Here is a 72,089-nt window from a genome sequence, read left to right as displayed (position 1 = left end):
CTCTCCATCCCAGCACACACATACATACACAAAAACACACACGGTGCTAGTTGCCTGTTGACCCCGAAAAAGAGTTCATTCGCCCTTTCGAAGGTCTTGTTTTTAATCCTCCAGTGAGACTAGCCACTCTCCTCACCAAACAAATCTGGTGAGGGAACCAGTTTAGTCGCCCGGGGACCCGACCATGAGGCAGGTAGTACTGAGTTACATGGTACCAGTAGCATATGACATGACTTGACGTACATACATACACACACGCACATACTACAACAAAGAAAATCTTGCCTTTCTTCTTTAGTGTGCCTAAAATTTCTATGAACAAAGCTTGTTGTCTGTGAAACACATTTCCAAGAGACTGCTCCCTGCAGAATGCAAGCAGACCGCATTCAGATCGACATATATATATATATATATATATATATATATATATATATATATATATATATATATATATATATATATATATATATATATATACATACATATAAATAATGGAGATATCACATAAAGTGTACATTTTATGTGATATCTCCATTATTTATTCACCGATTGCCCTTATTTTACAGGAAATGGCAGAATCAACAACCGTGAGTACACCAAGACCCCAGTGGAAGCTGGGACAAAGAATACAGTGTTAAATTTTACTACAAGACAGGCTCGTTTAAGAAAACCCAGGACAGTTTCATGCGTCAGTTCGAATGTGAAAAGGCTCTATCCAAAAGCAGAATTCAGAACTGGGTGGACCACTTCGAGAAGTATGGGACCGTGGAGAACCTCAACGCTGCCAAAGAGAACCGTCCAAACCACTCAGGACGTCCCAAGAAACGAACAGCCGAGCTGGTTGAAAGAGTGAGAGAGTCTCTCCAGCAGAGTCCGAAACGCTCTGTGCGTAAGCAAAGTCAGTCCCTTGGTATGTCCCGTGAGACTTGCAGGAGAGTGCTGATGAATGATATCAGGGCATACCCATACAGAATACAGACGCTGCAGACCCTTACATCCTCAGACAAGAAACAAAGGAGGGCTATGGCAGTCAAGATGCTCAAGAAGATCGAGGAGACACTAAGTTTCCTTAACCTCCTTTGGACCTCAAATGAAGCCCACTTCCATCTTGATGGAAAGGCGAACAAATGTCTTCTGGTGGTCCTCCAATTCAAAAGCCATCAAGCCCCTGCACTCTCATAAGTGCATGGTGTGGGCTGCAATCTCGACCAGAGGCATCATCGGACCAATCTTCATTGAAGAATCTGGTGCAGCAGTGACAGTCACCAAGTAGCGGTATGTGGAGGTCCTCAAAACCTTCAAGAATGAGCTCCAGACCATCTACCTGTCACTCATGAGCAAGTTCTGGTTCCAGCAGAATGGAGCAAGTTCTCACACCTCAAACCTGTCCCGAGATTGGCTGAAAGAGAATTTCGGAGGCCGAGTGATCAGTCTCAAGACTGATTTTGAGTTGGCACTCCATAGCCCGGACCTACACTCCCCAGATTTTTTTCTTTGGGGCTATCTTAAGGACAGATTCTACGCAGGGAAACCCAGAACCATCACAGAACTCAAGGAAGCCATCAGGGAGGAGATGAGAGCCATTACCAATTCGGTCTGTAAGAACGTCATGGACAACTTTGTGCTGCACCTCAAGAAATGCACAGAGCTAAATGGAGGCCATCTAGAACATATGCTGTAGAACGGAGAAAAAAAGGCCAAAGACCCTAGTGTTTTGATGTGATGTTTTGAATATAATAAACTAATTATGACCAAAGTTTCATTTATTCGGACAACACACTAAGAAACGGGGCCTAATTAGAGTTGGGGCCCGTTTTTTGGGTCACCCTATATAAATATATATATATATATACTAGCATGGGTACCCGGCGTTGTCCGGGTGTTTGGAGGTGTGTGTTGAGCAAAAAAAAAAAATGGTAGTAGGAAGACAGGCTCGAACCCGTACCGCGAAGTGACGTCTTTGCTGTTACGACCACCGTCAAACCGGAAGTGACGTAGGTTTAAATTAAGGCTAGACAATTGAAAAGAAGGGATGGCTTTTGAAAATATCGGCAAAAAAAGCGACCCCTCCCTGTAGAAAAATGCCCAATTTAGGGTGAAGAAATTAATGTTTTTAGCCAATTTTTTGGTATTTGTCGTCTAAACGGTCGAGCTTCAAAACGATACTGATCTTGTGAGAATCCGTCGCCTCTATCGAAAGTTTTAGGCAGACATTGATTGTCTAGCTTTAATTTAAACCTACGTCACTTCCGGTTTGGTAGAGTTCTCAAAAGTCAAATCGTTGAACTTTGACCCCTTAACAGCCAAATTTCTGGCCGAAAACCAATCACAAAGATTTTCCCAAATCTCAGTACCCTGTATATCAAATTTCGAATCTGTAGACTTAAAATTGACAGAGTTATTGCGTACACACACACACAGACACACACACACACACACACACACACACACACACACACACGTTCACTTTTATAGATATATAGATTTTTATTCCTATCTGATGTATAGATTTGGACAGATGTTCATCTAGTAAATAAATCTCACATATATATGTATGTAGATACACGTATATATTTCTGTATTCGCGTGATTATGTATGTATGTATGTATGTATGTATGTATATGAGTGTCTGTAGGAAATAATATTGCTATCAGCAAAAACCTAGAAAAAAAAAACAGAGAAACATACTTTAAATTACATTAACTAACTATGAGAAACTTATGTGCACATGCACACAGTGTTCGACTTAGCTCCAATCTCTGGTTCCCCTTTGTAAAACATTCACAGTAAGAACTCGTCTTCTACCACAACAAAGAAAACTTACCTTTCTTCTTTAGTGTGCCTAGAAATTTCCATGAACAAAGTTTCTTCTCTGTGAAACACATTTCCAAGAGACTGCTTCCTTGCAGAATGCAACCAGATCGTCTTCAAAGCCAGTGTCAACAGATTCGTATCTATAACAGTCCTCACAATTATTCAAATTTGGTCCAGACAATCATTCCATCTCATTAACTCTTATCCTCAAATAGTATTTGGCGTTCATAAAAGGAAACTATTTTTTAGTTAAAAAGAATCTATATATATTAATACGATAGCGTGTGTTATTTTCTGTGTCATGCTTACATCAAAGTCATTTAATTGTTATGTACTTCCATTTCTTGTAATGAATAATATTATCAAGAATTCTTCATAAGTTTTGGTTTTGGTTTCGACCATAGCTGATGGCACTCAAGTCATTTAATTTTTTTAATAAATAATTTTACCAAGAATTCCTCATAAGTTTTGGTTTCGATTATAGCTAATGACACTTCAATAATCTATTTTTTAAAAATATTTTTATCAAGTATTCTTCATAAGTTTTGGTTTCGGTTGCGAACATAGCTGAAGGAACTAAAGTTATATATATATATATATATATATATATATATATATATATATATATATATATGTATATGTATATATATATATATATATATATATTCATAAGTTTGGGATTCAGTTTCTATTCAAGCTGATGAACCCAAGTCATATAGATATATATTTTATTTTTGAAATCGCAATTTTATAATATATAAAAATCGATAGAACATTAACTCTATAGTAATATATATGAAATCTGCAAGAATTAAAATATCATATTAAGCATATTTTATGACCTGGCTATGCTGGGCATCCCTGCTAGCTTGGATAAATACTTTTGCAGTTTTAACAAAAGAGCTACAATAATATCAGAGCGTCTCCATTTACGCTGAATATCTAATACCAACATCAATATATTAAATATGAATCAGTCCCCGTGGAATTTCCACAGGTCCCCCTAGTCTCTACTATTATAAAAAAAGAACTTTGTTTGTGTATGCGTGCGTGTGTGCGCATGTGTGTGTGTGTGTGTGTGTGTGTGTGTGTGTGTGTGTGTGTGTGTGTGTGTGTGTGTGTGTGTGTGACTGCGTTTGTGTGTGTGTGTAGGGGGGGTATGTGTCCGTGTTTGTGTGTGTGCCTGTGTGTGTGTACGAGGGAGGGAGGGAGGGAGAGAGAGAGAGAGAGAGAGAGAGAGAGAGAGAGAGAGAGAGAGAGAGAGTTGCCTACGAACTTGAAAACGGCTGGGTTGATTTTTATGAAATTTAACACAAATGTACATTATGTGCCTGGCAGTATTCTTAGATAGGTTTTGTATCAGAATGTCTTCAATCAGTATCGATAATCAATAATCAAAATAATCCGATGAAAGGAAGAGCCGGCGATTTTGACCCAAATTAACAATTTTCACAGTGCATTGGAGAAGTTTTATTACCACACAAGCTGAAAGGTCCGACTTACAAAATTCTTTGATATGACGGAGGCGCATTCAAAATGAATATTTCTGCTCAAAGCACAATTTCACAATGATATTTGACTTTTTCATTTTAAACTTAAACTCAAGCAATTATCACCGCATAAGCAATATACAATCAACAGTAGGTTCTTTGATATGACAGGGGTGTGTTCAAAATGAAGGTTTCTGTTTAGAGCACAATTGAAGCATGATATTTGACTTTTGCATTTTAAACTTTAATTCAAGTCATTATATATATATAAAAAAATAATTTTATAAACTAAACAGTAGGTTCTCTATAATGCAATATAGACTACAATGTATTGTGGGCTAAGTCACTGCGGGGAGACGTGTGAAGCTTTCTAACTGTGCACCGCGATGGGTCCCCAACTAGAGCAGGCAATCGATCAATTTGATTAAAAAATGGTCGACGTCACCGATTTCGATGACAATAAAGATATGAGTGTGAAACATTCGTCGATCATAAGTCAATCCCTGACAACGTCGGATCATTCTGCTAGTCTTAAATAATAATTGATATATATATATATATATATATATATATATATATATATATATATATATATATATATATATATATATATATATATATATATATATATATATATATATATATATAATTATTTTCTACTATAATAATTAAATACCTACAGACACTAGTGTTTCATCCTTTCGGGAATCTTCAGTGCAGGGTGTCACGATTAATACCAGTCGAACGATCCGAACCCCGTATCACGAGACATCTCTGGCTCGATTAGCGGAGAAAATGAACAAAAAAAAAATACGGAATAGCTTTAGATTTAAAAAAAAAAAAAAAAAAAAAAAAAAAAAAGGAGGAGGGAAGAAAAAGCCAACATTGTTTGAACGTGCGGGCATTTCGTCGGAGGAGGGAAAGAGTAGAAGGGTGTGTTTTCGTATTTCTCATCAAATAAAACATTTTAGTGACATGACGATATGGGGGGGGGGGGATACGAGATTGTCGTTTATCTTCCCTTGCTAAAATGGAGAGATAAAACGGCTCTCTTTCCACTAAAAAAAAAATGAATACAAACTGTGCATTATTTGAAAGAGAGAGAGAGAGAGAGAGAGAGAGAGAGAGAGAGAGAGAGAGAGAGAGAGAGAGAGAGAATCAATTTTCTGAAAGCTGAAGGAAGTATGAATAATGAAAGGAAAGATGAAACATACCTAAGGATAAAGTATTAGATTTATTTATTTAAGTGGAAATAGCCGTCTGAAGGAAAAAGTTTGTCTCTGTTTCTAGATGTGCTGAGACCGAATGTCTTGCTGTCCAAAAACTAACCAGATTGATCCCTATAAATCTGTTTCCTATCACAGTAACTGATTACGCTTCAGTATCAATATGCTTTGTTTGGAGTAGGGAGGGATAAAGGTTTTTAGAAAGTTCGTGAGAAGATGCAATTGGATTGCTTTTATTTGTTTGTTTGTTTGTTTTTTTTTCTACAAAGAAGTCGTCACTTATCAAGGTCCGGGGGCAATTGAAGGATAAGAGCTAATAAGTGCAATGCAGTTAATGAGAAAATGTCCTAATAATCATTAGTAGTGGAAATTTGGTAAATTGGATTAATTAAGGGGACGGCTCATCAAGAACTTGTTTACATTGGACTTGAAGATGACCATATTGTAGTCAGCTGGAAAGCAGGCAAACGGAAAAGAGTTCCACAGGCGAGCAATTGTAATAACGTTGATATGAATGAAGGGTAAAAGTATGGATCAGGAAGTTTCATCCTCGGGCTCTGTTGATTGCAGTGTGATGCTGGTTCACCCTCCTAGGCTTTGTTTTCTCTCTTTGAAGAAGGGTTAATTTATTGCTAATCGCCTGAGGTGCCCCTACCGGGGAATGCGACAGTTGTCCGGGCATTTTTTGCAGGTCAGACTGCCTCTCCTGACTTCTCAATCTCACTTTTCAACCCTGTTATCACAGTTCTATATGCAGTGGGGGAGAATTAAATATCATATCCTTTCTAAATTGTGAAAACGTTACATATTGAAAAAAAAAAAAAAAAAAAGTTGAAAAAAAATAGTTGTAGGGAAAAGAAAGATGTATTGGAGTTCGTCGGAGGAAAAGAAAAGAAAAAATAAAGTCACGTGATCAAAGTCAATATGTACATTTAAAAAATAACATAAATGTTCATGCTAGATTTTTTTAAAGCTATAATGTTGAATAAAAATGTCTTTGTCGTAATAGTGCCTGTAGGGTTTTAGAAGATGGTCGGCTAGCAGTCCACGATGTATGGAGAGAAAAGAAGGTCATTTTGCCACTTTAAGAAATACTAATGTATTTATTTAGACACCGCCAAAAATGGCCGAAAAATCAAGTTTTTGTTGTTTTTTAAAACGAAATTACATTCATTAAAATCCATTATTTCTGAGTAACTTTTTTTTCCAGATAAAACCCTGAATATTATATAGAAAGCAGAATAATGTAAAACTTTTTCTACTATTTTCAATTAAATTTTAAATGTTAAATTTTCCCCAAAAGTGAACAATTGACATTTTTTTGTCTTGCACAAAAAACGTATATAAATAGTTAAAAAAAAAAAAAAGAAGGTTTTTGAAAGAATTAATTTGTTTATTTCTTGTCTAAGATGTAGGGTGATTTTCTATGAGAATATGCAAAAATATTATAATATAAGTACCTGGATTTCAAATAATTCCACTTATTTATATAGGCAACCAGTTACTTCGCGTCGATTTGATACAATGTTTACATTTGTACTTGATAAAAAGCAAATTACGGAATACCAAACAGGCCAAAAAAAACTTATTTTTCAGTGACGAAAATTTCAATGTATTATTAACGCTGAGGCTGACCAGTACCAGATGGGTGACCATTTGTAGGAGTTTTGTTTTTAATGTGTATGTGTGTAGGGGTCAGGCCCCCCAAAATGTGTGGGGGTGGGGGGCAATTTAAAGCAGAATAAAAAAAAATATTTCAGCGCGTTTGGTCCACCATAGTCGAAAGGATGCAAACGTATTCAAACGGGATCGAAAAAATGATGATATTTTTAAAACAAAGGGCACAATATTTATCGATTTTTTTTTTATGTATCGATTCTTCAAGGCTTTCCCTGTTTAATAATGGTCATGCATTATTCGGCTCACTAAAAAAAATTGTTAATTTATTTATCAATGATTTTACAATGGCTTTTTTCGCATAAATATTTTTTTAAAAAATTTTTTTGTTTTGCTTAACTTAAATTAATTATTTTACTTAACATATTCACCGAATTTCATACTTCAAAACTCAAAAGCAGAATAATTAAACACAATCGAAGTTCTGATATTCAGACGTCAAAATAAGGTATGCAAACAGGTTTTTTGGGTTTTTTTTAATCTGTAATCCTGTCCCTTACAACAACACAATATGTTTTGTTCAGTTTCAGATGATTATTTTAAGCATATTTGGAACCCCCTCAAAACAAGGGGGGGGGGTGTAAGCAACAAAAAAAAATATATATATATATATATATATATATATATATCGTTTATGAAAAATAAGTACACTGTTATAAAGTTCATTCTTCTCTTAATAATCGCTGAAAATTTCGTATTGATTGGATAATTACCTGATTTTTGGTAGATTTTTAAAAAGATGGTCCGTCAAAAAGCACTTACCTGCTCTCCCCCCTCCCAGTTTTGGCGGTGCCTATATTTATTTATACAGGCATGATAATATTTCGATCTGTAGTTATTAATAACTAACACCGTGTCAGACAAAAACGTCTCTCTTTCCAATATGAACGCCTAATAAAAAACACAGATTTTCTTGCCTGATGAGATCTGAGCTATTAATAACAACAGATCGAAACATTGTCATGCCAGTGTAGAAAAGCTTTTTACATGTTTGTAACAATAAATATTCATATAAATAGCTCTATTTGTGATTGAGCACCATTATTGTTATACCGGTCTTCCTTGAACAGAGGAATTTACACCGATTAGCACTATAAATAGGGTTAGTAATTCCAACACTGGTGAGAGAAAGATGCGACTGCACTTCAACTGCTAGCCGAGTGCCCAGCAGATATACACGCTTTCCTATCTTTGTACATTATTGTTAATACACTTGTTCCTTAACCGAACCTCGACTTCATTGTTCTTATTTTCACTGTTGTTCCACAACACAACAGATTCGGGACAAGGAATCGAAACGATCGTCACTGCAGAGAATCACCAAAAGTGATTGGAATAAAGATTTGTAAAATCTTTACGGCAGAACACCTTCGTCATTTCAACAGATATTTGGATATGCAAGGATTAACAGCGAATTAATTACTACAATAGTAATTTGGTGATGGGAAAAAACTTGCTACCAAAATCTACAGCGAAAAATGCAAATGTTGTCAATTATTTAATTATTGAACACACTTATCAAGTGTTTTAGAAAGGGAAAAAGGGTTCATTTTTTTCGTCACCAGAAGCCATTTTTCCTACGGTAAGAATTTTCTTCTGCAAAGTTAAATGTCCAAAACCAACTAGCAAATACTGTGTAAAGTTATCGTTATTTCGATAACATCTGAGATTTAAAAATAAAAAAACAGAGAAAAAGAGACAGACCGTGAAAAATAATTATTCATGTACGTCATTTGTGCTTAGCAAACACGTAAAGAATTAAGTCATTTTTTGCAAAATGCAAAGAGGGTAAAAATAAAAACTAAACTTTCCTATACGAATTTGTCAGATATTTAAAGCGACGGATTTTATTTTTGCTACGTAGAAACGCGTGCAAAAAAAAAATGTTAAATGTTATATCGCTGGATTGTTTCTAGTAAGACTAGAAATATAGCGTTCAACAAATTAAGTTACAAAAGGGCTGCTAAACTGTTGTTCTTCAAACAAAAGAATTGAGAAAGAAAACTTGGTTGATTTTTTTTTTACTAAGGAATATTTTATTAATACAAGTGTAAATTGTAAACTGAATCCGTATGATGGATGTGAAATTCCAAGATTCACTGTTGGAATTGTTCCAATTCCAGGCAGAGCAAAATCTTGTGTTGCAAAAGCAGCAAATTCAACAAGTAGGAAGAGAAGAGAGATTTAAACAAGCATTTGAAGAAAAAATGCTTCAACAACAGAAACGCTTTGAGGAAATATTGATGAAAACACAGGAGGAACAAAGAAAAATTCTGGAGGCGGCACAGTTACCTAAAACGGACGATAATCATAATGCATTTTCTCAAACAGCTGTGTAGGCCGCTATTGAAAATTTCAATTATAATCCAGAAGACGATGTCACTTTCGTCCAGTACTATAGACGATATGAGGATATTTTTATATCGGATTGTAGTACCTGGTCAGACGCGAAAAAAGTTAGGCTTTTGCTAAGGAAATTAGGAACAGCCGAGCATACAAAGTCCGTGAATTTTATTCTCCCAAAAAGACCAGTGAATTGAGCTTCCAAGAAACAATTACACTACTTACAGAACTGTTCTCTGCAAAAACGTGTCTTTTCCGTAGGCGATATAAATGTATGAATATTATTAAAAGAGAGGGAGATGACTACACTACTTATGCAAGTATAGTGAACAAGCATTGCGCCGATTTTAAACTGGAGGAATTATCAGCAGATAATTTTAAATGTTTAATATTTGCGCAAGGGCTGGTCTTAAATAAAGACGCTGAAATCAGGCGTCGTGTTTTAAATAAACTCGAAAACGAATCGAATTTAAAACTAAAAAACTTAGCGGAAGACTGTGAACAGTTTATTTCGTTGAAACAAGACAGTCATGACACAGAGGAAAGCGGAGTGTCACATATTAAAAAGATCCATCAAAAGAAAAATCGGCTTCAAAAAATAACCAGAGAAAGGAACAGGGAAAAGATCCACCTGGACCATGTTGGAGGTGTGGAAATAAACATTGGTACAATGAGTATCCCTATAAATTCAAACAATGTGACAACTGCCACCAGAAAGGGCATAAAGCATCGCATTGCAGAAAAAAAATCTGGTAGAAAGACATCCATTAAACTTACGAAAATTGAACCTGAGGAACAAAATATCCGGAAATATGTACAGGTCAAAATATTTAAAAAGAAAGTAAGGCTACAACTTGATAGTGGGTCTGACATTTCCATTATTAATATACAGGCATGGAAGAGGCTTGGGAGACCCACTATGATTAAATCACATAAAATTTCGAGAAGCATCAGTGAGGAAAAAATTACCTTGAAGGAGAATTATTGACGAATATCAAACAACTTCTTTGGAACTGATCTGTTCGAAAAGTTTAGACTATGGGATCTGCCTTTAAGCTCATTTTACCAAAAAGCTGAGGATTTGAATGTGAAGGCAGAAAAACTTAAGAGGGAGTTAAAAGAGAATTCCCCAGATGTATTTTCAGGCGGTTTGGGAAGGTGTACAAAAGCGGTAGAAAAATTTGACGTAAAAGTAAATGAACAGTCAGTGTTCTGAAAGAAAAGAAATGTTCCATACACCGCTATAGAACAGATAGACGGTGAATTAGAAAGACTCGAAAACATGGGTGTCATCGGAAAAATTGATCACAGTGAGTGGGCTGCAATAATGGTTTACATCAAAAAGAAGAGTAAGGAGATTCGGGTTTGCGCCGACTTCGCGACAGGCTTAAACAGGGCATTATAAGATCACTATTATCCTCTTCCGAGCCCTGAAGAGATATTTGCGAAACTTAGTGGGGGGAAATATTTTTCTAAAATCGACCTCAGTGATGCGTACTTACAAGTTCCAGTCGATGAGGAGTGTTCAAAGCTGCTATGTATTAATACCCATAAGAGATTGTACAAGGTTAACAGACTTCCTTTTGGGGTCAAAGTCGACCCAGCAAATTATGGACATGATGTTAAATGGGTTGGATTTCGCGCTAGGGTACCTGGACGATGTGTTAATGAAAAGCGCTAGCAAAGAACAACACAAAGCTCATGTAAGCCAAGTATTCAAAAGGATCCAGGATTATGGATTTAAAGTAAAACAGGAAAAATGTACATTTTTCACGGAGAAAATAAAATACTTGATGCAAATCATCGATAAACAAGGAAGAAGGCCGGATCTAGATAGATTGAGTGCAATAAAAAATATGCCTATTCCAGAAAATATTGCGTCTTTACAAAGTTTCTTAGGTTTGGCAAATTACTACAATATATTTGTGCCAAATATGCACAAACTAAGGTCGCCTTTAAATGAACTGTTAAGGAAAGACCAAAAATGGGTCTGGATGCAAGAGCGCGAAGAAGCATTTCGGGAAATTAAAGAGACTTTAACGTCTGACTTGTTTCAGGCACATTATAATCTTAAGCATGAAATTATAGTTGCAAGCGATGCCAGCTCCTATGGCATAGGAGCATGCATTTTCCACAAAATGGATGATGGAAAAGTTAAACCCATAGCACTTTCATCCTGATCACTTTTGCCAGCCGAAAAGAACTACTCACAAATTCAAAAAGAAGCGCTAAGTATTATATTCGCGGTAAAGAAATTGCATCGTTTCCTGCATGGTAGGCAATTTCTGTTACAAACAGACTATAAACCATTATTAACGATTTTCAGATCGAAAAGGGACTACCACAGCATACGGCGAATAGACATCAAAGATGGGGTACCATACTTCTGAATTACAATTTTCAAATGGAGTATGTACCATCTAAAAAATTTGATCATGCAGATGGGTTATCGAGGTTAATACCTAAGCAGACAGAACCATTGGAGGATATGGTAATAGCAGCCATTCAAGCGGAAGTTGAAGTAAAAAATACGTTATGTGACACAATAAGAGAACTTCCAGTAACACTTGATGAGATTAATCGTAAGGCAGAGGTGGACGAATTTATTATACGCACGAAAGAAAGGATCAACAATAACGAACTGGATGAAGAAATTTATTCAATTTGCGATAACGTCCTGTTATATAGCGACAGGGTCGTAATTCCTGCAACATTACAGAAAAGAATGCTCAAGGAATTCCATGTAGGACATCCAGGTATATTAAGAATGAAAAGCCTTATGTGCTCTTTCGTTTATTGGCTAAACATGGATAAGGATATAGAAAGAAAAATCAGGGAGCGTAGAGGATGCGCATTAGCTATGAAAGCTCCTCCGACTCAATTTGGATCGTGGGCAAAACCGGACCGACCTTGGTCTAGGATTCATTTAGATTTTGCGAGACCGCTAGATGGGTTCTACTATTTTATTGTTGTAGACAGCCTATCTAAATGGCCGGAAGTATTAAAATGTAAGAATCCCACATCCGAGGTAACTATCAACTTCATGTATGAACTATTTGCTAGGTTTGGAGTAGTAGACTGCATTGTTACAGACAATGGAACGCAGTTTACGTCTACCGAATTTAAACATTTTTGCGAGGATCATCTAATCGAGCATATAACCATTCCGCCATACCACCCAAAAAGTAATGGACAAGCAGAGAAATTCGTTGACACATTCAAGAGAGCTCTGAAAAAAAGCTAGTGAGTCGCCGACGGATAAGTCAATCTAACACTTTTTACAAGTCTACAGAATCACTTCAAATTCAAACATCAAAATGTCAAAGACACCTGCTGAGGTTATGGTCGGATGCAAAGTTAGATTGATTTTTCACAAGTTGTTACCAAATCAGGATAGGCCAAACATAAAAAAAAAAACGATGACAAATAAACGGTATAAAGTTGGCAAAAGAGTCTTCTACAAGATTCACAAAAATAATAAGGCTTTCTGGGAGTCCGGTATCGTTGAGGAACAAATAGGCAACATGGTCTATATGATTAGGGGGCCAGACTTCGTGCACAAACGTCACACTAACCAAATTTGGAAAAGATACTCGAACAGTGAAGTGACCAGATTGGCCGAGGAGGACATCATGGACACAGTGTTTGATACTTTTCAGGTGCCCATACCAGAGACAGCTCCGGAGAACAGTACGTCCAAGGATGGAATACTGCTGCTATATCTGGGCAGGAGCTGCTAAAAACAGCCTATCCTGCCTTGATAGTGTACAAAATAGACTTTGTGGATTAGTGGGGGATGCCCTTTTCTCTACCCTGCAACCTCTCTCCCACAGAAGAGACGTTGCAAGTCTATCCTTGTTTTATCGTTATTTCTATTGCAGGTGCTCGTCTGAACTCCAATCTTTGGTCCCTCCCTCACCAATTTTTCACGAAAAACACCCGTCTAGCTGAATCCACTAAAAATTTCCACCACTCTTTATCTGTGCCTAAATCAAAACGTGGATTCCATGAACAAAGCTCCTTTCTTAGAACTGTACGCCTGTAGAACTCTGTTCCATCTGCCTGCTTCCCACCTGACTACAACTTGGATGTCTTCAACATTAATAAATTCCTAATGAACCGCCCCCTCTTAAGTAAACACTTCATCAAATCTCCACACTTACGTACTGTACTTGCAATAACCCTTATCCCTGAGTGGCTTCTGGGCCTTGATAAAAAAAACAGAAGATTAAACAGAAAATGGAAATCAACAGAATTGATTAGGGTGACCACAAAACAAAAACGTTATTAATCCCAGAAGGGATATTTTCAAGGGGGGGGGGTTATACCAACCTTCCTTGAACAGAGGAATTTACACCGATTAGCACTATAAATAGCGCTAGTAATTCCAACACCGGTGAGAGAGATGCGACTGCATATCAACTGCTAGCCGAGTGGCCAGCAGATATACACGCTTTCCTATCTTTGTACATTATTGTTAATACACTTGTTCCTTAACCGAACCTCGACTTGATTGTTCTTATTTTCACTGTTGTTCCACAACACAACAATTATTTAAACTCAGTGGATATTGTTTAGATTTTATCATACAAATACATTCTTAACCTAGAATATATATATATACATATATATATATATATATATATATATATATATATATATATATATATATATATATATATATATAGTCTTGGAAGTTTTTAACCTTTAAAACTATACAAAAAACTTATTTTTTATCATTCGTTAGAAAACTATTTAGTCAGTAAGTCATTCAATCACCTTCAATCACTGCATCAACTCTCGAATTCACTATAGTACCAGTAATAATTTAATTTATTTTTTAAGGGATCATTTAATTTAAGGGATATATATATATATATATGTACTTAAATTTATATATATACTAGCAAAAGTACCCGTCGTTGACTGGGTTCAAAAACAGCCTACAGAAAATGGACTCTGATTTATTAAAGTACTAGCAAGGGGTACCCGGCGTTGCCTGGGTGTTTGGAGGTGAAACTCCGGGGGGTGGGGTGAAGTAAGTATGAGGATCGAATCCGAACCCTTGAGGCAAAGTTGTAAATTAAAGTGTGAAAAAAAAAACGTGCGACGTAAACAATTGCCCCACTGTGAGATGCTAACGGAAACACGTTTGAATTTATTTAATTACTTGGATTTAGCAGGTGCTCGTTTTAATGAGTTAATGAGGTCAAGTTTGACTGCGGGATGGTACTTTCATTTACTGCTGAACGCTTCCCCCCCCCCCAAGATGTTATAGGAAAAAGACTAACCCACATGCGGCGAGCGACAAATGTTGAATATTTATCTTCCCGAAATCGAGCAAATTAAATAGACATGCGAGCTTCGTTTTTGTGCATCAAATTTTATCTTAATTCATAATATCACCTTGAATTATACTTTAACATTTTATCCTATTCCAAAACTAGTATATGAACAATATTTTAGCATATATTAATTCTTAAATCAACTAGTTGCAAATGTAAATTCTTCCACCGCATGCTTTTTTATTTACCCCCCCCCCTCCTCTTTTCCATTAACAATGAAATGGAAATTATAGTAAAATTCTTTTTAATTTTTGGGGGGAGTGTAACATTTCAGTAGATTGATAAGCTATAGTACTAACTCAACTAATCATAACTACCCATGTTGGGTCGCAGAAATACCTGGTTTAGGATCCAGGTGTGGGACTAACCCTCTCGGTGCTGATGGACCTGTAGATCTTCTCAAGTTGTCCATCTACAAGGAAAACTCTGAAGCTAACGGACCCATAGATTTCCTCAGGTCATCCCTAGAAGAGGGAAAACTGATGTTAAACCTACGCTACTGACCTCATACGTCTTAGCACCAAGTAAACGGAGGGGGAGGCCTCTTCAATACTGGTCGACAACCTTACTAGAGCTGGTGACGAACAAATTACTGATTTGCAGTACTGCTTAAGTCGCCAACCTAATAAGTCTTTAATTGTCAGCTAACCCGCCACAACATTTCCCGCACCTCCCCACCAATGTATCTAGAATTTGTGTGAAACATTAAACGATTCTTCTGCTCGGTTAATGTCGGCATGTTACTTCCAGAAAAACGGTTAATTAAACTGCAGAAGCACCTCTTAAAAACTATACAAGTTATATAATTGAATATCCCTCGCCAAAAAAAAGAACAAAAAACATAAAATGTTTTTGTAAACCACTCGTGAAAACGTAATCGTTTAGATCAATTAAAAAGCATCAAAAGCTATGTAACAACAAAAAAAATATAAACCACTTTTTTTTTTTAACTTTCTTATTTCAAATGTCTACTAAAGATTCCTCCATGATGTGACAAGTCACTTTACTACGTGAATGTATCATGTAAGAAAAGCGTTAACAAAAGTGGTGAAATGGCGCAAAATGGTCCCAGGATCCAGGGGATAATACCATACAAACGGTAAATTTGCGATGGGTTTAAATGCCAAATTTGTTTTCAGCTGCCTCAAAATCCCCCAAAGACATAAACTAGAATGGTCGGCGTTGTGTTATAGTTAAAATAAACATTTACCATTTATTAAAATTTTCAAAAAACATTATAAACAGGAAGGAAGGTGTGCGAGCCTTTTCTAGTCTTGCACAAAAACACGCGTTCACATCTCAAGCCATATTTCTTGTCATATACATACGCGCACACGTACACACACGTAGATACATTGACGTTCGTGTACACACACACTCACATTCACGTGCATACACACACACGCTAACGTACACACATGTACGCACACATACACGCACATGTATGCACACATGGACAACGTCACTTCCCCTTTAAAGGAAATCCACACATGTGCAAAAGACCACCGGAAACAACTATAAAAGCAAGAAACAAGCTGTTTCCTACCTTTTTCAATTCAGCTTCTAAGCTGAGAGGTCGCGAACCAGCTGTGTCCCTTTTGGGGCCCGCGCACCTCACGCCACCTGCTACTATGTGGGGCAAAAGCTAACAGACAGTGCGTACACTTTATACACTTTCTCTCTCCATGACCTGGATTGACTTTCTCGCTCTTTTTTCCCCTTTTGCTTTGGTCCATCAACCAGACAACTCTTCTACAACTTGTGCCTGCGAACACCTCCGCGTAGCTGACTGCTAACATAGCGCGCAGCTTAACTGATGTCAACCCTCTCTCTCCTTCTCTTTCTACATGCCAGACTGCCATTTCTTGTTTCTCTACTCCATTTCCTTCTATATCCACCACACCACAACAAATTGGTGACACCCGAACGTGAGATGAACACGCATTTCCTTCTATACTACAAGTCTTGCAACAAACTGGTGACCACGACGAGACGTGAAACGAACAAGCATCGTGACCCTACCTTTTTTAAATTAATTGTTTTGAGCAAGATGCGCATTTTATTTGATAAAAAAAAACGAACATTTCAACAAAGAAAAACAAGTGAACTACTACTGACAGGAATAACTACTACAAGCAACAATGATGAAACCCCTCGTCAGACTCGGCAGAAAAATAAACACGGAGTTGTCGACTTCATACTGAATATAAAGAAAAATTTGAGCTCGACAAACATTTTTCACGGTTTCCTGACATTACCCTGCAACAAACGCGAGGAGCAAAATCCCATAGGCCTATACACATCCTCTCCCATGCAGCAGACGCAACAACAAAGAAACAATTACAGGACATCCCTATCAACACATAGGAAGAAGTTGAATCAACAATACGAGTTGAGATGCACCATGCACACTGATAAACTCACAACTAGAAGTTTCATTGACAGCCGGCAACCACACTCACTGTTCAACACGAACGAATGCACAACAAACGCCCGTACAGACAATGTACGCACACTACCACAGACTCACTTGCGAAGACACCATCAACTTGACACACGACGTCAACATGAAGCAAAAATTTTCCTTCCAAATGAACAATTCACTTCACTATCCACATGGCAGCACACACACAAAAAAAAAAAAACAAATGTCACCCTAAAAAAAGAGTAAACGCCTTTTCCACGTGTAAGTAAATACTTTTTTTGTATGAAAACACTCTGTTTTTGACGTTTTTTTAAACAACCACACCAACAGCAAAAAAACAGGACAAACAGTCAACTGCCCAAAACATTACATAAAAAAAATATATATATACACTGCGTACTTTTTCCCCTGGGATGGGGAGTATTGTGCGAGCCTTTTTTAGTCTCGCACAAAAACACGCGTTCACATCTCAAGCCATATTTCTTGTCATATACATACGTGCACACGTACACACACATAGATATATACACATTCGCATGCATACACACACATGCTAACGTACACACATGTACGCACACATACGCGCACACGTATGCACACATGGGTAACCTCACTTCCCCTTTAAAGGAAATCCACACATGCGCAAAAGACCACCGGAAACAACTATAAAAGCAAGAGCAGTAAGCTGCTTCCTCCTTTTTTGACGTAGCTCCCAAGCTGAGCGGTCAGTGAACCATTCGCCCTTTTTGGGGCCCGCGCGCCCGCACGCCTCATATCACCTGCAACTGTGTGGGGCAAGAGCTAACATATAGTACATACACTTTATACGCTTTCTCTCTCCATGAACTGGATTGACTTTCTCACTCTTTTTTCCCTTTTGCTTTGGTCCATCAACCAGACAAGTTCGCGTCCACAGCTAGTGGCCTGAAGACATTTCCATGTGGACAAGTACCAACATGTGCGTGCAGCTTTACTGATGTCAGCCCTCTATCTTTTTCTTTGTCTACACGCTGGACTGCCATTTCTCGTTCCACTACATTACTCACTCCTCTTTCCACGCGCGGACATGAACACGAGTCACACCTAAAACATTCATTTTTCAACAGAAAATAAACGACATGTTTATTTTATCTAGCAATTGGGTTTGTTTCCTTCTTTCCATTCGTTTCATTATTTTCTTTTGTAGTGAGTTAGGGTATTTATATCCTGTCCCGCAACAAAGTTATACAAAAGTGTTAACTAGCAAGGAGGCCTGACGTTGCTCGGGATTGAATGAGGATCAGCGAACGGTCCACACTTTCAATATTTTTTTATCGTCATCAAAATCGGTGAAATCGCCCATCTTTCAATCAAATTAAATCAATCGATTGCCTGCTCTAGTTGGGAACCCACTACGATGCATTGGGAGGAAACTTCACATTCTTTCCGCAGTGATTTGCTCCACCATACTTGTCTTCCTTTCATCAGATTTATTCTATTATTAATTAGCGATATTTATCAGAGGCATTCCAATAAAAAAAAACTTATTTAAGAACACTTCCAGGCGCATAAAGTACACTTGTGTGAAATTTCGGAGTCTATAGAAAATGAAATTTCTCACGCACGCGCGTGCTTTTTGGAATATGATATTTTCGTTTCGCCATGAATACGTACATCATACAGATTTTTCTTTATTTTTGTTTTTTTTTAATATAGGGAGAATTTTAGACAAGAACCAAATCAATCCCTTAAAAACACGAAAATTTTCCAACTGTGCTGCTTGTAATGTTATGTTATTTTTTTAGATGAGGGATTATTGTGCCATCGATCATTTCGTATTGAGTCGGACAAAAATAATAAAGAATGTTTTATGTTTATTTTGCTTTCATTTTTATTGCGTATTGCAGTCTACGGTATGTTTTATTTAGAAAAATGATCACTTCCGGAACATATCTGGTCTTAATGTCCCATCAACTAACAAGGCGGCCATTCTTGTAACTATCAATGAACGGTTGTGGTATTCACAAACTGTTTTTTTTTTTTTGATTGTTTTTGTTTTTGTTTTTTTGTTTTGTTTTTGTTTTTTTCTCTCTTTTTCCTCCAAGTAACTTTCACTAAAACTTAACAGTGACAGTAACTATTTGACGTTTCCTCAGGAGTTTCTTTTCTTTTCTTTTTTTTCTTTTTTTACTTTTTTTTTTTTTTTTTTTTTTTGTCTCAGTATTTTTAAACTTTTTGACTGGAACAATTTCGCTTCGCTTATTTTGGGTTTCCAAAATAATCCACCCATATTTTTATGATTTAGAATTACATTTTTAAAATGTCGTTGATTTAGGGTATCACAGTTTTCATTTCAACGAATATTCGATCTATAATACAGAGTGCAGTTGTCAGTATCTGTGCCTATGTTTGCATGTCCAACTAAAATTTAAAAACTACAAAACAAGTACTCACGAAGTTAACTTTTTATTGATAAGTTACCCCGGTTGAATAATATACAAATTTTTAAAATATTCATTTTTTTTTTATATTAAACTGGCATATATTTCATCAGGGGTATCAGTTTTCCAGCCATGATTTTTAATCAAGGAGTTACTTTCCTGATGCCGACCCATTCCTCGAAGAATCTATAAAAACGAAATGTCTGCGTGCTTAAGTGGGTGTATGTCCAGACACAGGAATTGGCCAAACAGAAAAAGAGAGTATTTAGTTCTCTCCCACTGCAAGAACTGTGATACCAGGGTCGGAAAGTGGGATTAAGAAGTCAGTTCCCTAGAGGAGGGGCACTTTGACTTGCAAAAACTGCCTGAGCACCCTCGTCGGTATTCCCCGGTGAGGGCACCTCAGGTGATTAGCAATAAACTAACCTCTTCTTAAAGAGCCAAAGCAAAGCCCGGGAGGGTGGACAGAACTTTTACACCCACTGCAAAATCAACAGGGACCGGATCATTTCTGAAGTGGTCTGATCTCTGTTGATTTTGGGGGTCCAGAATAAAAATCTCTAGCCGCAGGTCAAGAGAAAGACGGGGTTGAGGAAAGGGAGGGTTAAATTGTAATAAGAGGGAAGAGAAAAATAGAGAAAAGATGAAAGTTTAAATGTTACACTTTTGCTCCGGGCAATGCTTTGGGCTCATCAGTTAGACATATCCAAACTTGGGATTCGAAACTCAAACCATTTGCTCAGGTGGCAGAGTGCTCACCTCGCATGTAAGAGGCTCGGATTTCAAATCCCGAGTTCGGGTATGTCTAATTGATGAACCAAAATGAGAGGGAAACTCGAGTCTTGGACTACCAGTTTTTTGGCTGTCATGGCTCTTGTACGCTGCGACGCTGTTTGGCTGTGGAAATAATTATATAATCTCTCACATTCTGAATTATATATATATATATATATATATTGACAACATTGAGCCTGGTTAGTACTAGATGGGTGACCATTTGAGAATTCTAGGCACTGTATATGCTCTCCACTTATCTCGGCACTTGTTTCCAGTCGTCTTGTACATACACTTCACTTGCCACTAGTATTTAACAATGTCCACTCAGGAAAAGTGTGGTTGGAGATTGCATGCCTCCTGTCACAAACATTTCACATACAGGCACCCTTTCGTGGGTATCCATAGTCTGTTAAAGACTGAAGGAACCTGTTATACACACACACACACACACACACACACACACACACACACACACACACACACACACACACACACACACACACACACACACACACATGCACACACTCCCTCTCTCTCAACACACACACACACACACGCACACACACACAGTCTCTCTCTCTTCACACACACACACAAGCACACACTCTCTCTCTCTCTCTCTCTCTCTCTCTCTCTCTCTCTCTCTCTCTCTTTCTCTCTCTCTCTTTCTTTCAAATGTTTTCAATTGTTACCAAGAAGGAAACAAGGAGTTGGAGCTTCGTTGGCAGTGTGGAACCAATAAGGTTAAAAACTCTTTCTTGAACTCTGTCCAAGAAAGAGTTGTTAACTCTGTCCAAGAGGAAAAGACCAGTAGTTGGTGCACGAACCCAGATATGGTAACATGCTTGGACGAATGGAGTCTTTACAGACAGAGATACAAGATCTGTGAGTATTTTGAATAGTTTTCTAGTTCGGTAGATGGAAATCACTTTCTTTGCAGCAAACTTGGCAATATCTCCTATGTGTTTATTCCAAAGCATCCATTTTTGCCACCATTCGACTACAAAATGAAAGTTATTTTTTAAGGATTTAGCCATTGCTTCCTTGTATATGAGTGTGTTCAATTTTTTCCGACGTCGAGAATAGAGAGGGGGTGCCATCAGCAAATATACCCCCACCCTGGAAACAACTCCTGTTACTGTTTCTTCTGTTATTGTAGCTGTTGATGTTGTTGCTCAGTATTGTTCATTCATTTCGTATGAATCAGATAATTATTGTTGGCATTCGTTTCTCCCGATATCTTTCTAGCTAGAATTATTAGTTTTTTTTATTTATTTTTTTTTATTACATTTTCACCCCAAACAAGGCACATTGCCACTTTGGTGTAGGGGGCTACTATCAGGGGAAACATCTACTGGGGTACTATGTAGGGATTAGGGCAGCGAGATGTTGGTTCACGTTGCACTTGAACTTATGCATGTCAGTACAGTTGGGGAAGCAGTAACCTGGAATGGAATTCCAAAGTCTAGCAGTTCTGGGGAAGAAACTACTGGAGTAGAAAGATCTTTTACATCTAGGGATCTCTACAGTGTGGGGGTGGGATTTTGCAGCTTGTCGGGTCTGTCGAGGGTGTTCACGTCGTGGGGGCACAAGTGCTTGCAGTTCTTCAGAGCATTCACCATTATAATACTTGTAGAACAGGCAGAGGGATGGAACGTTTCGATGATGGGACAGAGGCTGAAGTTTAGATGCCAGTTTAGGGCCTATCAGATTTGCGACTCTCTTTTGAACCCTGTCAAGGAGCGAGAGACTAGTAGCCGATGCACCGGCCCAAATATGGCAGCAATACTCCATACATGGGCGAATAGTGGCCTTATAGAGGTACAGGATACTTTCGGGTGTTAGGAGTTTTCTAGCACGGTAGAGAGAGCCCACCTTCCTTGCAGCGGCCCTGGCAATGCCCTCGATATAATTGTTCCAACTCATGTTTCCTGTGAACGTTAGGCCAAGGAGCTTGAGAGACGTACTCTCAGATAAAGAGTCGTTGGCCATTGCTATAGGTGGTAGAGAAGGTTTCTTGTAATTATTGAATGAAACCAGTTTTGTCTTGGTGGCATTGAACGTTACCATCCATTTTTGTCCCCATTCCACTACTGATTGGAGGTCATCCTCTAGTGTTTCTGCCATTACTTTAGATATATGTTCATTTGTTTTCCTGTCGTGCCTGCTATAGAGTGTGGTGTCATCAGCATATATACCCATCTCTGAGGCAATTTTGTCGGGGAGGTCATTTATGAATATCAGGAACAGCAGAGGTCCAAGGATAGATTCCTGGGGCACTCCCGCATTTATATCATATTGTTTAGATGTACGACCGTTGAGGACAACCTGGATTTTTCTCTTATCTAAGAAGGATTTAATTACGTTAAGTATTCTACCAGTGATACCGTAAGATCTAATCTTTCTGAGGAGACCCTCATACCATACCCTGTCAAAAGCCTTAGATATATCTAGAGCTACCGCTCTGCCCTCTCCCGCTTTGTCCAGTGAATGGTATATGCGTTCAGAGATTACAGTGAGGATGTCTGCCGTGGAACGGGCTTGTCTAAATCCATATTGATGGTCGGTCAGAAGTTTAGCATCTGTAAGGTGCTGGACTAGAGCATGGTTAATTAAGGTCTCAAATATTTTGGCAAAAGGTGGGAGGAGGCTAATAGGGCGATAATTTAATGGGTCAGTTCTTTCGCCAGAATTCTTGAATACTGGTACCACAGAAGCAGTTTTCCAACAGCTCGGAAAGCAAGATTCATTAAGGCATTTGTTGTAGAGTTTGGAGAGAACTGGAGCTACTTCGACTGAGCACATTTTTAATAGCACAGCTGGGATGAGGTCGGGTTCACATGCTTTGGAAGTGTCAAGGTTTTTTATGATAGCATGCACCTGAGCAGGGGTAATTATCAGATCGTCTAGCGTGGCATCTGTCCGCATAGGAAATTGAGGTAGGGGGTGGTTTAGAGGGTCCAGTGTGGAGTTTGAGGCAAACCGACTGGCAAGCATGTTAGCCTTCTGAGCAAAGAACCTCGTGATTGTTGATTAGTGGGGGAATTGTTGATTGCCCATTATTTACTACACTGTTGTAGATTTTCCAGAAGTCACGAGTTCCTAGTTTTTGTGCTTCGATGCGTTTTTTTAGTGGTTTCCGTAAATTCCCTCTTAGCTGTCGCTATTTCTTTCTTAACGTTACTTCTAGCTTCTATGTACTTCTGTCTGTTTGAACTGGACTTATGTCGGTTAACCCTGCGGAATGCATGCTGCCTTTGAGCAATGGCAGTTGCGGAAGTCGAAGTAAACCATTGGGGAGAGTGGGGCTTGCTATAGAATTTCTGCATGGGAACATGCACTTCGATTGCAGTTTTGAACCATTCAGTGGTCTTGGTTGCACACTGTTCAGCAGGAAGAGAAAAAATATTTCCCCATGGGGCGTCTCTGATAAGATCTCTGATAGCTTCCCAGTCAGCCTTTTTATAATATCTCATTGTTTTGAGCACTGGCTCTTCAGTTTTAGGTCTAGAGTTTAGGGCGATTTCAACCATTATCACCGCATGATCAGCGTTCCCAAGTGGGCTGTCGGCTTTCGTTACACAATCATCAGGAACTGTGGTCAAAAACAGATCTAATAGTGATGCGTGTTGTTTTTCCTGATCAGGGAAGCGGGTTGGAAAAGTAACAATTTGCGATAGGGAGTGAGATACAGAGAAGCTATGAGTTGCGCTGCCTGCTGCATCTGTGTAAGTAGAGAATCCAAGCCAGTTTTTGTGATGGACATTATAGTCGCCAAATACATGTACTTGGGCGCTAGTGTCGAAGGAGAGTGCTGTGTCTATGCTGTCAGATATTTTGTTTATTATGGTGCAGTCTTGGGTCGAGGGAGAGCGGTAGAGAAAGTAAAAGTAGCTAATGTTGTGTTGCATGATTAGTCTAAAGCACATAAAGGCTTGATCATCCGTTTCTAGGTTTGTTTCTCTAGTCAAGGGAAGGGTATTACGAATGTAAACTCCAAGTCCGTGCATATGTCTGTCAGAGTCCTTACGGCAGAGTGGGAGATATCCAGGCATGTTAAAGTAGTTAGAGGGGATGGAGGAGTGTAGGTTAGTCTAACTTAGTGCTAAGATATCCGGGGTATTAGTTAGGAGAAATGCTTCAACATCAGCTAAATTAGTTCTAAGCCCACGGATATTTGTGAATGCAAGCCTCAAGGGAAGAGGCAAGTTGGATTTGTTTGACCCTAAGCCTGGTTTAACCTTATTTTTAGATTGTACTGTCATCATGTTTTTTAACGAGTTTCACTTGGGTTAAGGGAAGCCGAACAGGAGGTTATGCAGAATATCACACATGCATCACAAGTAGACCATCAGCTGACCCTCCATCAACTAGGACTGTGGCCTCAGGAAAGCCCACCGGGGATGAGTGTAGGGTCCCTTTCCATGCACGCCATGGCACTGCAAACATCCCGATATTATTCAACTGTTGATGGAGCAGCCGCTCTAAGCGCTACCAAAGAGTTAGGGCACCTGTACTGCCAGTCGGAAACAGCAGCCAGTAACTGTCAATCCGGTACCCTCAACCCATCAGAGGAAGGTCAACCCAATCTAATTGCTCAGGCATATGTGGTACTCAAGCATTCTCAAGTGCCCAGCTTTAGGGGTGGGGTGTGTCGGGAGTGGGGAAACGGCGTTCATTGCCCTATACAAGAAACAAGATCTACCAATGGGTGTTTCTGTCGAATCACTGTGATAGTGTCTCTGCGCCTGACTAATAGGCAAAGAAGGAGTATGGAAGCCGGGCGATAGGCAGGACCTATCTACTCCTTAAGCAATTTAGGTTTGCAAACCGGTAATTTGTTTGAGTCACCAGCTCTAGGAAGGTTGTCATCCAAGACTGAAGAGGCCTCCCTCCTCTTTGGTTTAGTTTCAGAGTTTTCCTTCTCCTAGACGGATGATCTGGAAAGATCTACTGGGTCCGTCACCACTGAGAGGGTTTGCTCCGCGCCTGGGTTCTAATCCAGGTATTTCTGCGACCCCGCGTGGTTAGTTAATGTTGTTGGGTTAGTTTGTAGAGGTTATATCTGCTAAATAGTTACACTCCTCAAAGTGGATTAGGGACATCGTTATTTCATTGTTACTGGATAAAGAGGTTGAGTAGAGCTCATGCAGTGTAAGCAACTATGATTGTAAGGAGGCTTGTTAGGAGATAATGTGGTTTGAGGCTTTCTCTTTTGTATATATATATATTTTTTATTATTTTTTTCCTTTTATTTATTTTTTTTTATTCATGTGAGCTTGGGTCTAGTATAATATTAGAGTGTGAGTAGGTGTTAAGAATTGAACTACGAGTTGTGCCCAAACTATATTTTAGATGATAGCAGGGCATGAGATGCGGGTAAAACAGTAAGTTTTGAGTAATGTGTAATTTGGTAAATAGATATATGGGCTGGTTTTAGTAGGTAACCTGGTTAAAAAAGGGCATTACTATGCTTCCATTTTCATTGTTACTGGGAGAGGGTATAGGTAAAAATTCGTGCAGTGGAAGCAGCTAAATTTGCTACAGTATTGGACTGAGAGAGACGAGTTAATGTATGGTTAGATATAGTTTTGTAAGTTTAGGAATGGATGATTAGATATGGTTTAGTAGGTTTAGGATTAGGATAAAGTGTTAGGGTATGATTTACTTGCTACTAGAAATTCTGATTTGGTGCCCAAACCGAATATTTAGAAAGACTGAAAGATAAGATATGCTCAGTATAGATACAAGAGAACATTTGATATGGAGTACAGTTATACCTGATAGATATAGGTTATTGCATATTTTGTAAATATAGTTAAATATAGATGGATGGATAAGTAGTATTGTATACGAATGCATGGAATTTTAGACAATTTGAGTAAGTTGCCTTTAGACTACAACGAAGGAGAATGACTTCGCCTTTCTCTTGATATCCGGAAGTTTTTATTTCAATGAGTACCGGTTTAGTTTGTGTAATGATTATTGCAATACTATCTCTTAATAAAGAGATATTAATGGTTTCTGTTCATTATAGATTACTTTAAGTCTGTGTATAGGACTATGGCTAGTAAGTATTTACTTAGAAGCTTGGTTATGGGTTAGGAGTTTTAATCAGGAGCATGCCTAGGGAATTTGGGTTGTTAATGGGTATCGATTTACGAGTTTGTTAGGGTCAAGGGCGGAGAGCAAGGACCCCTCTAAGTTACGTGAAACGGATTAGGTTTAGTGGCAACTTGAGAATTAGAGCAGTTTGATTTGTTAGTGATCAGGAGAAAGAGAATTTAAGTAAAAAATAAAAAGGTTTGTCATGCAAAACAGACAATGCAGTCATCTTGGAGGTAAAGTATCTATAGGGGGTACTTAGTATACAACCAGCAGTATTTTTCAGTTTTGAGAGGAATTTTAGGTACAATAGTTTCTGGAAAGACATTGGGAAGAACAATATGAAGGTGACTAACATCCCTAAATTAACATATTTCTATGAAGCGAACTGTATTCGAACTTGGCACACCTAGGTTGTCAGTCCGTGTCATTAACTACTTAGCTACAGTCACTTTCCTGATGCTGTTAATAAACTATCTCTTTTCTTAAGATTGGCTTGAAGAAATATCTCCATGGGACAAACGTCATCAATAAACTTGACAACAAGTGAAAAGAATAAGTATATAAATATTTTTGTAATGTGTAGACATAGCGGCCTAGAAAGCAAATGTCCATTGAGTTCTTAGAATGTGTCCAACAAGTTTCGTAAATGATGTTTATGGCAATGATTTTATGCGGACTGAAGAAATAAAAATATTCTAACTTGTCATGAGGCTGGTTGACAATTAGAGGTCCAGGCGCTTTGTTGGACTAAGATCGTACTAGTAGAACGCTTGTTGTTGACATTTCCAACTCAGCAGTGACATATTATGATTTGCAAAGATGCGTGGTGCCTTTTTGTAAAGTTTCTAATTACAGCACAGCCCCAAATAAATGAGATTTCCATTACCCCCTTCATAAAAAGAAAAGAAATAATTGTGCAATGTGTAGATACGGCGGCCTAGAAAGAAATGACCACCGAGTTCTTAGAATGAAGGAACCTGTTATACACACACACACACACACACACACACACACACACACACACACACACACACACACACACATATATATATATATATATGTATATATATATATATATATATATATATATATATATATATATATATATATATATATATATATATATATATATATATATATATATATGTTGCTTGTTTTGGTTTTAGCGATATATTTTTGAATTAATTCAATTATTTACAAAAGTGCATTTATACCTAAATGCGAGTTGGGAATAATTTTCCCTTTAACCAATTTGGTACCCCCACATGGGGAGCGGTATATATATATATATATATATATTATTTTTAAAATATATATATAAAATATAATTAAAATATAATTTTTAAAATATAATTTTTAAAATATAATTATCCACTATATATTTTAAAAATTATATATATATATATATATATATATATATATATATATATATATATATATATATATATATATATATATATATATATATATATATATATATATATATAAATTCCAACAATTTCCCAAGTTTACAAATTGAATAATTCTGTAAACTTAAATCAAGTGTAAATATAAATATTAATAATATTTAAATGACAATTCTTACCAGATGAAAAAAGCTCAATATTTGAGATAGAGCATTTATATAAGGAATTCAATATAAACTCTATGAATTATAAATTACAACAATCAACAAGGAATACAAAATTATAAATTATATTATATTATATAAGGAATTCAATATAAACTCTATGAATTATAAATTACAACAATCCAACAAGGAATACAAAATCTTTAAAATTTTCCTTATTCCATAAAATTTCAAAGAATGGCTCTTATGCCCACAGGAATGTAGTTAGCAAAATGATATTCCATAGGCGGTCTATAAATTTTGGTGGTTAGTACATAAATTGAAAACTAAAAATCTATATATCTATAACATTAAATGTGTGTGTGTGTGTGTGTGTGTGTACATTTCCCTATGCAATAACTCTGTCAATTTTAAGTCTACAGGCTCGAAATTTGATATACAGGGTACTGAGATTTGGGAAATTCTTTGTAATCCGTTTTCGGACAGAAATTTGGCTGTTAAGGGATCAAAGTTCAACGATTTTACCTTTGAGAACTCTACTAAACTCCTCCGCCAATTTTGGGTCTAAACACTTGAAATTTTAGATATAGGTTCCTTGGACATGGATCTAACTCAATAACTTGATTTGAGCCCAAAACAAAACATGTTAAGGGATCATAATAGGGGTCAAAGTTAAAAAAAATTGACCGCTTTTTTTTTTTTGATCAACATACACCTCCAAACACCCGGGCAACACCAGGCTGAAATGCTAGTTATGAAAAAAGTCATAATTGTATCGATAATGGATAATAAGCCAAATATGTCCAAGGATGGAATACTGTTGCCATATCTGGGCAGGAGCTGCTAAAAACAGCCTATCCTGCCTTGACAGAGTACAAAATAGACTTCGTGGATTAGTGAGGGATGCCCTTTTCTCTACCCTGCAACCTCTCTCCCACAGAAGAGACGTTGTGAGCCTATCCGTTTTATCGTTATTTCCATGGCAGGTGCTGGTCTGAACTCCAATCTTTGGTCCCCCCTCACCAATCTTTCACGAAAAACACCTGTCTAGCTGAATCCACTGTGAAAAATTTCCTCCACTCTACATCTGTGCCTAAATCAAAACGCGGATTCCATGAACAAAGCTTCTTTCTTAAAACTGCACGCCTGTGGAACTCTGTTTCGTCTGCCTGCTTCCCACCGGACTACAACTTGGATGTCTTCAAGTCCAATGTTAACAAATTCCTAATGAACCGCCCCCTTAAGTAAACACTTCATCAAATCTCCACACTAACGTAATGTACTTGCAATAACCCTTATCCCTGAGTGGCTTCCGGGCCTTGATAAGTGGTGATCACTGTGTAAAAAAAAAAAAAAGATATTCCAAATGGATTCCAAGGTCGATGAAGAAAAATTGAAAAGTCCAATGAAAAGGTTGATTGGTCAGTTGTAGAAATGCACATGAAATAATCTGATGAAAATAGTGATGCTCCAAGTGTTTTAGTGGCAACTATGAATGAATTCCAAAAGCAAAGATGGCAGTAGTAGTAGTAGTAGTAGTGGTGGTGGTGGTGGTGGTGGTGGTGGTGTGAAATATACATATTTCAATAAGCACTTGCATTCTTCTCCAAGAAGGTCGACAGGCTAACCAAATTGCACATAAAACCTAAACAAAAAATTTTATTTCTGAATTTTTGAGATGAGGATTGATAATTTGCTTTATTTGGATTCTTCGTACTACTGTTCTCATCTGGAGTGTTATTTTCACAACGTTTCAGTTGTGTGATTTATAGTGGTAAATAGTAATATTGTACATCAAAAAGCAAAAATAGATTTAAGGCTCCAAAAATTAATTTTAGGCCTTTCCGCAAGGCATAGTTGATAAAGTACTTGGTAAAATTCAGTTGTAAGTTATAGTCTTCTGGAGGTTGAAGGTTCAATCCTCAGTGCAGGCAACAAGTACTTAAAAATACAATTGAAAATTACTTAGGACTTCTACCCAGTCATGGATGACAGAAAAAAAAGCATGTTACCCATGTGGATTAAATAAATGGTTCCATTCGAATTCTGTATGGATTATCGAATTCGACAAAAAGATTCCCGAGTTTGACAGAAAAATTCCAGATTTCAACAAGATACACGTGAAGAAGGTCGGCGATTATATCGACCAAAACTTTGTGAAAATAACACTCAAAATGAAAACAGTAGTGCGAATAATCCAAATAATACAAATTAATTTTACAAGGGTAGTTTAAAAAATAAAGCTTCCTATCTTTTTAAACTTAAAACATTGAAGAGTTACGAAGACGGGAATGATACAATTAAAACGAGCAACCTTTTGTGCTTCAAAATTTATTTTTCTACATAGTTACACCATTCTCACATACTTTTTGTCAGGGGCTCAATGGTGCATCTCTGCTTCTAATACACGTCTATGGCAAGGGTTGCTTTCTTAAGAGTCTCACACTGTCAATATCTGCAACAGAGAGAGATGAAACTTTCGGGTCATGAATGCATAAGCTCAGTCATCATAACAATGCAATTTGCAATCTACTCTCCTCCATTCAGGCGGAATTTTAAAAAATAGGAGGCATTACTTTTGGAACGCTCCTTGTATGTTACAGGACTGGTAGAGGTCGTGTCATATCAACCAATAATCGAATAAAGACTTATAAATAAATAAATTCTAGGGTAGGAGCTGCTTAGTGGCTTATTCTGCTTAAAATAGAGTACTGTTGCCACATCTGGGCAGGAGCTGCTCAGCGCGCCGTATTCAGCTTTGACAGAGTTCAAAACTGGCATCGAAACTTAGTTGATGATGCCCTTTTCCGTTCCCTGTAACTGCTTTCCCACAGAAGACAAGTTACAAGGCTGTCTCTGCTCTGTTGTTATTTTCATGGCAAGTGCTCATCTGAGGTCCACTCTATGGGTCCCCCTTGCCAAACTTTCACAAAAAAATACTCGACTAGCTACAACCACTATCAACAATTTTCCCTACTCTTTATCTGTGCCTAAATCTAAATGCAGATTCCATGAACAAAGCTTCTTTCCTAGAACTGCCTGCCTGTGGAGCTCTGTTCTACTGGCCTGTTCCCAGCCGATTACAATATGGTAACATTCAAGTCCTATGTAAACAAGTTTTTGTTGTTGAGTCGCCCTCTTGAATAATCAAATTTTACCCAATCTACACCATTAATGATTACTACACTATCATCTTACATTCATTAACCGTTATCCTCGAGTTGAGTTTGGTCTTGATAAATGGTGACTTCTTTGTAAAAAAAAAAAAAAATTCTTTCTTCGTTTTGACACCGATTAGCTGCCGATTAGTTAAGCCTCTGCTTTTCTCCCCCCCCCCCCACCACCGCGTATTAATAATACAGACACACCTAAACAAGTGTTTGCGTGAGTGACGTCATTCATGACTTGATGCAAAACAATACACTTTACTCGCAAAAATAAATTTGATGACTGCAGTGGATTTTTACAACCACTTGAACTTCTAAATCATCGCATACTTGTGGGAGTGTAAGCCGTGATATACTTTAATGCAAACAGATAGGTGCATACATATAGTAGACTGGTAATTTCATTTCTACTTTTTGTACCCATGAATCACCACTTATCAAGGTCCAAAAGCCACTCGAAAGTTAATGAGTTTATCAGGTAAACAGTGAAGCAATACCGTGCAATTATTACGGCATAATAACGTTGACACGCCGGTACCCGTTAGATCACCAAAGTTAAGCAACGTTGAATCTGGTCACGACTAAAATGGGTGATTATTTTGGAATTCAAGGAGCTGTATGTGCTCTCTGCTTATCTTGGCTTTATTTCCCGTCGTCTAGCACTCCTTGTCACTGGACTCAAGCAGTGCCAATTCAGGAGAGGTGTGGTTTGGAATTGCGCAACCCTTGCATCACAATTACGTACACAACTATCCTTACAAGGAGTATCCATTGTCTCTTGAGACTGAATGGAGGCATTGAATCGGTAACGATGGGCGAAACTGGGCAGAATTTAATCAGTTAAGAGGACGGTTCAACAATAATTTATTTACATTGGACTTGAAAACGACTATGCTATAATCAGCTGGAAAGCAATGCAATTGTTTTCCACGAATGTGTAGTTCTTGGAAAGAAACTCTGCTCATGGAAGTTCCGTTTAGATCTGGATACACAAAGAAAGAAAAGGAAATTATTTTCAGCATTTGCAATCAAACGGGTTTTTGCTGTGAATGTTAACACTTATTGTTGACTAGTTTTTGACCTTGAAGTAATATTTTATTTTATTTATTTATTTATTTTAATTATTTTTAGCTGCTTACATCAAGTGGATTCATGCGTTGTCTGGAGCGATTTCCATATAAAGAAATTGATTTAAAAAAAAAAAAAATCACCACAAATGCTCCACACAATCATTCCATTGTAACTGATTTGTCCTTAGGATAGCTGAGTCAGAAACATTATATAAACTCTTGAAAGACTTCTAAACGAATTGAATTTGAAAATTAACTAGAGTTTTACTATCAAAACCAGATAAGACGTATCATAACTGATGTGTACTTTTCTGAACTTATTCTTTTGTCTCAGCGATAAAAAAAAAAAAGAAAGAAAGAACAGAAAACAGTTCCCAGCGAATGAAAGTGTGTGACCTCTGGGTTCAGACAGCTACCTTGAGTGGTGCTGTCATTTTTGGTGAGAGCCATGGTAAAATTGGATTCCTGTCAGGGCAAATAAAAATTCATTTATGATTACCAGATAAAATGTGATCTCTATGATCGGACACTTGTGGTGCATAACTAGTCACGAAAGAGACCGAATAAAACAAGGAAGTTTTCATAAAAACGAGGATGTCTTAATTTAAGTATAGAAGCCACAATACAATAGGAAAATTTAGTTTCTCTAAAGTAAGGAATAATAGAATATAATTAATCCTGAGAAAGGAGGAAAGAAAAATGGATGAAATTTTTTACATACGTCAATCAGATTGTGTATATAAATGTTTGGTGCTTGTCAATTATTTCCTCAATATTAAGAAACAAAAATAAAAAAAAATCTGTAAAATATACATATCCGTGACAAAAGAAAAATATCATATGATTAAGAAAGAAGAAGAATCTCAAGAAACAAGGAAGATAAGTCAACAATAATCTAAACATGCAAGGTGTTTGTTGTAACGTCTATGAATTTCCATTAGTCACTTAAAAATGATTCTCTATAAAACTACTTGACAAATTTAAGTGATGTTTAGAATATGATTTTTTCTTTTTTTTTTTTTTGCAGATGCGTATATCATATAGAGTTTTCTTTACTTTTGGTATTTTAATATAGAGGTACTTCTGGATAATAATTGAGACGTGCAGGATTTCATCAGTCTAGTCATTAACCATCACTGAACGTTATGGGCAAGGCTATGTGGTGTTGGTTAATGATATAGACCGATGACCTGAGCATGTCTAGATCGAGTACAGTCGGTTCCATAGCACAACTTAAACTTATGGATGTTGGCAACCTTCAACTATATCACTAGAAGAATTGCTGTAATTTATGTCAATAAGTTGTACCATTCTGATTAATCATACTCTACTGAATAACACAGTACTTGCAGAATCTCCTGATCCCATATTAAGCTCGACCATGTATCACACCCAACTATTGTAGAAGAGGCAGATATAAGAGTTGACTCTGAGTTATCTTATGGATCTCATTCACAGATCAACGCCACCAGTCTGCATACGTCTATGTAGTAATTAAAAGAACTGACAGAGCATGTCAGTAAGCCATGACTACCTCAATTCACCATCCAAAGTACATAGACTTCTTTTTAGAGAAACACAGCAGCCTAGAAAGAAAATGTCTGCTGATTTAGAGTATTTTGTATCACACTATTACTGTTTATTAACCCCCAAGCAAGGCACAAGTGCCACTAAGTCGTAAGTGGCTACTATTTGCGACCAGACTTGGAGCGATACTATGTAGGGAGTTGGGCAGCGAGATATAATAGTTTCAGTTTTAGGTATTGAACAATAATACCGAACACACAGCACAAATAGGCCATTAGACCATGGGATTGCTGCCTCGGAAAAGCCCACCAAAGATGAGTGCAGGGTCCCTTCTCATGCGCTACACCCCTCCTGATATTATAGAACTGATGATGGAACAGCCACTCTAAGCACTACCAAAGAATTAGGGCTCTTGTTCTGTCAGTCATAATACAACAACAAACAACTGTCAAACCAGTACCTTCAAACTTATCTGACAAGAGCAGCCCAGTCTAATTATGTGGACATATGTGGTAATCAAGCACCTTCAGGATACCCAGTTTTAGGAGATGGGAATGAGGTGGGAGTGGGGAAAAGCATTGCCCTAGTTAGGAAACAATGCCAAGCAGAGGGCATCTCTGTCAAGTCCCTGTGATCACAGCTTTGTGCCTGGCTAATAGGACAAGAATGAGTATGAAAGCTGGGTGATAGGCAGAGCCTATCTATTCCTTAATCAATTTATGTTTGCAAACCAGTAATTTGTTTGACTCACCAGCTCTAGGGAGGTCGTTGACAAGGACTAAGGAGGCCTCCCTACATGTTTATTTGGTGCCAAGACGTATGAGGTCAATAGCATAGGTTTAACATCAGTTTTCCTTCTCCTAGAGGGATAACCTGAGGAAATCTATGGATCCATCAGCACCGCATGAGTAGTTAGGATTAATTGAGTCAGTACTAAGGATATATATATATATATATATATATATATATATATATATATATATATATATATATATATATATATATATATATATACTGAAAAGTTACACTCCTCGTGTAAAAGATGAAACTGAAAGAAATTCTTACTCCACACATAAATTATAAAGATAATTGTTCATAAATAAAGTTAACTTTGTTAAAAAAAAAAAAAGTAGATTTTTTCGTATTGAATGATAAAATCCATCTTTGAAAATTTCCACCACCAACCATCAACTGACTGTGAATAACGGTTCAGTGAACATGGTAAATTACAGCTCAGCTTTAACACCTTCAAGAATTGGCTATCAACTGACGCTTGTCAATCCATTGGATCATTTCGAAATTGTCAACCAGTTTCATAACAAGTTAAAATATTGCTATTTCTTCAGTTGATTTGGAAAAGTCAATGACAAGTGTTCTGCTAATACGATCTTAGTCTAACAAAGCACTGTATTCTTGCACCTGGACCTCTGATTGTCAACCAGTTTCATGACAAGTTGGAGTATTGTTATTCCTTCGGTTCGGCATAAAATCATTGTCATAAACATCATTTTACAAAACTTGTTTGACGCATTCTAAGAACTCGGTGGTCATTTCTTTCTAGGCCGCTGTATCTATACATTACACAGTTATTTCTTTTCTTTTTATGAAAAGGGTAATGGAAATATCATTTATTTGGGGCTGTGCTGTAATTAGAAACTTTACAAAAAGGCACCACACATTTTTGCAAATTATAATATGTCACTGCTGAGTTGAAAATGTCAACAACAAGCGTTCTACTAGTACGATCTTAGTCCAACAAAGCGCCTGGACCTCTAATTGTCAACTTAGCCTCATGACAAGTTAGAATATTTTTATTTTTTCAGTCCGCATAAAATCATTGCCATAAACATCATTTACGAAACTTGTTGGACACATTCTAAGAACTCAATGGACATTTGATTTCTAGGCCGCTATGTTTACACATTACAAAAATATTTATATACTTATTCTTTTCACTTGTTGTCAAGTTTATTGATGACGTTTGTCCCATGGAGATATTTCTTCAAGCCAATCTTAAGAAAAGAGATAGTTTATTAACAGCATCAGGAAAGTGACTGTAGCTAAGTAGTTAATGACACGGACTGACAACCTAGGTGTGCCAAGTTCGAATACAGTTCGCTTCATAGAAATATGTTAATTTAGGGATGTTAGTCACCTTCATATTGTTCTTCCCAATGTCTTTCCAGAAATAATTCTAGCTAGAAAGATATCGGGAGAAACGAATGCCAACAATAATTATCTGATTCATACGAAATGAATGAACAATACTGAGCAACAACATCAACAACTACAATAACAGAAGAAACAGTAACAGGAGTTGTTTCCAGGGTGGGGGTATATTTGCTGATGGCACACCTCTCTATTCTCAACATGTCGGAAAAAATCGAACACACTCATATACAAGGAAGGCAATGGCTAAATCCTTAAAAAATAACCTTCATTTTGTAGTCGAATGGTGGCAAAAATGGATGCTTTGGAATAAACACATAGGAGATACTGCCAAGTTTGCTGCAAAGAAAGTGATTTCCATCTACCGAACTAGAAAACTATTCAAAATACTCACAGATCTTGTATCTCTGTCTGTAAAGACTCCATTCGTCCAAATATGATACCATATCTGGGTTCGTGCACCAACTACTGGTCTTTTCCTCTTGGACAGAGTCCAAGAAAGAGTTTTTAACCTTATTGGTTCCACACTGCCAACCAAGCTCCAACTTCTTGTTTCCTTCTTGGTAACAATTGAAAACATTTGAAAGAGAGAGAGAGAGAGAGAGAGAGAGAGAGAGAGAGAGAGAGAGTGAGTGAGTGAGTGAGTGTGTGTGTGTGTGGAGAGAGAGTGTGCGCGTGCGTGTGTGTGTGTGTGTGTGTGTGTGTGTGTGTGTGTGTGTGTGTGTGTGTGTGTGTGTTACTAGTTGCTAGCTTTTTTACGTTCAGGCGTGCAGCAACAAAACCATGTTTTATTGTTTCGACACTTCGATCGTCGATCATCGTCATTTCAAATTCTTTCTCCTCAATACAAACGCCTTTAATATATCGTCCGTATTCACTAACATGAAATTTAACCATCTGTCTCTCTTTAGATCCCTAGAGAAAGATGACTATCAGGCTTCTACACCATCCCTTCATTCAGGCTTGAAACCCCTCATTCAGGTAGCTCGGTATTAGGTAACATCAGCTTTTTTACGTAGATAGTGTGTGTATGTATGTGTATGTATGTGTATGTATGTGTATGTATGTGTATGTGTTGGTGACTTTAATAATGCATGTGTACACTAGAATTTTATCTTTGGTTTTGTTCAGAATTTCCCCTGTATAAAAAAAGTAAAAAAGAAAAGAAAGAAAAATCTGTCTAATGTACGTACCCATGATGAAAAGAAAATAGCATCTTCCAAAAAATCATACAAATAGATCCAGTAGTTTTATCTTTAAATAAGAAAATAAAATTTTCTGAGCATCAAAGGAGCAAATTTCCCTATGCCAACTGAAGCCACATTAGATGATATAAAAATCACCCCTTCTCATGTCCGCAATATCATAAAAAACTTAGACACCTCAAAGGCGTGTGGGTCTGATCTCATCCCTGCATTACTAATTAAGAAATGTTCAACCGATCTAGCTGCCATACTTTCCAAGCTCTGCAAAAAATGCCTTGCTGAATCTTGCTTCCCTAATAGTTGGAAGATGGCCTCTGTGGTATCAGTGTACAAGAATTCTAGTGAAAGAATAGACCCTCTCAATTATTACCCCATTAGTCGCCTCCCACTCTTCACTAAAATCTTTGAGACCTTAATTAATCATGCACTAGCTCACCACCTCGCAAAAGCAAATCTTTTCTCTGACAAATAGTATGGATTCAGGCAATGTCATTCTACTGCAGATATTTTAACAGTCATCTCTGAACGCATTTACCATGTACTGGATAAGGCAGGTGAAGCCAGGACTGTAGCCCTTAATATATCCAAGGCCTTTGACAAAGTCTGGCATAAAGGGCTGCTAATGAAAATTAAATCGTATGGTATAACTGGATGTATACTAAATATAATTAGATCCTTCTTAGACAATAGAAGCATGCAGGTTGTCATCCAAGCAGCATAACATTAATGTGGGAATATCTCAGGGGTCGATCCTTGGACCATTATTATTCCTGATATTCATAAATAATATTGTGTTCAAGATGGGTATATTAGCTGATGATACAACGCTCTATAATATGCATGAGGGAAGAACAGATGTACATAAATCTAAGACAATGGCAGAATTGTTAAAAAATAACCTCCAGACTATAGTGGAATGGGGCCACAAGTGGATGGTATCATTTAATGCTAGTAAAACTAAGCTGCTTTCCTTTAACAATTACAAGACACTCTCCAACTGCCTATAGCACCCTACTTGAGAATTCTACCTTCAAACTACTCGGCCTAACATTTGTGGGCAATATGAACTGGAACAAATAAATAAATGACATTGCAAAGGCTACTGCAAGGAAGGTGGGTTCCCTCTATCGAGCTAGAAAACTACTCACGCCTGAGAGTATTCTGAACCTTTACAAGGCTACCATTCGCCCATGCATGGAGTATTGTTGCCACATATGGGCTGATACATCTACCACAAGTCTCTCCCTCTTAGATAAAGTCCAAAAAAGAATTTTCAATCTAATCGGCCCCACTTTATCAACTAAGCTCCAGCCCCTGTCACATCACCGCAATGTCGCATCACTGTGCCTGTTTTACAAATATTTTAATGGAATGTGTTCTGATGAACTTGTTTCACTTGTACTCCCTCGACGTACATATTCCCGACAAACCCGCTTAGCAATAAGATCTCACCCCTTCACTGTTGTTGTCCCTAAATGCCAGAAAGCTTTCTATTCTAACAGTTTATTCCCTCGAACATCTAGACTTTGAAATTCCCTTCCTGCTGCCTGCTTTCCTGGCTGTACTGATATGCAGAAGTTTAAATGTAACATAAACAAATATCTTGTTAATCTTTCCTAGACATGGGCCCAAATAGTAGCTCCTTATGTCTAAGTGGCGATATGCTTTGTAAGGGGTGAACATGAGTAAATAAAAAAAATGTCTCAGTCATCATTTTGAAAAAATGTAAAGAAAGAAAGGGAGATAACTAAAAGATAATTCATACTAAATTTATGTTGTAATCCTTACGAATTCACATTAATTGCTTATCTTATACATCTATAAAATGAAATTGTCTTTGTGTGTGTGTGTGTGTGTGTGTGTGTGTGTGTGTGTGTGTGTGTGTGTGTGTGTGTGTGTGTGTGTGTGTGGCATTTTCCTGCCAAAGTACTCTGTCAGTTTTTAATCTGTAGACTCGAGATTTGATATAAGGGATATTGAGATTTGGGAAAATCTTTTTAATCGGGTTTTCCCAGAAGTTTGGCTGTCAAGGTGTCAAAGTTCAACTATTTGACTTTTGAAAACTCTACCAAACTCCTCCGCTAATTTTGGGTCTAAACACTTGAAATTTTAGATGTAGGTTACTTGAACATGGATCAAACGTTTTAATTTGATTTGAGACTGAAACTGTCAATGAGTCAAAAGTTTTTAAAAATTTGAATTACTCAGCCAATTTTGGGTCTAAACATTTGAAATTTTACATAAAGTGTATTCAGACATATGGCAAGCTTTTTAATTAGTATTTGGCCGAAAATTTGTACTGCCAAGGGGTCAAAGTTCAAAATATTTGACTTTTGCGGTCTCTAACAAACTATTCAGGCAAATTTTGAGTCTAAACATTTGAACTTTTAGATAAAGGATATTCAGACATGCAGCAAGCTTTTTAATCAGTTTTTAGGCAAAATATTGGCTGCCAAGAGGTCAAAGTTGCAAGAGTTGACCTTTGCAGACTCTACCAAACTCCTCCGCCGATTTTAGGTCTAAATACTTGATATTTTAGATGTAGGTTACCTGAATATGAGTCAAACTTTTTAATATATATATATATATATATATATATATATATATATATATATATATATATATATATATATATACATATGCACATAAAGTTATGAACAGTACATAGGGCCCGTGCAAAGCCGAGCTGAACTGCTAGTTTAAAAATAAAACTACTTCGTCATTTTACATAATTTTTGGAATATGATATTTTCGCTTTGTCACAGATATTTACATCATAAAGTTTTTTCTTCCTTATTTTTGTTTTTAGGGAAATTCTAAACCAGAACCTTAACTTTTTTCATGCATCAGAGTTCAGGGCAGGAATTGGTTTCTCGCAGAACGGAGTAAATATCAAAGACGATGGAAGACGATTATCAAGGGACGCTATCCATATTTCAAGATTCAAAAACAGAGTCATTGCAGCTGAAATAATTTGTGCTTGTAAGGAATGGATAACCAGAGGAGTCAATTCCGCGCATTGACGGAGAATACTAAGTTAGTCCAGCAAAAAATTGCCTAAGCAGTTTACGATTTATATAAGTCACTTTTTTTATTTGTTTTTAAGGAAGGGCTTTTTTTCAGTTTCCTTCATTTTCTTTTTTCTTTTTTTTCTAAAGAATCTAAAATGTATTTTAAACTTTAAACCTAACTCTTACATAACCTTAACCTAATACTTCACATTCTTTGTGTTGTCTGCATCTAACATTTTTTTATTTTTATTTTACATTATAAACTGTTTCAGTTATTTCAAGGACTGAGTCGGGATTCTCTGTCAATACTCGGAACTGACACAAGAACTGGTATCACTGAGATGCCGCTTTGTTACAAGTACTTAATAATTAAGCAAATATTGCGTTTCGTTTTTGTTTTTTTTCCGTTTTTCTTTTATTTATTTTCCTTTTTCCAAATTTGGTAGGTCCACTGAAAGTGAAACAAGAATATTCTTAAGATGCACCCACTAAATTTATATACTTACTGATGAAAATATTACTTAAAATACAGGCGTGACGAACCAAAGAAAATGCTATTTTAAACGTAAACATGACAGATCAATGGAAATTGTTTTGTTTTTTTAAATATCCAATGCTAAATACATTTTGACATGCGGCTTCCTTCAGTCTTGACAGACTATGGATACCCACTGTAAGGGTGCCTGCATGTGAAGTTTTTGTGGCAAGAGCTGCGCAATCTCCAACCACGCCTCTCCTGAGTCAACATTGTTGCATATTAGTGGCAAGTTGAGGTGCAGGATGACTGGAAACAATGCCGAGATGAGCGGAGAGCACATACAGCAACTAGAATTCCCAAATGGTCACCCATCTGGTACTAGCCAGGCTCAACTTTGCTTAACTTTGGTGATCTAGTGGGAAATGGTGTGTCAACATGATTATGTTGTATACATTTTGACATACTTAGACAAAAATAAATAATTAATAAAAAAAAATTCACCCTGAAATCTAAGATTTAATAACAAGGTGTTATTCATACTACTATACAGAAGTGAATCTTGGCATCTTCAAAATCAGTCAAGAAAAAAAAATTAGACACGTTTAATTCCAAGTGTCTTCAAAATATTTTAGGGATCAAATGGAGGGTCGAATTACCAACGAAGAAATCAGAAACTGCACTAACAGGTAGTATTGTCAGTAATCTGCAAACAAAGTTTAGGATGGCTTGGACATACCCTTAGATCAGCCCAAAGAGAATAGCCAATCAGCTGCTCCAATGGACCCCTTTTGAAAAAAACAAAGAGGTAGACCAAAAATAAACTGGAAGCAGACAGTAAAAAAAAATTTGATTGCAATGAGAAGAAACTGGAGGGACACTGTAGATTTGGTTTCAGATTTGAAAATGATGGCAGACTTTCACTGATTTATGCATCGCAGGACACTGGATTTCCTAAATCTAAATGGAAATTTCCAAAAAGACATTTGTAGAAGTGATATCTTAGCAATAAAGCTCTTCTGGAGCGCTGATTTTTCAATCTCACTTTCCTACCCTTGTGTTGAATTTATTGCGGTGGAAGAGAACTAAATACCCAGCTTTGCAAGATCTGGAGAAACAAAATATCCTAAAATTAAAATTTTATAACAGAAATGTCTTGTCCACACTGTTATATGGAAGTTGTCATCTCAAAATTAGCCAAGAGAAGAAATTAGACGCATTTGATTCCAGGTGTCTTAGAAAGATTCAAGGGATCAAATGGAGTTATCGAATTACCAATAGAGAAGTCAGAGATCGCAATAACCAACAAGTAATATCTCCAATGATCTGCAAACGATGTTCAGGATGGCTTGGATATACCCTAAGATTAGCCCAGTAAGAATTGCCAACCAAGTGCTCTAATAGACCCCTGATGGAAAAAAGAAGAGCAAGAACAAAAATGAACTGAAAGCAGGAAGTCAAGAAAAATTTTATTGCAACAAGAAGAAACAGAACGACGCTGTGGATTTGGTTTCAGATTGGAAACGATGGCAGACTTTCACTGATTTATGCATCGCAAGACATAGCAATTCCTAAGTTTAAGTCTAGGTAAGTATAAATACATTTTAATCACATATTCAGGACTAAGATCTTTTGTAGAAGAACCCCTCCACTTAAAACCAATTAACCCAGTTATGACTTGAACTATGATGTAGATGACTGCAAAAATATCTCTTGTTAACTTTAGTTAGTTTAAAAGGTAATGATACTATGATTGTGCATGTGTGTGTGTGTGTGTGTGTGTGTGTGTGTGTGTGTGTGTGTGTGTGTGTGTGTGTATCAGGACTAACCCTATTTGGGTTTAACCGGCTTCCTCCAAAGGAGTAAGTTTCATGGGAGTATGAAATTCACAAGCGCCTCCCCCCCCCCAATCGCATGTATATCCCCGTTGGGGGAAATGACGACGTTAGGTTTTTGCAACTCTTGCAGGGAGGTGTCGATGTCCTCCTACATACAGCGCCTGGAATTCCCAAATTAGTCCCCATTTTAGTAATGACCAGGCTCAACATTGCTTAACTTTGGTAATCTGATGGGAACAAGTGTATCAACATGGTTATGCTGTACGATACCATGATTGTCTTCAAACTGGAAAAATTATGAAGTTCAATAGTTAAATTACTACTGAGAATTTTTGCATTTCATAAATTTACCTTGATTATTATCCATAGTGCTTGCAAAAAAGTGTTTATGACAACAAACGAAGTCCTCTATTCTGAGACAGATGGCAGCATACTGAATGTAAGCAAGGGACAGTTGCAACTTAGAGGTATCTGGCATTTGCCTAGATACTGAACTAATAGATACAAGGCGTGTTTGAATCAATTCCTACTTTATTTATGCTGTTATATTCATATATTTATGACTGAACGAATTAGTTCAACCAGGTCATAAAGGGTTAAAAGTTGAACACACCTGTGTTGACAGATTGGTAAGGAAATATAGTAATGTTTAAAGGTTACCATCAGAGAAGAATGCAAAAAATATATATATATATATATATATATATATATATATATATATATATATATATGAATAAGCTTCAGCAAGACAACGTGATGACCAAATTTAATCTGATGTCGTGTTTATATAAAACCGAAGCTTGAATTTTAACTGGAAATAATTCCTCATTTACTAATATTTAGCAAAACCAACATAAAACCATTTTTATGCCTATATAGAATTTGTATCGCATTGTTCTCTGACAGTAATCTTTAAACATTACCAGAAATATACTACAAGGATTTTGTCTCAAAGACATATCAACAGAACTAGTCTGACTGGAGGAGCGGTTGACCACAATATTGTTACATCAGTAGTCAAAGCAAAAAAATAGTTGCAAAGGGTCAGTAGCCTAGAGAGGGAGGGCGTATGGTGTGCAAATGCTTGGATACTGCCGCTACTCCAGTCATTAGAGTGATCAGTCTCACAACTAAGAAAATAGTGTACTTTAGTACACTTTTAAACATGAGACCCAACACGTTGTATGCAGTCTATGTCACAAGGAACATAGGACAAGTAATAACTTGACTCGTTTTTTTGGTTTTTTTTACAGCAACATTTATTTCCTAATTCTCTCACCATCTGTGACTTCCCATTACAGCTGTGATATTTCTCACGTGATCGTCTCTCTAACATGCTCCCTTGTTGGAAATTCTCTGAATTGTGCTTGGTAATTTGCATACGTGAGTTGATTGTACTGCATGCACACTTTACTTGAGAGCAATTAACTTAAATAAAAAACAACTTTCAAGTGAAGGAATTAAGGAACTCTCATATACTGGAGGAAAATAAGTTACCTCACCTTTACTACTAAATAGAATTACTTAACCAAAGGAATGCCTTCTCAAACAACCGTTTTTTGGAGACCCACACCAGAAACAGATTATCTATTTGTTGGTTTGTCCCTTTATCCATTGTTCTTAAAACAAATCGTTGGCTTTACTGTACAAGTCAGAGAGTAACCTCCAAATAATTTCTGACACTCTATCCTTTTTATAGTCTCTTTCCTTACAGTGACGTCATTTTGCATTTTGCATATGCGTATCCGCGCTCTGGTACAATAATGGCAAATGGCAAAGAAGAGAAGACAAACACGGAATAATTGCAAAGAATAGAGGTTTTATTTATTGCTCTACAAGAGGAAATAATATCGAGGAGCTGGGGAAGGGAGTTGATTTGTCTCTGGAAGCAAGGAAGAATAGAAAGCTGAAGTTATCTTCCTTCATTAAAGGTGGAAACATACGTAATACCAACAATTTCTATTTATTTGCATCTACTGAAAATTTGCCCATATATCTATTTACTTAATTAAACATATTGAATATGCCATGACTTATAATTTACCTCCAGTTATACCCATACTGTGTTGCACTTACCTCTTAACCCTCCTGTCATCTAAAATGTACAAAGTCTGGGCACAAAATTTTTTAGTTTAATTCTTAATACCTAGTCATACTGTAACGTTATCCTATTCCTAAGCTAATATAAAAAAAATTAAAAAATTAAGAATCTAAAGGAAAAAATCTTAAACTGCATTAACTCCTTTCTAACAAGCCTGCTTGCAAATATAGCTGCTTCCACTGCATGAACTTTTACTCACCCCCTCCTCCAGTAACAATAAAATAGCAATGTCCCTAAATCACTTTGAGGAGTGTAACTATTCAGTAGATATATAACCTTTATAAACTAACCCAGTAACATTAAGTACCCACGCGGGGTCGCAGAGATACCTGGATTAGGACCCAGGTGTGGAGCAAACACTCTCGACTGATGGACCCAGTAGATCTTCCCAGATCATCCGTCTGGGAGAAGGAAAACTCTGAAACTAAACCTAAGGGGAGGGAGGCCTTTCCAGTCTTGGATGACAACCTTCCTAGAGCTGGTGACTCAAACAAATTACAAAGTTTGCAAACCTAAACTGTTTAAGGAGTAGATAGGCTCTGTCTATTGCCCGGCTTCCATACTCCTTCTTTGCCTAATAGCCAGGTGCAGAGATACTATCACAGAGATTCGACAGAAACACTCAGTGGTAGATCTTGTTTCCTGAGTAGGGCAATGAACGCCGTTTTCCCCACTCCCAACACATCCCATCCCTCTAAACTGGGCGCTTGGGAGTTCTTGAGTGCCACATATGCCAGTGCAATTAGAGTAAAAAGTGCAGTAGAGATCCCTAGATGTAAGAGAGCTTCCTACTTCAGTAGTTTCTTCCCCAGAACCGCTAGACTTTGGAATTCCATTCTGGGTCCCTGCTTTCCCAACTGTACTGACATGCAGAAGTTCAAGTGTAACATGAACCGACATCTTGCAGCTCAACTCCCTACATAGTACCCCAGTAGCTTATGTCTCTGATTGTGCCTTGTTTGGGGTGAAAATGTACTTAAGAAAAGGAAAAAAAAAGGACATTAAATGATGTAATGATATAAAAGATGGATGAACAGAAATTAGAGAAACTGGAAAGGTGGACGGCAGGAAGAACTGCATCGACAGGAACTGTAAAACTGTATCCTGGATATCATGGAATAATATCACACGAAGATTGATGTAGACGTACTCGAAGTGTAATGAGAGCCTCACCCATAACCTCTAGAAAAATATGTGAAATGTAAATTGTAGTAAGATAAAAACGAAAAAGAATGTCTTATCATTTATTCAAAAGGATGGAATCTAATCATGTTATTAAATATACGCCATAAACACGTTGACATATCAGTTCTAGTCAGATCACCAAAATTAAGCAATGTTGAGTCTGGACAGTACTAAAATGGATGACCATTTGGGAATTGGGAGTCACACTGTGTGTGCTCTCCACTTATCTTGCCATTGTTTCCAGTCAGTTGTGGGCCTCTCCTTACTACTGGACTCAAGCAGTGCTGATTCAGGAGAGGTGTGGTGTGGCTTGCACAACCCTTGCCTCACAATTGCATGTGCAGCTATCCTTATATGGGGTATCCATTGTCTTTTGAGACTGAATGGAGGCATCTATTAAATATTTGCATAAAGATATTGTTTCCTTTATATTTCTCCTTCCAAATATAACTGTCCACCATTCTGCAATGCATTCCACAGTGGCATTTATTCTGCATGAGGGCTTTGTGTATCACAATCTGGAGAACTGGACCCTAATCCTAACTTTAATTTAATCCTGGTCCTAACCATAAACATTTTGTATGGCAAGAAATGAAAGTTTCATCGATATCAACTTGGAAACCTGGACCCTAAACTTAATGCATATCTAGCCAGAGTCCAAAAAAGTAAGTGATGAGCGTATGCGATTATTTAATTTAATAAGGAGAGTACAACATGGGCCTTGGTTCTATTTTTACAATATTCGTAACTATTGCTTCCTTTATTCAGTCCTTTTGTCCTCACATTCCATAAGCAATGTTTCTGACAAAGGGGTGAGAATTGTTGTTTTCTGAGTCAGAATCTATCGATCTAACATTTATCATTGGTTAGTTTTCACCATCAAGGACTATTTTTAATTCCTTACATCAAGTGGCTTCATGCCTTGTTTGGAGTGATTTCCATAAAAAAAAAATTATTTATTTATTTATTTTTTTGCAAAACTTATTCGCAGAGATTTTCTGCCAAAGATGCTAGGATTATTATTATAGTCGGCAAACCAATTTTAATAACGCCATTATCTATATATTAATACAATAGCATGTGTGTTCTTTTGTATGTCACGCTTACATCCGGGTCGTTTAATTGTTATGTTCCTCTATTTCTTGTTATAAATAATTTTACCAAGAATTCTTCATAAGTTTTGGTTTCAGTTTCGATTATGGCTGAAGGAACTCAAGCTATATAGTTTTTTCATAAGTTTTTATTTTGGTTTCGATTCAAGCTAATGCACCCAAGTCATATAGATATTTTTTTTTATTTTTGAAATCGCAACTTTATAACATAAAAATCGATAGAACATTAACTCTATAATAATATATACAAAATCTGCAAGAATTAAAATATCATATTTAAGCGTACTTTACGACCGGGCATTCGTACTAGCTTAGATAAATTCTTTTTCAGTTTTAACAAAACAGCTACAATAATATCAGCGTATCTCCATTTACACTGAACATCTACAGAATGCCAAAATCAATATATTATATATGAACGAGTCCCTCTGTGGAATTTCCACAGGTCCCACTAGTTATTATTATTATTATTATTATTATTATTATTATTATTATTATTTACTTATTTACTTATTTATTTATTTATTTATTTATTATAATTAAGTGCAAAAAAAGGAAGACATTGCCTTCTAAAAGGTGCTGGACTGAAGGAGTAAATTAAAGACTGTCTCTTACAATGTGATTTTATTATTTGTATTGAACTATGTAACACAATATTACTTTCTGATTATTTATTAGTACTTATTAATTTATCTTGTTTGGATCAGTGCTACATTAAAAAATGCGATGGACACTATTTTCATAGAAATGTTAATAAACTCCCATTTGCTGCATGTTATTGGTTTTCCTGTCCAAAAACACTAATTTTTTGCGCTATCCAGAAAAAAATATCAGTTTTATCAAAACCTATTTGTTAATTATATATATTTTTCATTCTGTGGAATTTCCACAGGTCCCGCTAATAAAAAAAAAAAGAAAAAAAAAAAAGTAAATGTCACATAGAAGTCCATTTTCCTCTATATTTTATATTGTACCCATTAATGCAAATCAATCGCATTTTCAGCCATCTGGTTCTATTGACATGTCTTGGAGATAATATCTCTGTAATATTTTCTTATGACTCCCGTCGAGCTTTGTATGCCCAACTTTTCATTATATACACTTATAAGAATTCTTTCATATGTGAATTATTTGATATATTGGTGTTAGCTGTAAATAAATCTCTATTTTTACTATTATATAAAAGTCACTGTGTGTGTGTGTGTGTGTGTGTGTGTGTGTGTGTGTGTGTGTGTGTGTGTGTGTGTGTGTGTGTGTGTGTGTGTGTGTGTGTGTGTAAGTTCCTTCCTTATAAGTTCCAAAATGGTCGAGCATATCTTTTACAAATTTCACAAGGTAATTTATATGTTTGGCAGTGTTCTTAGATATGTTTTATACAGAAATTCATCTGGTAAGTATCGAAAAAAAATCCGATCCTAAAAATGGTCTTGCTTTCTTATAGATAAAAAAATAATTTTTATACGTTACACCAGTCAAGGGAGATAATTCTCAACAAATCATTTCTTCTTAAAAAACACACACACACACACACACACACAAAGAACTATCGTCATTTGGAGATATAGCTCAGTTGCAGAGTATTTGACTACAGACCAAATGGTGCTCTGTTCAAGCCCGGATGTACCTTGCCATTTTGTTTTTTTTTATTATTATTAATGAGTTCAATTTACGATAAAAGAAGAGATACCATTTAAAATCGCTGCAAATCATTTCTTCGTGTGCATATTTTAAAACTAAGCATTATTCAGAATTGACTTTTCCAGGGCACTTTACATAAACCCAAATATCAGTTGACGTGATATTGTAAACAAACGCAGATGGAATTTGATGAACGACATTATCATTATTATTTTTAAAAATCTTTTTGCAAATTAGTTCCCTGGGCAAATTATTCTACGCAATATATAATATTCAATAGAAGATTGATTCTATAATAATACATACGTTATCTGCATGAATTAAAATATCATGTTTAAGTGTATTGTACGACTGGGCAATGATGGGCGTCCAGCTAGTCATGTTATATTTTACAAGTAAAAACCTTAATTCTCTTTTTGTAATTAATCGTGTTAAAGTAAATGAAACCCAATAACTCTTGTAATCTTCTCTTCCTAGTTGCTCACTTGATAGTATCAGAAAGTATGGAGAAAATTGTAATGAGTGCGGAAATTATTGCTTCAAAATTGCCGACGTTTCTGCATGTCTTGTAAGATTCGGATGCTGAATAATAGGAGAAACCAAAATGGCGACACCCAGTTGATTTTACATTTCTGAATTTTTGAGATGAGGATTGGTTATTTGTATTATTTGGATTCATTGGATTACTGTTCTCTCGTCTTGGGTGTGATTTTCACAATATTTCGATCGATGTAATTTTCGACCTTTTTCAGGTGTATCTTGTCCAACAGGAATGTTTCTTCAAACTCAGGAATTTGGACGGAATTTCCAACTAAACCCTTTATTTACTTCACAAGGATAGCATGCTTTTGTTCCACCAGCCATGACTGGATAGAGGTCCTAAGTAATTCACAATTGTTGTTTAAGTCACCCACACTGAGGATTGAACCTTCTACGTTCAGGAGAAAATCACTTTTTACAATTGATTTTTCCAATTACTCTAACCACTGTACCACAAGTCCTTGCAGACAAATTCCTGAGTTCAACAGAAACATTCCTGAGTTCGATAAGATACACCTAAAGAAGATTGAAGGTTATATCGACCGAAACTGAAAATGACACTCAAAATGAAGATAATACTCTAATGAATCTACGTTCCAACTTCCAGAGGTTGAAACACAATTACAGGAGACGAAACCGGACATATTATTTCTAAGTGAAACTGGAATAGGGCCGACCACTTCCCTAGATGAGTTCATAATTAACGGATACTCTAATTTAACGGCTAAATCTGACACCCAAGATCGCCATGGGCATGGAATATGTGCCTACATTAAGGATGGCTTCCCGTGTGGTAGGGATATCTCTAGAGAACATCCTAATTTACCCTATATATGTGCTTCCGGGTTGCACTTGCTAACACCACTGCATTTATATTTGCCCTCTATAGGCCCCACAACAGCGGAGTTACTATCTTTAAGAGCATATCTGAGAAAATAGACCACATACTGTCTTCACATCCCTCGACTAACATCCACATCTGTGGTGACTTCAACGTCCATAATGTGGAATGGCTGACCCATTCAAATAAGACAGATGATGAGGGGAGGTTTTGTCATGATTTTGCCATTGCTTATGACCTCACTCAGATTGTTCGCGAACCCACCCATGTGCCTGATACACCCAGTCAATATGCAAGCCTCTTAGACCTTTTTCTCTCAACTTCCCCTGAGCTATGTTCATGTACCGTTCATTCTCCTCTAGGATCCTCCGACCACTCCATCGTATCAGTTAAGATAAAAATGAAATATAAGAAGCCCCCAGACGTACCCCTCCACCGTACTATATACCGATACTCTATGGCTGACTGGGATAGCTTCTGTACATTCATATCTGATTTACCTCTGCACTCCATGTTTAAAAAGGAAGTGTCCTCTATAGTATCAGATCTGACCGAATGGTAAATTGTAGGCATAGACCAATCCATACCATCTAAAAAATTCCAACAAAAACGTAACAGCCAACCATGGTTCTCCCCAGAATGTGCTGCTGCTATCGCGCACAGAAATCACTTTTTCCATAGCTACCAACGTAATAGATGCACTGAGACTAAAGCTGCTTTCAGGACTGCCAGCAACCACTGTAAAAGAGTAATAAAAAATGCAAGAGAACTATATGCCCAGTCTGTTAAATCCAAGGTAGCTGATCAGCGGCTTAGTTCCCACCAGTTTTGGCAAATAACAAATAGGATCCTGAACAGAAGTGTGCGTTCTATCCCAACTATTATCAATGGACCAGAGGTCATCTCGTCAGCGTCAGACAAGGCCAAACTATTTGCCAAGAACTTTGCAGCTAATTCTACCCTATGCGACGAAGGCCATCAACACCCCATATTTCCTCCTATAACACAGAACAAGCTAGGTAACATACAAATATCTGTGCATGAGGTCGCCAAGCTAATCAAGAACCTAGATTCCAGTGAAGCAACTGGCCCTGATGGCATCCCAATCATAGTGTTAAAAAAGCTTCAACCAGAACTTGCTCCCATACTTACGAAACTATTTAAGCGCTGCCTTAAGGAGAAGTGCTTCCGACTCCTTGGAAGACCTCATCAGTTTGCCCTGTATTTAAGAATTCAGGTGATAAGTCATCTTCCTCTTAGTACAGACCAATAAGTCTCCTGTGTGTTATGAGTAAGTTGCTGGAATCCATATTAAATAGAGAAATAGTCAATCACCTCAGCAGGAATAACCTTCTTAGTGACACACAATATGGTTTCCGCTCTGCAAGATCTACCGCAGATGTGTTGACGGTTATATGCCACAGGATTAGTGAATCTCTTGACAAAGGCTTCCTTTCCAGGGTAATTGCTCTTGACATATCAAAGGCCTTCGACAAGGTATGGCATAAGGGTCTAATTCACAAGATTTCCAGCTACGGTATAACTGGAAATGTTCTCTCAATCATTAAATCATTTCTCTCCGATAGGCTCATAAGAGTAGTGGTAGATAGACAAAAATCGGAGACCTGCAACATAAATGCTGGAGTCCCTCAGGGGTCAATCCTAGGCCCAACTCTCTTCCTGATCTACATCAATGACCTCCCTAAACACATACTTAAATCATTCGTTAAATCATTCGTTGACATCTATGCTGATGACACGACCATCTACGGCAACACATCAAAGGCTGTAAATGACAAAGTTCTCTCTGATTCTCTCTCCTCTGATCTCGAGCGTGTGGTTCAGTGGGGGAAGATGCGGCTGGCTACCTTTAATGCATCCAAAACCAAACTCCTATCCTTACATCATCAACGCTCTGATCCCCAGCTGGCATCAATTGTGATGGATGGCTCTCGTCTGGGTGAGGCCCCGTGTTTTGACAAGCTTCTGGGTTTGACCTTTACTCCTGATCTGAAATGGAACACGTACATCAAGTCTGTTGCCAAGGTCGCTGGAAAGATGGTGGGATCCTTCTACCGCTCCAGAAGATATCTCACTAATGATGCAATTTTCTATCTATATAAAAGCCAAGTACGTCCAAGGATGGAATACTGTTGCCATATCTGGGCAGGAGCTGCTAAAAACAGCCTATCCTGCCTTGACAGTAAAAAATAGACTTCGTGGCTTAGTGGGGGATGCCCTTTTCTCTACCCTGCAACCTCTCTCCCACAGAAGAGACGTTGTGAGCCTATCCGTTTTATCGTTATTTCCATGGCAGGTGCTCGTCTGAACTCCAATCTTTGGTCCCCCCTCGCCAATCTTTCACGAAAAACACCCATCTAGCTGAATCCACTGTGAAAAATTTCCCCCACTCTATATCTGTGCCTAAATCAAAACGCGGATTCCATGAACAAAGCTTCTTTCTTAGAACTGCACGCCTGTGGAACTCTGTTCCATCTGCCTGCTTCCCACCTGACTACAACTTGGATGTCTTCAAGTCCAATGTTAACAAATTCCTAATAAACCGCCCCCTTAAGTAAACACTTCATCAAATCTCCACACTAACGTAATGTACTTGCAATAACCCTTATCCCTGAGTGGCTTCCGGGCCTTGATAATTGGTGATCACTGTATAAAAAAAAAAAAAAAAAAATGAATCTGAATTATACCAGTTGATTTTGTCTTCAATAGTAATGTGAATAGACGCCAAAATCTTGCCAAATTCTTACTGATTGTATGCAGGTTATACGATCTTCTGCTGTATATAAGAAAGACGTTTGAAGAACTGGAGAGTTCATTTTTTTTTTTTTTAGGGAGGTAAGCTGGGCACACATGCTATGTTGAGGTGTGATGTATTATTGGAAAGCTGAGAGAGCAGTGAAATTAAGAGATGGTGTGAATCACAGTGTCAGTGAAAAGGATGTTTCTATCATTTTCAGAAAATCTGCTTTCCTAATGAAGAAGAATGAAGCAATGATTGCACAATAGTTAACTGTACTTCTTTTGTCAGGCATTGCTTAAAATCAGAGACTGGAAGAAATTCAAGTTGACAGGAAGATACTGAGATTTGTGACCTAGATTTCAATTTAAACATTTCATTTATAACATATCTTCATACAAAAGTATGTGCAAGTTTGGATATCTCTTAGTAATGTGACTGACGCCATACCATACTGTGCACACTTATAACTCCTTTCTACAATATCTCAAAAAGATGTGAGGATTTCACTCCCAAGGAACACTTTAGAGTACTTAACCTACAATTAAATGAAACAACATATTTTCTCACACACAAAAATATTTCTGGGCTATTTTTTTTAATGCTACCAATAATAAAGTGGAACATTTTTTTTTTTAAGCTAAGACATGTAAACCTTTAAATACGTCATGCTATTTATGCCTGAGTAAGAAGTTAGAAATTATTAAATGTAGTGGTAGGAGGGTTGCTTAATAAAAGATCAGATATTTCTATTAGTTACAGGCATAACAAAATATATACACCCGAAAATATCTAGCTCTTTTGTTTGTTTTTTTCTCTTATAGTGGAGTATATGTTACCTAGGATTTGTAATTGTTGTAATTGAAAAAGATGCTTTTGCATTTTAAAGTCTCCAAGTAACCATAACTCGTTATAAAGGAAAACAACTCGGAAGTAACATTTTTCTTACAAAATTTGATTTACAAATAAATAAACTAACCCTAACCCTAACCAGTACCTCATAATGTATTGCCTAAAATATATTTTTAATAAACAAATAAGTAAAATGAAATTTTTTTTTCGTATTCTTACCTATAATTCAATGCATAAAAACAATATTGTTAAAATTATTTAGTTAATAATTTAATTTATTTTTATTAGCAGTATTCGTTTCAACATTAAATTAGAAGATATAGGTTTGTTTGTTAATAGGGCCCTTTCGTAAATTAAGTTAATTTAAAATATACAAAATAATCACATTGACACACCGGTTCTCGTTAGATCACCAAAGTTAAGCAACATTGAACCTGGTCAGTACTAAGAAGAGTGATCATTTGGTAATACCAGGTGCTGTATGTGTTCAAAGGCCTGAAGAGGGATGCCACCAGGCTATTCTTGCTCAAGACATGCTGCATGAAATAATGCAGTGCCCCCATGACCCCAGAGGGTTAAGGGACTCCCCTATCATCCTCCTCCTCCTCATCCTCCTCCTCCTCCTCCTCATCCTCCTCCTCCTCCTATCCTCCTCTAGTAAATTAAATGTCAAGAAAGAGATAAGAAAACTGTATTTCTCAATCCAGCATTATCGTTACTTTGGCACCTTAAAATACAAGAACCATGAAAAAATTACTTTTCATAAATTTGATAATTATTAAATGCCTGTACTGCGTATCAGTTCCGTTTCATGAGCTCTTGGTACCATAGGGCATCTTATCATCTTGACATACATTATTGCCTCTAAAATATTTGAGTGATCTCCCTTGGACTAATATCTGAGATATCTCTTGAATCATTCTGGAAACATTAGAGAAATACACCATGCTGCCTGGAAAGGAGAAAACTCGTCTCACACATGTATGGATACAAGAACGAGTTTCATCCTCTTTTCTGGCTGCTCTTTTAAGGCTGTTGGACGTGGTACAATCATCTGGCACTTTGGCATGATCTTCACAAATCCAGGTAACAGTTCTATCAGCCTTTAATTTTCTAGTGGTAGTCGCCAAGATTTTCAAAGTATCACAACCATGAAAAAATATGCCACATTTACTCATCCATAGTGCTGCATGTTTGGATGGTGCTTATGAACTCAAACGTTGTATGTGATAGATGCTTTGCCAAAAGAAGAAGAGGGCACAGAGAATAGAAAATATCTTTGTTTAGAGTCTGGCCAACCAAGATCTGTTTTCTATATTTGAATTGGTGTGAGTATCTCATTGAATGGGGGTGTTATGTTTGGACTGTCCTTTGTGATAAAAGCAATGTACGACATTGTCTGTAATTAAGCCCCTTCAAAGAAAGAGTATACACAATTTTATCCAATCGTTTACAGCTATTTTTAGGCGGTGTTCATTTTATAGTTATACAATATAACATTTTTTTTTTTTAAGCTTCTTTCTTCAGAACGGGATTTCTGCAGCATCTTCGTTTGTACCGAGAAAAAAAGAAAACAATAAAATGTTGAAAAAAATATATACATATGAATTTGAGAAAAAGATGAATAAGTAAAGACCGGAGTAGATTATCTTGAAAGTCGATCACAAAAAGACGTTCAGTACATGCCTGCGTGTAGGAGCGGGAGCAGGAGTATGAGGAGTATGAGGAGTAGGAGTATGAGTATGAGGAGGAGGAGGAGGAGGAGGAGGAGGATGGTTGCGGTGGTGGTTTGTTGTAAAGTTGTTAGTAAAGTAAAACTAAGTTTTCCATCATTCATCATCGTCATCATCATCATCATCATCATCATCATCATCATCATCATCATCATTGCTTCCCGTCTGTTTGTTTGTTTTTAAGAGAAAATGACAAAGCAGTAAAGGACGGAAGAATGAAGATAAAGTCAAGGTTTGTCTGGACGCTTGCACGAGGATGATGAAGACGGAGAGGTGAAGAAGAGAAGATAGTTTGAGAGAAAGAGAAAGAAAGAGAGAGCGCGTGGAGGTGGGGGGGGGGGGCGGAGAACGTCAACACTAATGTTGCACCAGAGTAATGGAAGGAAAGGACAGAGATAGGAGACGTGCAGAGGAAATTAAAATGAAAAAAAAAGAAAAAAAATTCGTCCGAATTGAAGAAAAAGAGGTCATCAGAATCGTGACCTTTTTGGTATTGCAAAAACAAAGCGGAAGTAGATGATATTGAACGAAAAGTTTACTTTTAGAGAGGAGAAAGAGGTGAGGAGACAGATAGACAAACCGAGAGAGAAAGAAAGAGGAAGGAAGAGGGAGACAGACAGAGAAAGAGAAAGAGACATTTATCGCCTCGTCACGAGAAAGACGTGTAATAATTGTTTTTTTTGTCTTTTTGGGTTTTTTTGTTTTTTGTTTTGTTTTTTTTTTGTTTTTGTTTATTTTGTTTTTGTGTGTGTGTGTGTGTGTGTGTGCGTGCGTGCGTGCGTGAGTGCGCGCGCACGCGCGTGTGTGTGTGTGTGAAGGAAACTCCACTCCTCAAACAGTGACATTATAGATTGGGACAAAGATAAAAACGATCCCCTTCCCTAACTGAACAGAGACTACAAATTGATCGGAAGACCGAATAGGGCTATAAAGAGAGAAAAGGGTTATCACAGCCTTTCGTAGCCATTACAGAATGACATGATCAAAAGCACCTTTGTGGCATTCGGTAATGACCATGCCGAATACTTTCTACTAAACAGTTTTAACGGCTGACTATAGTCGTTCGTCCGTCCGTTTGACGCAAATAAGGTTATTTCTCATCTCGTATGTAAGTAGCCTCTTTCATTAGAGCGTTCGGAATTAAGATTACATGCCACTTTTGTTACAGTGTTTCAAACGTGTGACTGGTTTGAACACTTATTTCACCATTAATGATTCCATGTTAAAAAGAGCTCTCAGTTGATTTCAATAAAAAGCAGGGCAAATGTTGGCAGCTGTAGATGTACATTTTCACGAGATCAATATCATTTTCACGCTCGATGTCTCGGACGACAAGTATCGAAAAATTGGTTAAAATCATTAATTCCTTCATTCTCAACTGGGCAGTTTTCTACAAAGAGGGGATCGATTTTTGCGGGCAATTTTTGCAAGTCATCGTATCGGTTGAATTGATTTTGCTTAATTTAAACGTTCCGAACTTCCTGTTTCGTCATGGAGCATCGGTAAGATGTCAGATTTTATTTCACTTTCTTTTCTGCCTCCACGTCACAGGTTCGAGCCTGCCTGCCTACTACCACTTTTTTTTTTTTTTGCTTTATTTTTGCTCAACACACACCTCTAAACACCCGGGTAACACCAACACCCAGGCTAGTCTATATATATAAAAGGCTAAATGTGTGTGTGCTTGTGTGTGTTTTTATGTAATGGATTCTAATGAGATCAGTATCATTTTGAAGCTCGATGTCTTGGACGACAAATATCAAAAAATTGGCCAAAAACATTCATTCTTCACCTTCAACTGGGCAGTTTTGTACAAGGAGGGGTCACTTTTTCGCCGACATTTTTGCAAAGTCATCATATGTGCTGATTTATATTGAGCAGCAGCGGAGTCGTATGTCATGGGGGTTAAGCAGTTTGCCTTTTTTCGCCCTCTTTTTCTCCTTCATGTTAAAGGTTCGAGTTTGCCTGCCTGCCTACTCCTTTTTTATTTTTCTTATTTCGAGGCTTACGTAATTTCATAAGATCGGTATCATTGTGAAGCTTGACATCTCGGACGACAAATATAAAAAAATGGCCCAAAACATTAATTCCTTCACCCTCAACTGGACACATTTCTATAAGGAGAAGTCGATTTTTTGCAAGCTATTTTTGCAAGTCATCGTATCGGTTGGATTGACTTTGCCTAATTTTAGTGTTCTGAACTTCCAGTCGCGTCATGGCGTAGCGGTAAGATGTCAAATTTTCTTTCACTTTCTTTTTCTGTCTTCGCGTCACCACTGCCTACTACCACTTTTAACACATGCCTCCAAACACCTGGGCAATGCCAGGTACCCAGGCTGGTTATCTTATAATATCAAATAAGATACTTATGTCTTTATATATTTGTCATTACACACACACGCACGCACACACACACACACACACACACACACACACACACACACACACACACACCTATATCTATATCTATATCTATATATATATATATATATATATATATATATATATATATATATAATGTTTAAAAGTCCACGAATGCTTCTAGAATAATAATTTCAAGGGTATTAAGGTTTTTTGAAGCATGAAAATAGTGTTGTTGTTTTTTTTTGTTTGTTTGTTTGTTTTTATTTAATATTTTATTGTTTATATTTCAAGCGGTCTTCCGCTCTTGTTCACAAAAAAGTAGTGAAATGAAAATGAAAGACGTTGGAAAAAAATGGAAGTTTGTATTTTGGGGAGTGTTCGGTACCTGCAACAGTGTTCGAAAGAGTTCACATGAATTATTTTTACCGTTTGTGGAAGTAGAATGTTGTATTTTTTTTTTTTTTTAAATCTTGAAATGCATTACCGTTCATTTCAACCGGCGTCCCCACAAAAAAAAAAAAAAAAAGACTCAACTGATTTCAATATGTATAATAAATGATTAGAAACGGAAACAAATGTGTTGAACGGTAAAAATAATATTATTAATAGTTATCATAATAATAATAATACTAACAGTTGAAAAAAAAATAATAGTAAAGTGATAATAACAATGGCGATATTTATACTAATCATATTGATAATTATATTACTGTCATTGATAATAATAATATTATTAAAACCACAGTCCAATAGCAAAGCTTACATAAAAATTTGTGCATACATATACAGATGTATATGCATACATCTGTATATGACATCTACATGTACGCATATTTATGCTTATTATACAGCTATATATATAACATATATAATTCACATGCATTCCTAAACACATGTACATATAAATAATTATATTCATACACATACATGTATACATGCATGCACACAAATGTACATATATATGCATATGCCCACATATATACACATGCATATATATGACGATTGCAACGTCCTGTCAGATGAGTGCCACTCTCTCAGTCACTGAAAGTCCATGTGCCCGGAGATGACTTTTTAATCCTGCCAGCGAATTCACATCCTCAAGCAGACATGACACTGAAGACGGTCATTGATATACATATATTGTCTGATGCTCACAATAGTTGCACGGTGTTGATAGTTAATCTCTGAGAGCCCCATACCTTCTGTCCATCTAGGCAGATACATTCTAGGTAGACACTGGTTTCTGTATATTACTTTGTATATTGTCAACATTTTCCATGCCTTAGTGTCTAGCCCGTTTATGTCTTTTCGTGGCCAATGTCAAAACCGTATGTTACGACCTGCAAAAATTTACGTAAGTTGGCGTCTGAGTTGGCATACAGTGTGAGGTCATCCATGAAGAGCAGGCGGTTAATTCTTTTGTTTGGGTCTTGTCGGCAGCCTTGGCTCAGATTGTAAGCACATTTATTTTTATTCGATAGTTCGCTTAACAGATCTATCGCTAAGCAGAAGAGTAAATGGGATAAGCTATCTCTTTGAAAGATTCCTGGTCTGATGTTCACGTCAGAGACCTTTACAATTCCGTTTATGTGGCTTAATGTCATGGTGGCGCCATTTTACAATTTGTCATAGTCCTGAGGGAGACAACTCTCTTTTACTGAGAGATCCGTTCATTTTTTTAAACTCATAATTTAGGACGCTAATAATGCCGTCAGTAAGTTTTCACGAGCAGTTTACAAAAATATACTTTTGTGTTTTTCGTTCTTTTTTTTTCGAGAGGGAAGTATTCAATTATAAAACTTGTATAGTTTTTAACAGGTGCTTCTGCAGGGCACAACAATGGTTACAATTGATTACATTTTTGTGGTATTATCAGCTCATTTTTGTCAAAACGTATCATTCTACATTATCTTAAGTAAGATTTTTAAGAAAAAAGAATGTTCGTCCAACAATATATATTGATTACTAAATATAAACATCGATTACTGTAAACTGAATGGTGGGCATTGATAAAGGTAGGCAAATTGTAGATTGCATGTTACGTCACCATTGTTCAAACGTCAAGACTTTCATTTTTTTTTAACTCTTTGAATGCTTAGCATCAAGGAGATCTCTCTTCAGAGTTCAACAGTAGCCAGCCATCATGACTGCATCCCAACGACCCTGATACGTGGTCTCCATTTCATTCATATCCTGATGGAATCTCTCCCCTTGCTCATCACTCATTGAACCCAGGTTCCCAGGAAACCGATCCATATATGAAAATAGTGCATTTTTATGCGCATGTTGTAGCCCAGGTTTCTGAAAGCGGTCAGCATGTTGTTGACAAGTTCTGCATAATTTCTGGCCTTATTGTTGCCAAGAAAGTTCTTCACTCGCAGAACAAATGCCTTCCACGCTTCCAGTTCCACTTCACTCATTGAGTTTTTAACTTTGCATCTCTGATGAGCTGCCGGATCTGAGGACCATCAAAGATGCCAGCTTTCAACTTCTCCATGGTTAATCCTGGAAAAGCCTGACACAAGTGAAGCAGTCACCATACGTGTTGAGAGCCTTGGTAAACTGCTTGATTAAGCTGAGCTTAATGTGCAACGGCGGGAAGAGTATTCTGTCTCTGTCCACCAGAGGGTCATTGATGACATTTCTTTCTTTGCAAGGCACCAGTTCCTCCCGCACAGGCTAGTTCTTCTACATGTAATGCTGAGCGCTGTCCCTACTATCTCAAATGCACAGAAAACATGGATACTTGGTGAAGCCAGACTGTTATCCCAACAAAAAGTTCACCATCTTCAGGTCAACACTAATAAACGACTTATGCTGACCATAACCAATTTTCTTCAGCACATACTTCAGTGCTTCATACTTCTCTTTCAGGTTAGTCGAGTGAGCGGTAGGTACAGAGGTAAACGTGTTGCCGTTGCGTAACAACACATTTCAGTGATCACTTGCTACTGTCAAAGAACAGTCTCCAATCTTTGGGTTCGTACTGTGGCACCCCAAGCTTGAGCAGAAGCTGCACAATATATGCAAAGTAGACCAAATCCTTTTCTTCATAGAAAAAAGAGGTATTCTTTATGCTTGTTGCAGAAGAAGGTGATGCTAGCCACTGTCAGAGAGGAGATTTTTTTCTTTCAATTTGGATGCCAACAATTCGGCAGAGTTCTTTGACAAACTGAGGTCGTAAACTAGATCATTGAATTCCTTTTGGGAAAATAGATGTGGAACATCATCTTCAGAAATCTTTTCTTCTTCTTCTTCTTCTTCTTCTTCTTTAAACTGGAGGTATCTTCATCACTAATGTCCGAAAGTTCTCTGAAGATAGACACTGGAATTTCATTACAATGAACTATAGGACCATGTGTTGATTGAAGATCAGGATACTTGAGGCTGCCCCGATTCTTTTCTGTTGATCCGAGTCAAATCAACAGCGCAGAAGTAGCAGTCAGTGACATGGCTTGTCAGCTCACTTCAAATCATGGGAATTTCCAAGTTCAGACTCCTCTTGCCATTGGTCCACCCACGCAGAGTCTCTGTGCATGCCTTGTACACAATGTGTGGTGCCCAAACTTTATCTTGGTCACCAAGTTTAATACCAAAATAAGCATAGTAAGCACGCTTTATGAAACTTGTAACCGATTCTTATTTGGAGCAATGGTGTAGTTTCCACATATGTAGCAGAACATGTTGACCTTATTTCTGTACGAAGTCATCTCATTCACCTGCAAAACAAAAATGGGTAGACGGAAGATAAGAATACACACAAAAAGCATCAATGAACACGTTGCTATGATAATAAACAAACAGGGTTGGTAGATTTCACACGCAACAAATTAAAATTAAAAAAAAATAAAAAAAATAAATTAAAGATGGAAGATCACTTTTAAAAGTTAACTCAGTCTATAAGTAAAAAAAACGTATTCTGCACGGCATTTTACCCTCACTAACTTTTAAAATGTTCCACACATGTGTACATGTGAACAAAAATGTAAAAAACATGTGGCCATATCTCAAAAACTTGACTTGACGGAGCAAAACTAATGTGATTTCTGGATTCAGTACATCAGATTCACCATAAATCAGCTGAAAAAAAAACCGCAGACAACAAATTTGCTGTTGACCAGCATAGTTGTTTAAGCCAGATGTATGTGTTTGAATATGGATTACTATATTTGCTTGATGATATGAATATATACATATGCGCTTATTTATATGTGTATATGTACGTATGTGTATATGTATACATACATGAATATGTATGTATATTTTTGTATGTGTGTATGTCTATATATATATATATATATATATATATATATATATATATATATATATATATATATATATATATATAAACAGAGATGTGTGTGCCACAGACGGTTTCTGATTGGTTAATCCAATAATCACATCTCCTAAAAAACTATGGTTCCTACGTTCTTAAATTTACCATAAAATATTATGCCCTTATTTATTGTCCATCTTGGAAGGGTCTATATTTTCCCTAACTTGCCATTTACAAATTACAAAATTACGAAACTTACACCAGCCATCACAATCCAACCTCCGACACTACGTCCGCCATTCTGGCGCTAGCCGCACACACGTACACACAACACGAAAACAAACGCTGTCCTCCAAAGGACAGACTATTAGTACTATTACCCAGCACACGCGCACACACGCACACATACACACGTTCACTGCCGTCCTTGTGTACGTCACGTTGTTATGGCAACCAAGCCCACTGACTTTTCACACCATAAACACACACAGTAAATCTGATTCTCTTCATTTTCTCATTTTATTACTTTGGTATGTTCCCGTTTATCCATTCATTTGCTTATACTTTCTTTTACTACATTTTTTATTTATTTTTTTATTTATTAATGGTAAGAGAGTAATTTGGGTATGCATACTAAACTGTTAACCGTTAGTTTGCGCGTTCGATCCTGATCAATTCTACTTTTTTTTTAATTCTATTTGTTTATTAAATCTTATCCGAAGCGGGGAGGGGCTATACCCTTTCCTTCCACCTCCCCCCAAGGGTGGGTTCCTAACGGAAGGGCGTCCGATCCTCCACCCACCTACGGGCAAGCAGGGGGAGCTGGCCACCATCAAGACCGTCTTAAAAGACAACGAAGGCCATGCCACCATCCCCCCACCAAAAGAGGAAGCCTGGCATTTTCTCACCCGAAAGGGGGGAGCTTGGCAGTTTCTCCCCCCAAAGGCGGTAGCCGGTGACCCCCCCAAGGGTGGGGGGGGTTCGAAGAGGCCAGGAGGAGGTGACTTTTTTCTTTGGGGGGGGGGGAAGCCTCCAGGCACCCTCATCCCTGAAGGTGGGGTTGGGGATTATCTCTCCCTGAAGGGGGGAGGCCGGCACCAAGCATGTAAATCCAGAGGGGTGACTTTTTTTGTTACCCCTGGGAGTGGGAAGGGGGCCGATCACCCAGGCAACGCCGGGTAACCCCTGCTAGTATATATATATATATATATGCTGTGTGTATATGCCGGCACATATATATGTGTATGTGTGTGTGTGTATGTGTGTGTGTGTGTGTGTGTGTGTGTGTGTGTGTGTGTGTGTGTGTGTGTAATGAGTACAAGGTTTGTTGTTTGCTTGATTTGTTCCAATTATATTTATTTCCATGTGTATATGTATATATGTGTTTAAGTATGTGTGTATATGTATACACGCGCATATATATATACATGCATATATATATACATATATATATATATACATATATATATATACATATATATATATACATATATATATATACATATATATATATATACATAGATTTATATGTAGGCTTTACTATTAGACTGGTTAAAATACTTATTAATATTAGCAGTATTATTATTATCTATATATATGTAGGTGTGTAATATATATGTTTTTGTGATATGTATATGTGCATTTCTGTGTGTAACATGCATGTGTGATGTATGTATATTTATGTGTAATATATGTATGTTTGTGTGATATATGCACATATGCATGTATGTGACATGTGATGTGTGCATACGAATGTATGTATATATAGTATCGTGTCTTATACTAATATGTGTATGTTTGTGTAATGTATACATATGTATATGTATGCGTATCTAATACATACATATAAATATATATGTGTGGGTAATTCAAAAGCGAAATTCTTAAGGTTAGGAATTTCGCTTTTGAATATAAGCGTTGTTGCCTGAAGAGGTTTCTAGTTACTAAATACGAGAAAACCGAAACATGCTCATGACTGTGTAGTAACACATTACTGCTTTTGTAAAACAGATTGAAAGTATATCTTGCTCTACTTTGGTATTGAACACTCTTGCATTAACCTCATTATATTTGACTGGTTACCTTACCTCTGGAAAATAGCAACCTCAAATTATACACTGCTGATCCAAAATTTAAGACCACTTAAAAATCTTTTTAAAAAAAAAGTATTTTTTAAGGATAGATTTTAAACTCTTCCGACTTAAGGTTACCAATACTACAATCTAAAAGGTTACGAAAACAAAAAGCTACATTCCAAAGATTTATTTTTAAAATTTACATTTTTATTAAATTAGGCTTTTTACACATGATCAAAATTATAAGACCAGGGACAAGAATTCTATTAAATTGTACAAAAAGTGTATGAAAAGTGTATGAAAACATTCAACAATCAAGCTTAATAATGAGTTCGACTTCCATTGCTTTTGATGACTTTAAAAATTCTTTGGGGCATGCCAGAAGTAAGGGTTTCCATTAAGGTGTGTGTGTGGGGGGGGGGTCCTGCTTCAGTTTCTGAAGATGACTTCACGAAGTTCATCTTTTGTTGAATATTGTTTGCCATTTCGATAAACTTCTCTTGTCATCCATCCCCAAATATTTTCAGTTGGGTTCAAGTCCGGTTAGCATCCAGGATGTCCCAATTGATGAACTCCATTTTCTTGTAGAAAGCTCAAGGTCCATTTTGCAGTGTGGATTGCAGCATTATCTTGTTAGAATAACCATCCATCCCCACACAAACGATGACTCTCCATCATCAAAGATGCTTTTTATAACATGCTAACATAACAAGCTGCTGTTTGACGATCCTGCACCACCCGGAGCTCCATCGTCCCTCTGTAAGAAAAAGCACCCCATACCATTACGGACCCTCCACCACTATCATGTGTGGGAAAAATTGCAAGGGGCATGTTTTTGTCATGCCAATATCGCTGGAAGCCATCAGGACCATCTAAATTGAATTTTTCTCATCAGAAAACAGGACTTTCTTCCACTTCTCAACATCCCAGGTTTGGTATTCATGACCAAATCTTAAGTGGTCTACTTTGTGACGTGGAAGCAATCGAGGAATTTGTTTACGCTTTTTATTTACCATGCCTTTTTGTTGAAAGTGTCGTTTGATGGTTATTGGACTGCAATCAGCATCTGTAACCGCCTTAATTTGACTAGAAGAAAGTCCTCTGTCATTCATAACAACCCATCTGATTCTCCTACTCAATGCAGGAGAAATTGGGGGGGGGGGGCTACCAAAGGATTTTGCTTTTCCATAATTCTCAGTGTTCTTCAGAAAGTTGCAAATAACAGTTTTACTGCGATTTACCTTAGCTGCTATCGTTCGCTGTGACAAACCTTACTTATGGAATCCTAGAATTTGAGAGCGCTCAACTTCGGTTAGTTTTCTTGCTTTAAGCATGGTAACACCTTTACACAGTGATTGCTAATCTCTAACTGAACTAAAAACATTAGAATAACCATAAATCTAACAATTTATATCCCTGGTCTTATAATTTTGATCATGTGTAAAAAGCCTAATTTAATAAAAATGCAAATTTTGAAATAAAATTTTTGGAATGTACATTTATGTTTGTATAACCTTTTAGATTGTAGTAGTAGTAGTAGTAGTAGTAGTAGTAGTAGTAGTAGTAGTAACCTTAAGTCGGAAGAGTTTAAAATCTATCCTTAAAAAAAAAGTTTTCTTTTTAAAGATTTTTAAGTGATCTTTAATTTTTGATCAGCAGTATATATATATATATATATATATATATATATATATATATATATATATATATTCCAACTTCCAAATAACGGTCTTCACTTCTGGAAGGAACTACTAGTTGATGTAATTGCCATATTTGTCATAAGTTTGCGTACTTTCCAATCTTTTAGGATTTTGGGATTCACCGTCATGGATAGATTAATTTATGCTCAATGAAAAAATATTTTATATATATATATGCTCAATATATATATATGCTCAATATATATATATATATATATATATATATATATATATATATATATATATATATATATATATATATATATATATATATATATATATATACATTCCTCTTCCAGAAGTGAAAACTGTTATTCGGAAGTTGGGAAAGACCGAAAACAAAATTAATAGGAAAAAAAAACGTCTATTTTATTTAGTGAAATATGCTTAAGAGAAAAAAAAATGCTGCCTAAATACACACACACAAACACATCAATATATCTATCTATCTATCTATCTATATATATACAAATAAATAACAAAAGTCTATATTCCAAATTTCATGATATTGACCATCTTACAATTTATTCCTTTAATTACATTGACGTTTACAATTCTTGACAGCACCTGTTTCGCAGCACAAAATCATTCATTTAATTATTATATCAATCAATGCATCTATTCTGCCCTTAACTCATCAGAAGAAATAGCAACTATCAATCTGCCAAAAAAAATAAAATAAATAAAATGCATTGGGCGTGAATACAAAATCCGAAAACTGAATGAGAAAGTTGAGATTGCCTTATTATTAGCTTATATTACGCCATCTTTAATATATATATATATATATATATATATATATATATATATATATATATATATATATATATATATATATATATATATATATATATATATAACACAAAATTAATGCTTTGCTGAGCATTAAAAAATGCTTATTATTATTTCATTCACTACGGTCTTGTGATATTATCTTTGTCTTTTCATTCTAACCACGAAGATTCTATTTCTCTATAAAACTAATATAAGTTAACTTCCAGTAACAACCTCCCCACCAACTCTATAGCTATGGCATGCCATTTAATATTGACGTGAAAACTTTCTGACGTCATTTTCCCATTGTGAAAATTCCATTGCAGAACAATTCAAACTAGCCGACTTTTTTGTTGTTGTTGTTTTTTCGTTGTTTTTTTGTTTTCTTTTTTTTTGTTTTTCCGTTGTTTTTTTTTTTTTTCCAAATATTTTTATTTTATTTTAGGTCATTTTTTAATCTCTCTCTCTCTCTCTCTCTCTCTCTCTCTCTCTCTCTCTCTCTCTCTCTCTCTCTCTCTTTAAGTATGCATTGTTTATTTGCTTTTGTTTTTTGTATTTTTTTGTCTTTGTTTTTAGCTATATTTTTGTACACTTTCGGCTGGGGATTTTTATCTTCGGGGGGGGGGGCAAAATCGATTAAACCATTCCTGTAATGGTCCCTGTTGATTTTGTGCTGAGAGGTTAGTTCTGTGCAGTTCTAGGAAGTTCACCCTCCCAGACCTTGCCTTCTCTTTTCGAGAAGGTGTTAGTTTATCGCTAATCGCCTGAGGCGCCCTTACCGGGGAATGCCGACGAGGCTGCTCAGGCACATTTTGCAGGTCAGAGTGCCCCTCCTCTGGGGCGCTGACTTTTCAATCTAACTTTCCGACCCTGGTGTCATAGTTCCACAGTGGGAGAGAACTATGTACCCTCTATAATTGAATCATATTCTTATATCGTCTAGCAAATAAAGGCACCCGGCATTACCTGGAAACAAAAGTGTTTCTTATCTAAACGGATAAAATATTCAATACTATGATACAACATATTTATTTATCTCCTCTGCTGGAGGTCAGACACAAAGTCAGAGGATGTTTTGAAAACATAGTGCACTAGATGAAATTCTCTGTGCCCTACAAAAAATGCCTGAGCATCCCTGTCGGCATTCTTCCAGTTAAGTATCTCTCAAGTGATTAGCAATAAAGTCACCCCTTCTCAGTGAGAAGGTAAAGCCTGGAAGTGTTGACTTCCTATGACTGAATGGAACCATACTACCACTGTTGGACTGATTGTCGCAGACGTATGTGAACAACACCTACACAAACTGTGCCAGATAAATAATATGCTATTTACCTGTTTGCCAGGTTGTCAGACACAAGGTTAAATGTGGCTTTGAGAAGCTAGTGCACTCAGATAAGTACACTCTGGCCTACAAAATATGTATGTATGTCAGCACTCCCACATTGAGAACGTCTCATGTGAAAAATTGCTTTGGCAGCCCCGGCGGTATTCTCCAGTTAGTAAGCAATAAACTCACACCTTCTCCCTGAATGACAGGAGGAAATTTCTTGGACCTCCTAGAACAGCACTGGATGTCAGCCATTCCTCGATCAACAGGGTAAGAACCATTTTAAAAATAACCAATATTCTATTGGCTTTGGAGTTAAGGTAACTCCGCGGTTGAGGATGGCACCAATAGAACTGAATAGTAGTGTTCATCATCATCCCATTAACTTATATCTAAATCCAACATGTATCCCTTTGCTGTTATTACAGATCATTTGAAACCAGAACAGTAAGTTTTAGTCTCCCCTTCATCAAGGCCAAAGGTTTGGGGTAAATATATATATATATATAATTGATTGTCTGTGTGTTCTCTTTATGTTTACAAGAGTTTTTGGCTTGTAAACATAATTTTTTATTTTTTGATTATATATATATATATATATATATATATATATATATATATATAGTCATCGACATACAGTACTGTTTCGTTGTATCACAATCATCAGTGCCGCTAGACTAGCACCTCTTCCAAGCTGAGGATTTAACCTAGGACCATTGCGTTGACAGTCGGCAGTTCTACGCATCGACCCATGGGAGCGGTGCCCACAAATAACCTCCACAAATGTCTATTTAAACAAACATTCGTTCACCACTTTTATAGTGCTCAAACCACTTACTTACAGACAAACAGCAAGCCTCGCATTTTTCAGCCAATTAAGTAGCGGGTGAATTTATTTATGACAGTGCTTTACCCAAAGAGGGGAACTTCAAAATAGTAGCATTCGCGCGCACGTGCGTGCGTGTGCGTGTGTGTGTGTGTGTGTGTGTGTGTGTGTGTGTGTGTGTGTGTGTGTGTGTGTGTGTGTGTGTGTACAACTCGCTTACAGCCCAAACCATTGGAACGATCATGACCAAATCTGGGATGATGATGGTCCACCACCCTGGGATAATGCACACCATTTTTCAAGGTTAAGGTCAAAAGTTAAGGTCATAGCCTATGTATATATACTGTCCTACAGTCTACACCACTGGATCGATCATGACCAAACCTGACATGATGATGGTCTCCGACCTAGATATTATGCACACTATTTTTCAAGGTCAAGGTCAAATGTTACTGTACACTTGGGTTCCCGTGCAGCAGGTATTCGAGCATACAACAAAGTCCTGTGTAAAGCACGAGTATCTTTACTAGTTTATATATATATATATATATATATATATATATATATATATATATATATATATATGCATACATAACAGCAAATAGTTAATAAAACATCTTAAAAAACACTTTGAAAAAGAGTTAAAAACATATTTTATCTGAAAAGGAAACACTAGATAAATGGATAGTCCTTAATCCGCAGAGTTTCGAAGAAATATTTTCCTTCTCATAGAGGGTAGGAATTAGTAAGTAAGTCAAAGATCTTATTTGATAAAAAAAAGTGAAGCAGAGAGAATATGGTGAAGAAAAGGGTGATTACACGTGAATGGAAAGTCTGGTGAAAGGTAAATTATCCAATGACAGTAAAGTCCAAAAATATAAATCCAAGAAAGTTAACTGAATTTCCATTCGCAGAAGTAAAATCCAAGGAAATCACGTAATTGGAAGATGGTCCAAAATAATCCAAAAGGCCGAAATCCATGGAATAATTCACAAATATGTACAAGGAAAAGGGGAAAAAATTCCAATAATATTAATAAAAGAAAAATAAGATATGCGTTTGACACGGCTGCAGAGACAAAATGTAATAAGGAAAAATCAGAGAAGAAGAGAAAATATATATATATATATATATATATATATATATATATATATATATATATATATATATATATATATATAAACAAATGGAAGCACTTGGTATATAAAAAAAAACACAAACTAATATCTAAATCCAATACTATATTGTACGTATGTTAATTTACATGCAGAATACATTAGAACAGTTTGGGAACAAGTTGTCAGAGCAGATTAAGAACAGGAATAGCATAGGATATCTTAACATTTACAGCAAGAACTCATCTACTAACCGCCACTAAAAAGAATGTTAAAACCAAACGGAACTTCCATGAACAGAATTTCTTTCCAAGAACTTCCCAACATTGGAAGATAATATCACAAGGGGATTGCTTTCCTGTCGACTACAACATGGTAGTCTTCAAATCTAATTTAAGGTGGGCTTCCTCTACCATGCTAGAAAACTAATCACATCTGAGAGTATTATATATCTCTACAAAACCACCATTTATCCATGCATGCTCTAATGAACTTGTAGCATTTGTGTTCCCCACCATGTAAATACTTCCAAGTAGTCCAACAAAAAGCAAAATCCTACCCTTTGACTGAAGAGTCTCCTAGATGCTGGAAATTTTTTTACTCTAAAGGTTTCTTCCATCGGACTTTGGAATTCCCTTCTTGTTTCCTGCTTCTCTAACTGTACTAACATGCAGAAGTTTAAATGCAATGTGAACAGATCTTGCTACACAGTGCATCTGTAGACATCGTTCTAAATAATAACCTGTCAAGTATCAACATGCCATACTTGAAATGAATAAGTCATCGTCTTAAATAATGTACTTTGCAACACCATCATTTCCAATCCTCTCATAGTAATATTCATCATCTAACGACCAATCTCAACCCTTATCCTCGGGTGGCTTTTACTCTTGCTAAATGATGAGTCAGAAAGGTGGGAGGCAGAAGCAGAGGAGAGAAATAGTTTTGAAATAATTTTCGAATTTGCACTTTTGCTGATGTGTCATACTAGTGTGTTTGTCATTCATAAGTTTGTAAAAGGTTAAACACAAGGTCAAGTGTGATTTTAACAAGTAACAGAACTAGAATGATTGTACGTTTGTTAACAAATAATGCCTGAACAACCCCGGCGTATTTCCTAGGTAGGAGCGCCTAAGGCTATTATTAGCCACACCGGTATTGCCTGAGCAGGTCGACTTTCTAAAACTAAACAGAACTATACCTCAGCTCAACAAAAAAAAAAAGCCATTGTTGGATTGATTTGTAACGTAAACAAGTTCTTGATGAACCGTTCCCCTTAAGTAATCCAATTTACCAAATTCACACTTCTAACGATTGCTATGATATTGTCCAATTGACTACTGTACACTTTAACCCTTATCCTCGAGTGGCATCGGGGCCTTGATAAGTGGTGACTCCTATGTAAATAAAAAAGAAAGAAAGTTGAGTCGTCTCCATAAATAATCAAATTCTACGCAATTTACACCATTAACGATTACTACACTACCACCTTGCATTCATTAAACTTTATCCTCGAGTAGCCTTCAGGCTTTGATAAGTGGTGACTCCCAATTAAAAAAAAATAAAAGCAAAAGGTTATCCTTATAATTTGCAAGAGAGATTTTACAATAAATCAGTGTAAAATAGCATGAATAATTTTCCCCACTCTTTATCTGTGCCTAAACCTAAACGTAGATTCCATGAACAAAGCTTCTTTCTTAGAACTGCACACCTGTAGAACTGTCTTCCGTTTTCCTGCTTTCCAGCTGACTACAATATGGTCGTTTTCAAGTCCAATGTAAACAAGTTCTTGATGAGCCGTTCCCCTCAAGTAATCCAATTTACCAAATTTACACTTCTAACGATTACTTTGACTACTGTACACTCTTTAACCCTTATCCTCGAGTAGCGTCTGGGCCTTGATAAGTGGTGACTCCTATGTAAAAAAAAAACAAAAAAAACACATGATATGTGATACATCATTTTGAAATGTTGCATCTGTAAACACCAAAACAAAACTATGTATTGTTCCTTTGTTTCCACATCTTAACTCTTTCTCGCTCTCTTTCTTTCTTTCTTTCTCTCTCTCTCTCTCTCTCTCTCTCTCTCTCTCTCTTTCTTTCTCTTTCTCTCTCTCTCTCTCTTTCTCTCTCTTTCTCTTTTTCTCTTCTCTCTTTCTCTTTCTTTCCCTCTCTCTCTCTTTCCCTCTCTCTCTCTTTCTCTCTCTTTCTTTCT

Source organism: Euprymna scolopes, chromosome 43, assembly GCF_053919585.1.
Source record: "Euprymna scolopes isolate OS-2025 chromosome 43, ASM5391958v1, whole genome shotgun sequence".
Classification (NCBI taxonomy): domain Eukaryota; kingdom Metazoa; phylum Mollusca; class Cephalopoda; order Sepiida; family Sepiolidae; genus Euprymna; species Euprymna scolopes.
Note: the sequence above shows the minus strand (reverse complement) of the source record.